Below are 72,089 nucleotides of genomic sequence, written 5' to 3'. Positions count from 1 at the left end.
GTAATGTCATTTGCACTTCCAAAATGCTTATGACTTTAAAATATATATGTGTATGTATATATATATATATATCATATATTACAGATAAAATCAATGCATATGATAAAGCACAAGTTTCAACAAGCACCTGTAAATAGTGAAGTTTAGTATATTCTAGATGTACTGTATTGCTTATCTACTTCACATAGGCATTCCGTAATCCCAAGATTCTATGTTCTCCATTGCTTCTATTCATTGTTTTAATGTTAAAACAAAAATGATTTTCTGTACTTCTTATTAGATAAGAGGATTTTTCTCTCTATTTATGCCTACTTTTTAAAAGTATATATTCTCATCTCATTTTATAGGATAAAAATAGAGTATTCCCAAAATATTTTGTGTAAATTGAATTTTTATAGGGAAAAATATATATTAGATGGCCTAGGAAACTTTGATATTTAGAGGAAGCCCATTGTGAATAAAGTATCTTTTTGTAAAGCAAATCAAAACCTCTCCCCAATGTATTTTATATAAATGTAGATTTTGCTATGTATCATCAGCTTTTCTTAAAGTGAAGTAAACCCATACTGAATCCAAGGCCTCCTCCTTCCAAAAAATTCTGGGTTTGGATATAACACTTTTGGAATGGCAAATTTTTCCTAATTTTCCCCAATTTTTCTGATTCCTTTCTTAATAACCAGTATTGGTCATTCACTTTCCATCAGAAAATCCATTCTTTTTTCCCCACTGATTAGGTTTTTTTTTTTTAATGTTCTCTGCTAACATTAGTGTAGTGTTAGTATCACACTGATGAAGAAACAAAAGCCATTTTTGTTTTACCCTTGTTCAGGAATAATTTCCAACTGGAAACATTCCAGGGATAACATAAGCCCTGGGTTTAGCAGTGACCACTAAGTACGAATGATAAAACCTTTCAACAAACAGGAAATGGACTGACAGAGCAATGGATACTGGGCTCCAGGATTTACATAGTATATTTCAAGGTCAGTCTCTTGAGGACAGTTAGATTTTCCTTGCAATTCATCTGATGACACTACATCTCTCCATCTGCACTGCCACGTTATTGCCAATGGAATACTGGTTTTATTTTTTTTTTTCTGTTTACTTATGGGGTGTATGTTGTTCCCTCTGATAGTATGAAAAAACTCCTTGCTTGGGGTTGTCTTTGATTTTTGTCTTTGTATTTTTTTGTCTTTGTCTTTGTCTTTGTATTTCATCTTTGCCCCAATTTTCAGGGCAGTCAGGTGACACAGTGCACAGAGCACTGGACTTGGAATCAGGAAGATTTATCTTCATGAGTTCAAATTTGGCCTCAGACATACTTACTAGCTGTGTGACCCTGGACAAGTCACTTAACCTGTTTGCCTCAGTTCCTCATATGTAAAATAAGCTGGAGAAGGAAATGGCAAAACACTCTAGTATCTCTGCCAAGAAAATCCCGAATGAGGTCACAAAGAGTCAGACACAACTGAAACAATTCAACAACGACAATCCCTAGCATTAAGCCCAGTGCCTGGCATATGCTTAATAAATGCTTGTTGATTGATTGATTTCTATCATTCTACCCATTTCTTCTTGACTGTAATAATGCTCTTCCTTCATCAAGGCAGCTCAACAAGCCCAATGTCTCTGCAACATAGATTCTTTAATTTTTTTTCCACATTTTTTCAGGGGTGAGGTAATTAGGGTTAAGTGACTTGCCCAGGGTCACACAGCTACTAAGTGTCAAGTATTTGAGTTCATGTTTGAACTCAAGTCCTCCTGACTCCAAGGCTGGAGCTCTATCTACTGCGCCACCTAGCTGCTCCCCCCTTTTCCACGTTTTTCAGCAGCCTTTCTTCCCTATTCATCACTAATATAACTCAATCATTTCCAATAATCTTTGATGAGACCTCGCAGATTTTGTCAAGTAGGAACGTTCAACATCTGATAGCAAGCCTCTCACATGGTGGATTTGCAAACTTAGGGTGGTGTAGTGGAAAGTACTCTGAAATCAAAGGACCTGAGTTCAAATTTAGATCTGACTTATTACCTGTGTGATCATGGCTAGGCAACTCATTAATCTTGTGGAACCTTAATTTCGTCATCTCTAAAACTGATCACCTCAGGTTTCTTCTGACTCTAAATGTCCGATCCTATGATCCTGCCCTATCTCTGAGTGTCTTTAATGATCTGCAAAGGATATCATGAAATTATTTGGGACAAGTAATTTTAACTTATTTTAATACTAAAATTCTAAAAATGAGAGGAGTTGGGTGAGAGGTAGAGGAAGAAGAAAAGTCAATTGTGAGATCTTCAGGGTTCTTTTGTTAAACGGTAATCTTTCAACTCCTTTTAGGCATATCTACTTCAAACATCCCCAATTCCCATCAAAATAACTTACTTTGAACTTTAAAGAACAGAGATTTGATCTGCTATGGGTATTCCATCCACCTACACAGATCACAATTCTTCCCCACCTTCTTATCTTGTGTAATTCTTGTCTGTTTTCCTATTAATTCATTAGTATAGGTTCTATGCATTGTGGTAAAAACACTAAAAGAACATAATTAATAACTTAGATCAATGCAGTCATCAACAGTAATTCCAGAGGACTGATGATGAAGGGCACTACATACCTCATGACAAAGAGACAATGGACCAACACGCAGAATGAGAAACATATTTCAGTATGTGGCCGCTGTGGGACTTGGTTTTGTTAGTCTATGCTTACATGATAAAAGGGTTCTATACTTCTTTTTTTTTCTCTCTTTCATTTTTTCCAAGGGGTAGAGGGAAGTGGGAGGAAGAAAAAAAATAAATGCCTGATGATTGAAAAAAAAATTCAAATATCTTAAAGGTACAAATATACCACTTGAATCATCCATCCTGCTGCTTCTCATTCTGCCTCTACAACTGGCCCTACCTCTTTTTATAGTTATACATACATATTTAGATACAATTGTTGTTGTTGAGTCATTTCAGTCCTGTCCAACTCTTCATGACCCCATTTTGTTTTTTGTAGGATTTGGTTTTTTGTTGTTGGTGTTGTTGTTGTTGTTGTGGGTTTGGTTTTTTGGCGAAGATAGTGGAGTGGTTTGCCATTTCCTTCTCCAGCTCATTTTACAGATGAGGAACTGAGGCAAACAGGGTTAAGTGATTTGTCCAAGACCCCACAGCTAGTAAGTGTCTGAGGTTAGATTTGAACTTACCAAGATGAGTCGTCCTGATTCCAAGCCCAGTGCTCAATCCATTACACCACCTGGTTGCCCCCATAAATACAGTACGTATGTATATATACCTATGTGTGGATAGATAGATCAATACATAAATGTATGATAGATAGGCGGGGGTGGGGGGGAAGAGACACAGAGACAGAGAGGGACAGAGACAGAGAGAGAGACAAGAGAGAGAGACATCCACACACTGAGGTCAGGGACCATTTCTTAACTAAACTGTATCTCTGCTAGCACATAGTAGGTTCTTAACTAAACTTTGTATCTCTGCCTACACATAGTAGGTTCTGAGTAAATGTACATTGACAATATGCCAGACATAGTGCTAAATAGTCCCTACCCTCAAGCACTTCACATTCTACCAGGGTAGGAGGGATAATAGGTACCAAGATAGGTAATGATAAAATATACATAAATATAAAGTAATGGGGTAGAGAGACCATAACCAACTGGGTGAAACTGGCAATGTCTTGTGTAGGAAACACCACTTAAGCAGAATTTTGAATGGAACTAGGGATTCTAAGAGGGAAAGACAAGGAAGCAGAGAATGAGGGGGTAGGGCTGGAGTGGAGACAGCCTATGCAAAGACACAAAGGCAGGAAACAGAATGACTTTCACAGAGAACAGTAAATAGGTCAGTTTCGCTAGAACGTAGAGTGTACGAGGAAAACGAATGTGAAATCAGTCTATAAAGATAGATTGTGAACTTTCTAACTCAGTCAGATAATTGTCTGAGACTACGGTCTTCAAATCAGCCCCAGACACAGACAGTCAAGGTATAAGCCACATCTTAGTCTGGGGGGCAGGGCACTATTCTTACTGGCTTTTGTTGGACACCCTTGGAAAAGGGTGGTGGTTCAAATGTCCTTTAGCTATGAAATAAAAGGACTGAGCCTGTCTTTGTTAGAGAATGGCTTTCTGGACAAAGGCCTTTAGGACATGGGAGCAGAGATCCAAGGGATGGCCTTACAGAGCCATAGCTCAAAACAGCATAGCATACAACAGCTGGGTGACCACAGACACTCAGCAGAAAGCACATGATGCCAACCTGAGAGCACAGACCTGATACACAACAAAGACAAGTGGAAACCAAGGGGGCGATCAGTGCTCACACAAGGTACCAGAGAGTAGTGGGATGATACCAATAGAGAACATTAGTAGCTCTTTAGTATTAGACATATGAGTTGCCTCGGCCATGATTTGTACCCTGTGAACCAGTCCCATTGCTTTCCACCCAGGTGTACTGGCCACATGGATTCCTGGTATGTAACTCTTCACAAATATAGCCTTGCCACACGTATGACTTTAATGTGAGCCTTCCCCCATTGATGACAGGGTAACCCGCATATGGATGAAGGAATCTTTCCTTGTAATTTTATTTGTTATACTATCTGACTAAATGTGTTTCGTTCTAAATTAATATGTCTAGTAAGAGTAAATATATCAATGGGGGCTCATGAGCTATGATTTTGATCCAAAGAGTGTTTTGAAACTGGGATAACTTTTTTTGAGACCCATGTGTAACTGTGTCCCAAGTGTTACATATATGTGTGTATATATATATATACACATGTGTACATACATGTATGTGTGTATACACACATACTCACATATATACGCATGTGTATATATGAGAGAGAAATGTCAGTTTATATATACACATATACATACATGTTATATGTGTGTGTATCTCTACATATACATATATATACATATACTGATATCTCTATATATTATCTAGTCTATGATATATACTTTCAATTGAAAGCTATAAATCTAGTAGAAAGAATACTGGAATCACAGAACAATGGAAAAGACCATGAGTCAGAAGACCTGAACTAGAATCCTAGATTTGATACTTCAAACTGTATTACCTTGGTCAAGTAACTTTAACTTCCAACATCTCAGTTTCCTTATCTGTAAAAAATGTGAATAATCATACTTGCACTGCCTAGCTCATGGAGCTGTTGTGAAGTGCTTCGTAACTATCAAGACCTGTGCACGTATAACCGGTATCATCATTATTGATGTTGTTAATAATTTACATCGATAATTCAGTGGCTCTGCAGTCTCAACAATATGAGATTGGTGTCCTTCACCAATACAGATCCCAGTGCATCTATTTTTCCTCATCTGTGTCTCCGATAAATCTAGGAGCTACCAAAAGGGCTAAAGGCCTTTTCCCTGGTTTCTTCCACTTGTCTTTTTTATGCTTTTGGGTCTCTACTCTCAGACTGGCATCATGTGTTTTCCCCTAAGTGTCTGTGGTCACTGAGATGCTCTGTGCTACCACCATCTGGCAGCTAGGTGGCACAGTAGATGGTGCTCTGGGCCTGGAGCCAGGAAAATTTATCTTTATGAGTTCAAATCTGGTCTCAGACACTCACTAGCTGTGTGACCCTGGGCAACTCACTTAACCTTGTATGCCTCAGTTTCCTCATCTTTCAAATAAGCTGGAGAAGGAAATGGTAAACCACTCCAGTACGTCTGCCAAGAAAATCCCAAATCGGGACACGAAGAGTCAGACACGACTGAAAAATGACTCAACAACAACAAAAACCACCTTCTGGGCTATAGCTCTTCAAGTTCATCTCTTAGATCTCTGCTCCCATCTCCTACCTTTTTGTCCAGAAAGCCTTTTTCTGACAAAGACAGACTGAGCCCTTTTGTTGTGGTTCAGTCGTTTTTCAGTGGTGTCCAACTCTTCATGACCCCATTTAAGGTTTTCTTGGCAAAGACACTAGAGTGGATTTCCATTTCCTTCTCTAGCTCATTTTACAGTTGAGGAAACTGAGGCAAGTAAGGTTAAGTGATTAGCCCAGGGTCACAAAGCTAGTAAGTGCATAGTTAATAGACATTTGAACCACCATCCTTAGCAAAGGTAGCCAAGAAAAGCTACTCTCCAGCCTGAAATAGTATTGCCGGTGGTAATGATTAGACTGAATTGATCCAGTCACATTCTTTTGCCTGATCTCCTCAGTGACCTTTGACATATATTTGCAAGAGTGGCTGATGTAGGCAAGGTCATGGAGGGAGCAAAATTAAATGCCTCATTCAGGAATAAAAGAGGCACTGTTACCTAGTGGACAGGACCTGAAGGCTAGGTGTTAAGAAAACTCTGACTCTAGTTCTGCTTACTCTGTGGCCTTGGACACATCTATTGCCCTCAATAGCCTCAGCCTCCCTGCCCTCCCCACCTCACGAAGGTGTTATAAAAATGAAGCAGTAGATGGAAAATATGCAATAGGAATGCTAACTATTATTATTAGTTGTAAGACTTAGCGAATACTAATTTGTCGCTTCGAATATATGGCAATGCAGCAGGAGTCTATGGTTGTACTGTTGGACAAATCACAATCCATTTGTAACATAATCTTAGAGTTTTCTGGTTCTCAGGAAGGTCGAGCGACTTGCCCTCAGTCAGAATCACACAGCTAATGATTCTCAGAGATTGTATATGACCCTAAGTCTTCCTGTCTCCAAGCCCAGCGTTCTAAGAACTACACCCAAACTGGCATACTTATCATATATCATGAACTAGGCATCAAGAAGACCAGAGTTCAAGACCCACTTCAGACACATACTAGCTGGGTGACCCTGGGCAATCTCTCAGCCTCAGTTTTCTTAGCTGTAAAATGTAAATAATAATAACACCCATACTAACCTATAGGGGGCAGCTAGATGGCACAGTGGATGGAGTACCAGGGCTGAAGTCAGGAAGATTCATCTTCGTGAGTTCAAATCTGACCTCAGACACTTAGTAGCTGTGTGACCCTGGGCAAGTCACTTAACCCTGTTTGCCTCAGTTTCCTCATCTGTAAAATGAGCTGGAGAAGGAAATGGCAAACCACTCCAGGATCTCTGCTGAGAAAACCCCAAATGGGGTCACTAAGAGTTGGACACAACTGAAAAATGATTGAACAACATAATAATCTACAGGTTTGTTGTGAAAATTAGATGAGGTAATAGATGTAAAACGCTTTGCAAATCTTAAAGTGATAAATAAATGTCAACTCATTATTGTTACGTTCCCACATTTGTTTCCTGTCTTTCCAGCTAGACTATAAATCCTGTGAAGCCCTTTCTGTCCCCAGTACAGGACCTTGCACAAAGCAAGCATGCTTTGATTCATGCTTCTTCCTGACGATGAAGATTTCATGACCTTGGATTTGGAGTGCTCTAACCAACTGTGCTATAAAAGAACTTTAAAACTAGTGATTTAATTGGGTGATATTCGCATCTCCCTTGACAAAATTTCTTCTTAAATCTTCTAAATCCTGATTTTGCCTATCACATGTATTTAATTAATGCATGTCCATTATTAGTTCAGTATTGATTTGAAATTTATACTCAGGTAACCTGATAACTACTATTCACCAATATAGCACTTTGATATTTTGATGACTCCTTGATATAGGAAGTCTTCCCATCAGTGCAGATTGCAACCTCTCTATGGCTTCTTATCCTATATTATTCTTATCTTAGAGAAAGGTAGGTGGCAAAATGGATAGATTGCTCGGCCTGAGACAGGGAGGCCTGAGTTCAAATTCAGCCTCAGATACTTACTAGCTATGTGGCCCTGGATAAGTCATTTGATCTCTGTCAGCCTCAGTTTTCTCATCTAGAAAATGAGAATCATAATTGCACCTTTCTCCCATGGTTGTTAGAAGGATAAAATGAGATGATATTTGTGAAGCATTTTACAAACCAAAGCGCCACATATATACTAGCTATTATTGGCATCCATGGCCTCCCATAAAACTTCTTTTTGAAAAAAGATCAAAACAACAACATAGAGTCCTCCCTCTAGGGAGGTCTTTTCCTGAATACCAGTATAACATTCCAGCCTTCCATATATTATCTCTTGCTTTTGCTACATAGATGGCCCAAATTCTTTTCCAGTCATTCCTTTTTTTGAACAATAATATCTTTTATGCTGCTTCTTGCATGAAAAGCATCAATAACAATTTGTTTTGGTCTCCTTACCCCTCCCTTGCCTTTGGGTCACCTATAGTTTTGATTCTTCAGAGATTGCTATGTTCCACGAGTCATAGGCATATAACATCATCAGAAGTATCCTGGTATTGAGAAATGTTTTTGCATCAGAGAAAGCCCTTAGAAGCACTGCAAAATTTCCCAAATGCCATTCAATCCATCTTTCTTCTTGGCAATGGTAGGCCCAGCTCATTGTGAGGATCAAGTGAGATAATATATATAAAGCGCTTGGCAAACCTAAAAGCACTATAGAAATGTTAGCTATTATTATGATAATAGGTTGATATTGGGCTGAAATTCCAGCCATGTCATCATATGGACAATATACATTCTCCCTGAATATTTGCTTTTTGCTGGGTGGACTGGTAGGCTACTTTCTTTGGAGTAGTTGTGAATCTCAGGGAGGAAGTCCTTACCATTCTAGGGCTTGATATAATCAACATAATGTCTTCTCCCAAATATTTAAAAGACCTCACTCTAAGGAATCTCTTACTTTTGGACTCTATGCCCACTATACTTTGTGACAATAGCAAAACCTTCAGTGAGCACGTATTTCTTGTTTATGCCTCATTTGATATTGATAATCAGGGGATCTTAGAACAGTTATCTCCGTGGTTGAGCCTACTGAGGAATCATGGATGATCTTAACAGATGGAAGATACCTTTTGCAGTGCAGCCTTTAAATGCCTATGTTTAACTTTACTGAATCAAATGCCTTTTTGTGATAAACACAATATACACAGCAAAATATTGTAGCCTCTATCGCTCAGTTAGTTGTAGCATGGAAGATGTTTCACTATTGGAAATCATCTGTAAAAGCCTGCCTATTTCTTCTCATCTCTTAAAAATATTATAGTAGTATTATCATTGTGGCACCTGAAAAGAAAGCTCTTCCTCAATATTAATCTGCTAGAAGTCTACCCCAGGTTCAAAGTATTCCATGGGTCTGCTTCCACTCAAAACCATAACTCATGAGCCTAAATGTGTGTGCATTTACTAGTTAGTTAGGGAACACAATAGCTCAATGCTAGAATGGCTAATGTTTCCTTTACAATCTGTTTTTTAAGTTGTTGTTCAGTTTCCAGGCTATTTGTACTCATGTATATTCAGGCAGAAACACCCCTTGAATATCTGGACTGAATCTGGAAGTCCAATTGAGAAAACCATAGGAAGGACACTAGGGAGATGAGGAAAGCAGGGGGAAAATACCTGGAACTACTCAGTTGGGACCATCTTGCCAGGGCCAAACTAGAGACTCCTGTTTTCTATATCTCCCCTCTTTATCCAGTTTGTCACAACGATTCCTCTTTAGATTGACGAGTCGCAGTTCCCAGTATCAAGAGATTTCTTTTTTCTTCTTCTTAAAACACATTAAAAGCAAAATAAGAGGAGAATTTTTCTTTACATGTGTTCTGAATGCTTTATCAGATCTCCATTCAAAATGGATTTGGGCTCAATAAAGGGTCTCTCCAGGTTGAAGTGAAGGAAGGATTTATTTCTTAGAAAACAGGGAACATTTATAAGGAGGCTTACACAGAAGTGGCCTTTGCTCTCTATGCTGGAATATATTAACATGCAGATGCAAGCATCTTACGGCACAGCAATTTTGTTTAGTTCTTACAGCACACCTCCTGCCTGATCCCAATCCAAAATTCTAATTAATAGGGATTCCATATTTTCACACAGCTTCAGCAGCCTGAATGTGTGAGTGCTCATTCAATGCTCTGAAGACCCTAATCACCCCTTCAAAGCACATGGCTCTATATAAGGCCTCCCATGTCTGAAATACAGAAGGAACCTCATCGTCATCATCATAACAGTGCAGCAGCTGTGCTTGCCACCAGCCAGAAAAGTTAGTCCTGTATACAGCAGACATACCTCAGCTACCATTTACCATCTGCCTAGTTATTGGGGAGACAGTCACAGCACACAGAGACAGCTGCCACTGACAATATGAAAAACATCGGGCACTTCCTTAAAGCCTTTGGCAGTGTGAAAAAACAATTTCTGCAAAAAAGAATATGTAAAATTGCTGCAAATTCTGGATGCAACGGCTATTATGTATCACTCACAACAAAATGATTACACTCAGTAAAATGGATTCTGTTTTGCAACTGTCACAATTAGACACATTTATACAGAATACTCCACTAACAAGGCTAAAAGACCATTGTCCGGGACAAAGAGCTTCTCCTATAAGCTCTAACGTAACAAATGATACCTTTTTAAAAAAATTTTTTTAAAAACTTGTTTTAAGTAAAACAACTGTCACTCCATAATTACTTTGTTGTAAGCACAAATAAAAAATTACTTAAGGGTGTTTCCTTCTTCAGAGATTTTGGTTCTAAATAAATTACTCCAGTCAAAAAGATGTATTAAATTAATTCTTTATTAGACATGTTGTAAAATCTAAGGAATTGTTCACCAGTGCTACATAATAAAATAAGGCGGTACCAACAGGAAATTGATCCCTCTGGTAAATAATTATAGTATTTACTTTTAGAAGAAAAAAAGAGAGTTTTAAGAGTTAAAAAAAAAAGACTCAAGGTTGATTTATACTCTAGGAGGACTCTCAGGAGAAAAGATATTTAGACAAAAATGAGGGAAAGGGGACTATTTCTAGTTTCAGGAAAAATATACATCCAAGTTTTCAAGTTTCAGTTAATTAATGTGTAAATGTTTAGATATTAGCTATGTAATTTTTTAAAAAGCTATCTACAAAGCTGTGTTTCTATACCACCAGTTTTCTGGTTATTAAGCCAAATATCCAGATCACTAAGTAACATTCACATCAATTTCCCATTTAGAAAAAGATACAGATCTTCAAGTGAATCTTAAATTTCAATTTTAAAAAGAAAATAATATTGAGCCTTTGGGCAAAATACTGCCTGGCAGATGTGGAAACAGCTAAGTTCTAGTCTTTAAGTAAGGTAGGTCTGAATTCAGATCCTGCCTCAGACACAGTACTGACCCAGTCACCATCTGGTGAAGCAACTTCTTTGGAAAAATGGCCAGCCATCCTCACGGATAGTCACACACAGGGCAGGCAAGCCAGCCTGACAGGAGGAAGCAACTGTCAGGCAAGTCAAACAACCACCACCACCACCACCTTGACCACCATCCCCCCTCAGACCCAGATGAAGACAGCCAAGATCCTGAACCCAAGAGTATTGGGAAGAACAATGCTTCCAGCCCAGTGCTCACAAACATCATCCAGGGAAACAGACCCTTTGGAGACATAGCCTGGCAACTGCTCCTGCAGGTGCCACCAAAGTGCTTGGCACTATCAGATGGTTTAACATCAGACTGATATGATGTTATTAGTCAAAATGACATTAAAGAGGATACAACACCATCTGTTTTGCGCTGCACCCTAGGGGCCATGGGACCTTTCCATTTAACTTACACCTGAAACTTCCCATATGTGTCCTCTCTCCCATCAGAATGTGAACTTCTTGAGAGCAGAGACTGTCTTACTTTTCTGTCTGTATGCCCAATATTACCACAGTGCTTTGCACGTAGTAAACACTTAATAAATGTTTCATTCATTCATTATTAGCTATCTACCCCTGAACACATTACTTAACCTCTTTTGATCTCAGTTTCCTCATCTGTAAAAATGAGAGGGTTGGACTCAATGGTCTGTAAGATCCCTGCCAGCTTGGATCTATAATCCAGTGTTCTAAATCCATTCATTTATACTTCCCAATAAAGTTAAAATTATATTTTCAACTCAATGGCAAATCCACCAGGAAAAACAACTTCTAACAATGCATCAGTGCAGCAGCGGATGACAGGAGGGTTTTAAAACCCAGATTGTGTGTGCCAGTGGCGTCTTCTACTGGGCTACGGACTTTCATTTCTATAGCAACACTCAGCTTGGTGTTGGAACATATTCTTTGAACTTACCAATGTAACACTTCCTCACTCTCCAGCTACCCCTCCCCCCTGCTACGAGAAACAGCAGGGGCTTAGGGCCAGGAGAGCAAGAGAGGAAATTATATGACTTCGAGGCAGTAGAGGATGGTGGTCAAGGAGAGAGTGAAAGGGAAGAGATATAGGGACATTCAGTGGTGGACCTGCTCCTTGCTGGGGCTGGCTGTGACTACGTTTCCCCTGCTTTGAGATAGGTTAACAGTAACCAGATGTAGTCAGAGTATCAGTGACCACGCAGAGAGACTTAGATTGTAAAAAAAAAAAAGAGAAAAAAAAAAGCATCACCTTCCTTAGTTTCATTTCATACTAGACCCCAAGTTCTGGGTTGCATGCCCCTAAGCAGTGAATGAGTCATTTTCTGCATGGGCATTTGATGACCAGTCCTATGGAAAGTATCAGCTGAGCATCCAGTGGTGATGATGCTGTTATATTCCTCTGCCTTAAAGCACACTATAGATGGCCTAGAACACCTAGGTCCAGATCACTCTTTTGTTTCAGAAAATTGGAAGACTCCAGCATTTTGAAGAATTGAAATATGAGCAATGGTAAAACCACAGCACTTTGGGTAATATTTTATATGATTTATTAGGCATTGTTTTCCCTGGTTAATAATAACTAATTTATATAGTACATGCTACACGCCAAATTGTATGTGCCAATGGTGTCTTCTACTGGGCTATGGACTTTCATTTCTATAGCAACTAGAAGGCACTATGCTAAGTGCTTTATAATTATCATCTCATTTGATCCTCACAATAGCCCTGGGAGGTAGGTGCTGTTATCACCTCCATTTTACAGATGAGGAAACTGAGGCAAGCACAGGTTTAGTGAATTTCCCAAGATCACACAGTAAATGTATGAGGCTGAATTTGAACTCAGGTCTTCTGGAGCATTCTATCTACTGCACCACCTAGCTGCCCCATCAAGTACTAATTATTTGTTTATTGATTCTATGCTAAGAATAAAAATGCTGTATATAGAATTCCAGTATGTGTCTACCTCTGTTTTTAGAAATTATTTTTATAAGCATGTATTATCTCTTCCTCCCACTTTCCCTCCAAAGGACCAATAGAAAAAGGAAAATTCTCATAACAAATATGCACAGCCCAGCAAAAGAATGTAGCATAACTGAGACCTGGAGCCAGGTGAATGCTTGTCTACTAGAAACCATAAAGATAAAAGAGAATGAGTGATAGATCACAATCCAGAAGAAGGTCAATAATTACATGTTCTGTATTCTGTCTTTTTGGTTCTTGGTGAGCCAAAATTAAAAATAAATCAACAAGCAGAAAGATCTTGGAGGAGAATCCAAGTAGCTTTCCCATCTAGTCATCTTGTTTGGATAAGTGACAGCTTTCTTTCCCATTCAGACAAAACAGAGTTTGTCACCGTGTCTGAATCACTCATTTAGTAAGTGTCATGGGACTTCTTTTCTTTAAGCAAAGGTAGTGTTGCTCCATCCGTAGCTATTTTTTTACATTAAGTCTAAAGCTATAGTACAGTTATCCCTTCTACATTGCAACTTTCCCCATAGGTTTCGATATATATCGCAGGTCAGCATAAGAAATTAAATTTTTAATTTTGGGGGAGTTTTGCAGAAGCTGAAGACAACAAACAAAGGCCAGCAGACTACACAGAGCCTATGACCAAATACTTAACCCAAATTTTACAATAAGGTACTGTAAACACCCCCATAAAAAAAAAAGAAAAAAATGTAGACTTCTTTTCTGGAAAGAAAGCAGGTAAGTCCTTAAAAATATTTATTGAAATAAAAATTTTAAACAGTGGAGTAGATAATAAAGAAATGCCAGCTCCTCTTCTGAAAGACAGAAAGACAGAATGCTGAGTGTCACCACCATTAGCATATGACACGTATAGGCAACAATTTCACCAGGATCCTCCTTCATCGTGGCTATTGACTTGTTATAGAGCTCTTAATGGTTTCAAAATGCTCTGCAATTATTAACTCTTATAACTACTGGGAATTATGGGTTAACATGACTATCCCCATTTTGCATATAAGAAAGCTGAGGCACAGATAGGCGCTTAAAGGTATGATCCAAATTCACATAGCATAGAAGTGTTCTGAGTTTCTAGTGCAGCTCATTGCAGTGGATAGAAGGCTGAACTTCTCCCCACCTTGTAGCAAGGTCATCTTTGTGACTTTGAGCAACTTATTTACTTGGGGCCTCAGTTTCCTCACAAGAGAAATGAGGGGATTGAATTAGATGACCTTTTAGGTCCCTTTCACCTTTTGTATACGATATAGGATTATTTTCTGTGTTCATCTGTACAGGACAATACAGAAAATTCTGACTGCTTAGTTGTATGGTTTGTATGTCAAATCCAAAACTTTCCAGTATAATTTGGTCATTTCCATATAATGCCCTATCCACTTGGGCCATCTTCTCCACTGCCCTATGCCACTACCCCACCACCTTGGACTCCACAAACATCCCAGGTTCCAATAGTCCATTTTTGGCCTTATCTTGCTTGGTTTCAGGCCTCTCCTACACTCCTGGACCACTTCTGTGCTATGATTTGTAGACACCACCCCTCCTTTTCTAACTCACCTTTATGTTTTGTCTCCTCTTGTTAGAATGTAAGCTCTTTGAGGGCAGAGACCGACTTGCTTCTATTTGCTTTTCCAATGTTTAGTGTAATACCTAGCACGTGGTAAGTGTTCAATAAATATCACATGCATATATGCATATGTATATGCTATATATATATATGCATGCATCTATCTGTCATAGAAACAGAGCTTCAATGGCAGAACAACACACCTTGGCTTTCCTATTCTGCCAAGCAATCTGCAAATATTGAGAGCCTATCCAGTTAAAGTCCTGCAGGCCTAGCTGAGGACTCAGATGCAATGGAAAAGGAAAACCAGGACATAAGCATGTAAACCCTTTATTAGAGTGCCATACACACACACACACACACACACACACACACACACAAAAGAAGCTTCAGTTCTTGCCAGCACCTCCATAAGACTTTGTATATCCATTTCACCAATGCTTTCTAAGGTTATGAAACTTCTTATTTGAGTTCTTTTCCTCTCTGATTCCATCCCACTTTACTTGCCAGTCATCTAACCCATTGAGAAGATGACAAAGACTGATCAAAATAGTGGGTAACATCTAAATCCATTCTGTTAATATTGTTGAGCTAAAGTCTCCTGAAAATATTTTACATGAGAGTATTGTGTATCACCTTGTGGGCCTTGTGAATGAGACAGTTAGTGTGCCAGGCTACACTGATTCATTAGCATCCTCTGCCTATGGAAATTATTATTATAAAGACCTAAGCACTGGCAGCACTTTTCAAAGATGTGTTATTATGAACAAAAATAAAAATACATAAAAAATCATAATGCAGCATATATTATGCTCCATGCATTTTTGACTCTCTAGCTATCGCTGAATAAATGTACATTTTTCATCCTAATTGTTTTCAGACCACTGACTGGAATTACAACATGAAAAGGCCGCTGTCACATTTGGTATACATTTTTAATAGACATCTTTAAACATTTAGACAAAATATTATTTTTTTAATGGCAATTCTTTAACTGGTAAATGTAATTACCTAACTTTAAAGAGGGGGGAAAGAGGCCTGACAATCAAAATATTCTGTCACTTCCTTACAGAAGCACCTACAATATCTTTTCAGTAAATGAAATGATTCTTTATTTTATGCTTTTAAAAATGCATTAGGGTAATTGCTCTGCAACAAATTACCTTCTGTGCCATAAGCTCAGCTCCCACATCTCAAACGTGTACATCAATTGTGCGCATTGTCATGATCTCCTGACGATCACCAGGGGTGAGTTCCCTTAACAGCATGTTTATAAGAGTATTCAGTTGAGCAATCTGCAAAATAATTATATTTCAATGGAGATATTACGCTGTGAAAAAAATCTATTATACGTCAAGTGCTAAATGAAGCAGTTATGAAACCAAGACACATTTATGAGAGCTTTTAATCAAAGCAAACAACTTTTGCAAACTGATAATTGCATTGTTTTCTTACTATTTTAATTTGCTTCTTTAATAACAAAAATACACTTTCTAAATGGCAGCCATTGGTTTATTTCAAAGCTAGCAAACCACTGGGTTTTCCACTTTGCATCCTTGATGCTCTATCTCAAGTCAACCAGGGTTAAAGAAAATGTTCAGGGCATGATGTATTCATTATTCATATTGAGGCAAACCATAAGATATCAGAGGCCCATCCTCTACATTATATAGGTGAGGCAACTGAGGCCAAGGGAGGTCAAGTGATTTGCCCAAGGTTACATACGTAGTAAGCTTTAGAGACAAGATTTGAGACCAAGACCTCTGACCTTGGAGTCACTGTGATTTCTGCTATAACATACTTTCTCCCCTAAAATTCTGCCCTTTCTTATGACACCCAATATCCCACTCAATGGAAGTCTCACTCATGCCATTGTAGACTAAACTTTGGCCCATGTGTTCATACTTTCTTCTATTCCATGAACTTCCATTTGCCCTGTTTTGCCAAACACAGGATGCAGATTTTGTGATGAGAATTGTGCACATAATATTACATTGTAGTCCTCACATTTCACCACTCCACCCACATATCTGCCACCATAGTCAGTACATTGTATTATAGATTTAAAGCTATAGTCAAAACATAAGATCTTAGGTTTAATGCTAAGGGACTTTAGAAGGTCATCTAATTCAATTCCTTCATTTTACAGGGGAGGAAACTGAGAAATTAAATGACTTGTATGTATATATACTTATGTGTGTATTACATGTACACAAATACACATATTTTATTTATGTATAAATATGTATATATATGTTTGTATATGATACATACAAAGTAATCTTAGAGGCCATACGAGGAATAATAAAGACCTCCTTTAGAAGATATCACTAGAGCTGAATCTTGATGGAAACCATGGATTCCAAGGCATAGATGAGGAGGGAGAACATTCTAAATATAGGGGACAACCAGGGCAATGGCCTGGAGATGGGGGAGGGGAACATCATGTGTAGAACAGCAAAGTAGGCCAGTATAGCTAGACTACAGTGCGTGTGTGAAGGGAACTGATGTGCAAGAAGAGGGACATGAAAGGAAGGGCCATTTTGTGAAGAGCTTTAAATGCCAAGTGGAGTAGTATATATTTCGTAATTGAAGTAAAATGAGGAGGTTGGTCTGATATCCATTATAGCTCTAAAACTATCATTCCATGAACTTCCACAGCTCTATGCCTTCCTCCAAGTGACCCATTTAGTGTCCAGCCTAAAGAAAAGGTTCAGGTCATATGGCTTTTCCTTCTTTATCCACAAAATCTGATTTTCAGAAAAGGTATATTTTAAACTCTTCTTCCTGCACAGACATCATTATCTGTACCATTCATTCCCCAGGAATTTCCTTTTCTAATGTCTACCTTTTGGGTTTCCCCCTTGCAGACCATTTTCCAACCAGGAAGCAAGACATGTGGTACTAATCACAACACTCCTACCAAAAGAGTCCGTAGAGAACACTTTGTGTCTGGCACTGATTATATTCCATCAACTCCCAAGCCCAGCCTGTCACCAAGAGGATGCTCAGTCTCCACTTTATTCCCAAAGCCCATTTCCAAATACAACGTGCTGTTGTGCTGCATATCATAGAAATTAAAGAGAAGGAGTGTTGCAATGTCTGACCCTTCTAGAAAAAACCACCTAACTTTTGTGATTACAGTATCTTCTCCTCCCACTTCTTCCCTCTCTCAGCTCGTCACCCAGCTCCACGTAATTTCGATCATTAAGCCTAGGTTCTCTGAGCAAGGTTGATTGTTATAGCCAAGGAGCTCCAGTCAAGTCCTTGGGGAAGTCAAGCACTGAAGAAAGGCTAATGAGCAGCTTTCCTGGAACAGAAACCGGCACAGGGGATTAATAGCCCAGAAGCCTGGTCCTGTACAAGTGGTTTTCCAATCCAGGAAGATGTAAGTTAAATCAAGAGGTCCCATCCATGGCTACTAAAATCCCCAAGGTTTGCAGCAGGGGCCCACGAACTAGGCTAGGGGCAGTAAAGATGGATAACACCAGGATACCTAGACTGAGAGAGAAATAAGGTGACTGCAAAGAAGGCGGAGGAAAAGCCTCAGCAATTTTTAAAGTACAAGTGGAAGTAATACAGAATTACTATGGAATGCTGGGATACTTTATCCATTTAACAGGTCGACAGGTCACAGTGCAATCATGAGTTGTTCATTTCAAAACAAGTTGTCAGGGGCAGCTTGGTGGTGCAGTGGATAGAGCACAGGTCCTGAAGTCAGGAGGACCTGAATTCAAATCTGGCCTCAGACCAAACACTTGACACTTACTAGCTGTGTGATCCTGGGCAAGTCACTTAACCCCAATTGCCTAAAATAAAAATTTTTTAAAAATTAAAAAAAATAAAATTACAAATCAAGTTGTCATTTAGATCATGAAGTTGAGAGGTTAAATCATAAATAATGGCCAATCCTGTTCACATCCAGACCAAACATTGACTAAGAGATATCCTCTCTATGTCAAGTTATTGTGGAAGGAATTCTTCTTCATTCACTCAAGGATTGATGGAAACTCTATAATGGGGACAGCACTGTGTTATCTCAACTTATGTGTGAAGGAAATAGAAGGCATAGATACATATTCTGATGGGGGAAAAAATCAAGGCTAAAGTTTTGGAGGTGCTGGGAGGTCCCTGGATGTAAGTTCATGTACTGTAACCTACTAATTATTGATGTTATCCTTACCAACATCAGAGGGCTTACATACACTTTTATAGCTCTCTAGACTTCCTGCTTTCAGATCATTTAGCTTTGTTAGGCTAATTTAATAAAGACTACAGTTAGTACTTACGCTTCAAACAAGTCCTCATCAAGATTAGAGCTGTGAAGGCAAAGAAAAAGAAATTCAAAAAATGGGGTGGGGGAGGACAAGGTGGAAGAAGGAAAATATTTTCTTAGAATTTGCTTCCTGAAAAAAAGAAAAAATAAAAGGGATAACCCTTCCCAATTTCCAGGTTTTAATATATCTAAATATTATCATTTTATGAGCACAAGCCACACATAATACTTTTGCATGTTCCTAAGTTAACAAAACAATTTTTAATTTTGTATGTAGTTGTTTGAAAGTTATCTCCCCCATTGGACTGAGCTCCTTGAGATCAGGGAATGTTCGTTGCCTTTCTTGGTATTCATAGTGCTAGGCACATTGTAGACTTATTAACTGGTAGACTCACTTTAGGTCTGTAAAAGGTCCTAAAAATATTAAAATTGGATATTTCAATTTTCTTCCAATTTCCCATCATCCTCCCTGCTAAAGAAAGAATTATGTGATGCTTTTCTCTCTCTTAGGGCTTCAATATTTACAGAAATTTTATATCTTAGTCAGGATCTTCTTCCAAGTATGTTCATGAAAGTAAATTAGAAACAACTTTTTTAAACCACCCATCTTGAAGCTTCCAACATATACATTGGCAAAGATATATGACTTATCCTTTGGTGTGAAAAGGCTAAGCCCAGTGTTCTTACTACTTACTATATTCTACTTATCAAAGGCTTTTAACATTTTCTTAGTAATACTTGGGCTAAGACACCAAGAATATTTAGCCTTCAATGCTAGCCAGTATCTAGAAGAAACCAACTTGGAGAGGAAAATCCCAGAACTCCAGTAACATAACACTATGCATCCACTAATAATGCAATGTATATAATTCAATTTTCTGAAAGATGTACCACCATCTTTGCTACTGCACCAAAGGCCTCCTAGGCCTTTCCATCTGACATGCCTCTTAAACATCCTACATGTGTCATCTTTCCCATTAGAATATAAACTCTTTGAGAGTAGGAACTGTCTTACTTTTCTACTTGTAACTTCAGTGCTTCACACAGGACTTTGTGCATAAAAACACCTGATAAAAAATGCTTCTTCAACATTTTATTCGTGGAATTGGCAAACAGATTTGTTGCACAAAAGTTGAACTCTGAATTAATTTACCTCACAAAGAGCAGAGGCTCCTGTTTACATTAATATAAAAAATTCCTGGAGGTCCAAGAGCCCTCTCACAACTCCATACTGAGCTTTAGGGGGCACATTTCAATGACTCCAGTTATTCAGAGCAAGGAGTGACATAACTATCATTGCAAAAATTTCCTAGCAATCTTAGTTTTTCTGTTCTGGCTCCAATCAGGAGCAAGGCATACCTTCTGACCTCTGACGTACCATCCATAGTCAATTATTTACCTGCTGGGAGAGGGCTTTCCATAGAGAACAAGAAGAATAAGCAAACAAACAGACTACAGTTATCCCTTCTACACCTCTGGGATTGGGGGTGAGGGGTCTGGAAAATCTGTGTAAAATTTTTTTGGCCCTCCCTTCATATCAGAGAAGTCTGAATTTTTTTTATTTTTCTTTTATGGGGTGTTTACAGTACCTGTTTTACAGGTAATGTAAAATTTGGGTTGATATTATACAATACTATATACTTATTTTATGCATTTCTGAGTTTCTAAATGTTTTCTGTGTTGTCTGCTGGCCTTTTTGGCTTCTGCGAAACTCCCCCCAAAATTCCCATTTAATTTCTTATGCCTACTCATGATATATCGAAACCACAATGGGTAAAGTCGTGATGTGGAAGGGATAACTGTAGACAGTAAGGAGCCCTCGCCCTAAACTCAAAGGTCCCCAGTGCTTCTCTTCAACATTGTCAAATTGCTTTATTCTCAAAATTGCTAAACTCTGAATTTTTGCCTATTTTTATCTTTAAAACTTCCTGATTTATTGGATGTAACTCATTGCCTACTTTGACCTTGGATGTCCAGATATCTGCAAGACCTCATCCAACTTTGGGAAAATCCACAAGCTTCCAGTCTTGACTCTCTTTTCTTGATGAGATCAACCTTGCATGATACGTGCAGGCTACAGCTTAGAATAATATCCACCAGCTGCTTTCTCTTTAATTGGCCAGGGAGCAGGCATTACTAAAGGGATATTAGCCAGGAAAGAAGACCAACTTACATCCTTAGAAGGGAACTTTATAAAATTCCCTACGGCATATAGGGATAAAAGAAGTTAGGATCTTGAGTTTCAAGGACACTCAAAGCCAGACATAATGCTACACAGTGAACAAAGGTAAAATTCTTAAAGAGATTCAATGTCAGATAGGGGTTAAAAAAAAATCAAGAGCAAGATCACAAGAGTAAAATGTTGTCATTTATTCTGCCTAAATACTCTTGGCTGCAAACCATTTACAGATTTGGCTTCTGAGACATAGCATGTTGATGCATTTTTGTCTTAGCTTTTGTATACATGCTTGGGCATATCTACCAAAAGAAAATGCCTGGGTGACATTTTTAGAAATCTAAAAATAAGAAAGCAAAATATATCCAAATACATTCTAATAAATGCTATCTTCAGCATAGTCCATATAAAACCACTCTCACATGGAATGAATCAATGAACTGTTTCTAAGATTCTAGAAATTGGGCCCCACTTACCCCCTCACTCAAGGATTCTTAACTTGGAGTCCACAGATCCCCAACCATCAGCAGACTTCAAGGGCACTGTGAATTTATATGGGGAAAAATTACATCTTTATTTTCACTAACCTCTATCTGAAATTTAAGCATTTCCTTCCATAATCTAAAAACATGATTCTGAGAAGGGGTTCCTAGACTGGACCAGACTGCCAAAAGGTGATAAAATAAAGATGAAGAATCTCTGTTCTAGCTTGTGAACAGGATATTGGTCATGATTGTTTTCCAGATGGTTCACAAACTCTTGTGAAAGATCATTTCCTATGCCAGCTGGACTTGGAGTCAGGAAGACCTGGCTCCAAATCTGACCTTTGACACTTACTAGCTGTGCGACCCTGGAAAAGTCACTTAACCTCTCTGAATATCTGAACTTCCTTGTCTGCAAAAAGGTTATAATAATGTCTTACAGCTTTTACTTCACAGAGTTGTTGTGAGGATCAATGGAGGTATGGACTGTAGAGGATCCTACAAACTTTACATACTAAATAAGCATCAATCTTTATTGTTAATCTGCCCTCTGATTCAAAGCTATTTCCTACATCCAGTCCAATCTTCTACTGGCATACATTTCTCACAAGCATCATTCTACATCTAGTTGAAGGGAGGGTGGGGAACTACTTTTAAATGCAGGACTTTGAAATTTGATAAATCTTGTAATACAATTTTTTTTGTTTTTTTTTTTTTTAGTGAAACAATCATGGTTAAGTGACTTGCCCAGGGTCACACAGCTAGTAAGTGTCACGTGTCTGAAGCTGGATTTGAACTCAGGTCCTCCTGACTCCAAGGCCAGAGTTCTACCTGCTGTGACCCCTAGCTGCCCTCCCTTTTTTTTTTTTTAATATAATCACTTTTTTTTTTTTGGCACAGCAATTGGGGTTAAGTGACTTGCCTAAGGTCACACAGCTATTAAGTGTCAAGTATCTGATCTGAGACCAGATTTGAACTTAGGTCCTCCTGACTCCAAGGCAGGAGTTCTATCCACTGTGCTACCTAGCTGCTCCAATACATTTTTTTTTTAAAGATTTAAAGTACCTCTGGCCAAAAAAAATAAAAAAGTATTAATCCCTTAAAAAAAAGAGTTGGGCTGGGAATGACTTCGCTCTTCTCAGCAATATAATGATCTGAGACAATTCCAAAAGACTCATGATGAAAATGCTATCCACCTCCAGAGAAAGAACTGATAGAGTCTGAATGCACATCGAAGCATACTATTTTTCACTTTATTTATTTCTTGGTGTTTTGTTGTTGTGTTGTTTTTTTTGTCTGCATTTTCTTTCACATTACTAATGTGGAAATATGTTTTTCATGATTCCACTTGCATAACCTGTATCAAATTGCTTGCCGCCGCAGGGAAGGGGAAGAGAGAATTTGGAACTCAACATTTTTTTAAATGATATTAAAAATTGTTTTTACATGGAATTTTGAAAAATGAAATATTATTTTAAAAAATTACAATCTTAGACAGTCACGTGGAGGATAATAGCTATGTGGTTAGTTTTTCTAGTGGCATGTCCCATACAATTTTGACAAGAGTGGAAACTTACCATAGATATTATTATTATGAGTGAGATAAGGCAGTGAAGGAGTGTGGCCTAGGAAGCTGGCCTCAGAGTCAGGAAGACCTGAGCTTCTGATTCTGAGTTCTAATTCTGATGCATATTCACTGAGTGACTCTGCTTGTCACTTAATCTCTCAGTGCCCCGTGTGACTCACTAAGACTATGATTTAGAGGCAAGTTTCTGCTCCACATTATTAGAGGAAGTTCGTCTCTGGGAGCTCCCTATGCTGATGAAATCACAGGTCCATTCTCTGCCCTACCACACCCTGCCCCCAAAATGTGAGATAAGCCAGGAAAATTGAAAGATGCCATGGTAGCCATCCCTAGCCAGGGAAAAGAGGGAGAAAAAAAGAAAAAAAAGAAATTTACATGATAATTTGTTGTATATTTGAAAGGAATAGCAATAGTAGATTTACAATTTCATATACAATCATCTTTTTTATTGTACTAGGTTATGGAAATGCTTGTTTTATTTGATAAATTAAAAAGAATTTTTTTTTTAAAAAAGATGCCATTTTGGAGAAGGTCTTAAATGCTGGCTAAGAAGTTTGGACTTTATTCAGCAGGCAATAGAAGGCCACTGAAGAACTTTAATCTGAGCTGTGACATGGTGACAGATCTGTACATACTTATTTTAGGGCAAAATATAAGAGTTTGAAGGGACCTCAGGACCCATCTGATCCTGAACCTGACCAAGAATCTCTTGGACAGTATTACTGACAAACATTCAACTGACCTCTGTTTATGACCTCCAATGAAGTAGAATCGATTGTCTCCAAAGGCTATCCATTCCACTTTTAAACAGTTCTACCATAGGAGGGGTTTTTCCACTTTACATTAAGCTTAAATCTGTCTCTCTGTGACATCTACTCTTTCTTCCTAATTCAGCTATCTGGAGCTAAGTAAAACAAGTCAAATTCTTCTTACATATGACAGCAATGCAGATCAGAATCCTTTGTTTCGTTTTCCAAGCCTTCGTAACCTGGCCCCCACCTACCTTTCAAGGATTCTTTTGCATTATTCTCTTCCATGTCCTACACAATCCAGTGACCTTGGCCTCCTTCCTGTTCTTTGCACAGGACATTTCATCTTCAGACTGAGCATTTTCACTGGTGGTCCCCTGTGCCTTGAATACTCACTCTCTTCCTCTTCCTGGCTTCCTTCAATTCTCAGTCAAAGTCCCACTTTCCGCAAGAAGCCCTTCCCACTGCTCCTTAATTTTAGTGCCTTTCCTCTGAGACTACCCCCGATTTATTGTGCATATACATCTCATTTGTACGTAGTTGTTTATATGTTGTCCTTCCCATTAGACTGAGCTCCTTCCAAGCAGGATTTTTTTTTTTTTGGCCTTTCTTTTTAACCCCAGGGTTTAGCTCAATACTTGGCACATGGTGGATGCTTAATAAATACTGGTTAGCTGGCAGATTGACTTCTATCATGTTCCTCTTGTGTCTTCTCTCTTTCTGGCTAATTATCCCTAGTTCCTTCAAATAATTATCCCGTGGCATGATCTTTACTATCCACTGTCTCTTGACCTTCTCAGGCTTATCTAAATCTATACATCCCTACTAAAACGTAGTACCCAGAACTGAACACAATACTCCAGATATAGCCTGAATAGGAAAGAGCACAGTAAAAGTAATCACCTACCTTGTTCTCGTATTATACCTCCCTTAATGCAGTCTAAGATAGCCCTAGCTTTTGGGGCTACCATGTTACATTACTTTATATTGAGGTTTCAGTCTACTAAAAACTCCTCCCTCATCCAGGATCTTTTTTACAGGAACTACTAGCTATGACTTCACCATTTTATATTTTTGAAGCTTATATTCTGGACCCAAGCATAAGATGGCACATGTCCCTATTTTTTGTGCCCTGACTCTGTCAGCAGACATGTTTGCTATCTTTCCTAGCTACATATCATCATCCTTATGATGCTCATGAACTATATGTATTGCTCTCAAGTCTCCATTCAAGGCCCTCTTCTCTCTTTAGAGTAACCCTTTGACAGGAACTTCTGACCAGTGGCCATCTTGTCCCAGTGATTAAGTTAAAACTCTCCTAACAGAGGCGAATACAGTGTACACACACACACACACACACACACACACACACACACACATACACACACATATATAATACTGTGAAATAAATATAATGCAAAATTGGATCTAATAAGAGCATGAGAGAAGAACAGTCCCAGCTTTTAAAGAGCTCACAGTCTAATATATTGATCTGGGAGTCATCAGTGTAATTAAATCCATGGGAAATGATGAAGTCACCAAATGAGAGAATCTAGAGACAGACCACCATTTTCCTTTCTTTGTATTCTCAGTGCTTGACACTGTGCCTGGCACATAGTACAAGCTTAGTAAATGCTTTTTGATTGAATATATCCATCCTTAGTCTCTATCTTGATTTCCAATCCTGCTTTACCAACTGCTGAAAGGACATTTTTTACCAGTACAATAACCCTGTCAAAAAAAGAAATGGTGTCATCACTTATCTCCAATGTCTCTATATCTTCTTTTTCATTTATAGTGAGAATGTCAATATAGATATAGGTTTGGTTTTTTTTTTCCTCCAATAGTCTATCAATTTCTGGTCACTAGACAAAAATCTCATTAAATCAATGTTTGAGATAGTTTAAAAATTGTGTGATTTTTAGCACCCTGGGACTAAAAAGGATAGAGTGCAATTTGTATTTTTATTCGTTTCACGGACAGTCATAGTCTGGTCATTCACCACCTAGTGGCCAACATTCTGGTAATGAGCATCACCTTACTTTGATAAAAGGATCTTGAACTAGGAAAGGTCTTAGAAGTCATCTAGTGCAGCTGTCTTATTTAACAGATAAGGAAACTGAGGCTCAGGGTGGTTAATTCACCTAGCCAAGTTCACACAACAATAGAGCTTAGCTCCAGGGTGGGGAACCTGCAGGCCTCAAGGCTACATGTGGCCCTCTAGGTCCTCAAGTGTGGCCCTTTGACTGAATCTAAACTTCACAGAACAAATCTCCTTAATAAAAGTATTTGTTATGAGTAGCTTTAGCTATTCCAGTCCATGGACAGCAGAAACAGCCTATCAGTGCACTTATAAGCAAAACCTGTCCAGCTTGGTAGACCATATAAGAGTTTATTTTTTTTCATTGGGACAGTTTTTGAGAATGCAGTGTCACCTCCGTGCCATGATGAAGCATCAGAGCAGGACTTATATTGAGGAGAGATAATACAAATTGCAGATAATACAAAAGCCACTTACTGTCACTCACATTCATTCACTTACATGTCTCTCCATCCACAGGCCCTACACTTTTCCAAAGTCCCACTATTGATGGCTATAGAACCCAGATTCATGGTGTCAGGAAGAGACTCTGGGTCACATAGATAATCTGTTTAAGGATAATGGAGTTGACTACAATTTGACATTGATTAATTATAGTTACCAATTTGAATTCACTGCCATTTCCCCATCTGACTAGATAGGATTTTTCTTACATTGTATTGTTTATACAGATAATCCAAAGCATAGCTACTTGGAAATTAGAGATGTTATTTAATAATGACTCAACACCCGCCATGCCCTACAGACATGCAGGTCACAGACAGAACAGATGCCTTATAATCCTGGGCTCATAAACGTGAAGGAATCTACTTACTTTGAAGCACGTAGATTATCTATGAACTATCCCATTTATTTCTCAATAGAGTTAAATTGTAGACAAGATAACAATTTAATTTGCTCCCCTCATCAACCATTCATGCCCTTTATTGAATGGTTCTTTACCTAAAGAAACAGGCTTGCTAGAGGTTCTGCTCTCTTCTAGTTTACTGAGAAACCAAAAAACTTAGACTTGTTCTGTTAAGCAAGAAAATGTGTGTGTGTTTGTATTATATATTATGTTGTTATGTTACATTTTGTTGTCATTCAGTCATTTCAGACTCTCCATGACCTTATTTGGGGGTTTTCTTGGCAGAGATACTGAGTGGTTTGCCATCTCCTTCTCTAGCTCATTTTACAGATGAGGAAACTGAGGCAAACAGGGTTAAGTGACTTGCCCAGGATCACACAGCCAGTAAGTGTCTGAGACCAGATTTGAAATCATGAAGATGAGTCTTCCTGACTCCAGGCCTAGTGCTCTATCCACTGCACCCCCTAGCTGCCCTTTGTCATATTACATTATGTTATATTGTACGGTTATATTTTCTCATATTATATTACATTGTATTATACTGTAGGATAGAATAGCATAGTATAGCATAGCATGTGTCTTCTATTTTGATGGTTATAATTTGTCAGCATGAGCATTTCCTTCAGTGACAAAGACCAAAACACTATTATAAACTTAATCTTTAAGCGCTTTCTGTGGAACAAAAAAAAATGTATCACCCTTTGTCCAAACTATTGATGAGCGCCTCCAAATTTAGCTAGGCTGATCCTATAGAGTTGAGTGTGTGTGTGTGTGTGTGTGTGTGCCTGCATATACACTTATATCCTGACATATACTTTGTACAGATCTATCATTTCAACACTATAAGGGACAACAAGTATGGGAACTCCATCCACCAATACGGATTGGCAATTCACCTATAATTTATTACATTAGAGAATTGCCAAGGAAACTTAGAAATTAAGTGACTTTTCCATAATCACATAGCTACTATGTGTCAGATGTGAGACTTGAACCTGTCCAAATGCCAAATTTATATATATGTGTGTGTGTGTGTGTACATAATACGTACATAATACATATGTGTGTATACATGTGTATATATATTCACATAGCGCTTAGTCCCTATGAATTCTGAATTAACTAAATTTTTTGGTTTTCTTACATGAACTTCCCTGTTCATCACTGAGACAGCCCTTCAAAAAACATGCAAACTCTCCTCTACTCACATTTCCCCTGTAGTTTGTGATTCAAGATTTTGATTATCTTCATATTTGAGGTCAGGTCAACCTCATCATCAAATAATCTGTTGATACAGATTTCTTAATGCATCCCCCTCTGAACTGCTTAAGACTAAAGGAGCCAGATTGTTTTCTAATTTGTATGGACTTGAAGGAATTTCTGCTGGGTATTTCCAAAGGTCAAATCCAGGTGTGCAAAATAATGAGGAGGGCTACATATACGTTCATAAATGCTTCTGAATATTCAACAAAGCTCTGTGAATGTGTGATTTCCTTGGGAGGGGGTCTCCCTTCTTTCACCAAACCAGATGCCAACTGTTCTATATCTTGTTAGATGACTTTTATCAATTGATAAGCACAAAACTTACATCATTTGGTGGCCAAGCCCTTTGGAGATGAGCTTCTTTAGGTTTAGCAAGATAAACCTTCAGTTGACCAATGTCTGGCCTATTTTCCATGGCTGTGCTTTCCTTTCAAAGTTGATAGGATCTGCCAGATTGACTTATACTCTACTGGCATAGTTTTCATAAATGTGGGGTCACCTCAACACTGTAATGAGGCATTAGAGAAGGCCTAACATTGAGGTTTTTACTTATACAAATTACACACATTTTGTACACTTATATGAGCTAAGTGGCTGAGACTTTTTCAATTTTTACTAACTACCATCATTCAAGTTGTTATTTCCTAAATTATGTTTATTATTCTAACTTACTCACTCTATATTGACTCAGATTCCTCACATCAGATGTTTTTGTTATTGTTCGGTCATTTTTCAGTTGTGTCCAACTTAGGGTTTTCTTGGTAAAGATATTAGAGTGGTTTGCCATTTCCTTCTTCAGCTCATTTTACAGATGAGAAAACTGAGGCAAACAGGGTTAAGTGACTTGCTCAGAGTCACACAGTTAGTAAGTGTCTGAGGTCAGATTTGAATGCAGATTTTCTTGACTGCAGGCCCAGCACTCTAGCTACTGTGCCACCTAGCTGCCCCACATCAGATGTACTTAGCAGAAATAGTGTAAGCAAAGAAAAATGACAAAGACATTGGAAATATAAACATATTTGCAATATATGAACTCTTATGGGGCTTCACCCCTCTCCCAATCATCTTAGAAAGCATTGCCATCATCTTTATTCATATTAATGGTAGAATTCAGGTTAGCAGGATAATACCAATTAATCATCAAAGGCATTGAATCCAAAGTTTTCCCTCAAAATTGGGATTATCAGGGATGGATGTTAAATTCTATCTTGATTGAGACAGTCCCATGGCAAAGGGCATAAAGCATTGCACCTGGAGTCAGTAACATCTGAGTTCAAATGCCACTTTGGCTTGGTGACTTTGGGCAAGTCATTTAACTCTAACTTTGTTTCCTCAACTATAAAATGGAGATAACATGAATAATAAGAGCACCTACCTACTAGGGTTAATGAGAGGATAAAATGAGGGAATGTTTGTAAAGCATTCTGCAAACCCTAAAGCATTATATAAATGCCACCTATTATTATTGTCACCATGATTTCTCAATTAAGAACTAAGAATGCTTAGAGATTCATCTGTTAATCCCTTCAAAATCTTTACAAATATGACTTCTTATGATTAACTCAGGATGAAGTGAAGACATTCTAGATGTGGGCCAATATTTGTTGTACTTCTACCCAAGCCAAAATTATCTTAACCACTGTGGTTTCCAACTGCTGACCTCAATCAGGTTTTTATCCTCCATGTGCCTTATCAACAGTGCTCTATCTGTCTTATTGGGTGGTCTAACCTATCTAAATATTTAGGGATAAACAATGGATTTAAGAAAACCAAGATGTGATCATAGTATTTAATGAGATGACATTGCTTCTGAAGAGCACAAAAGACTCATAATGGATGATGTAAATTCTAGAGGGCTAATCCATCTTCTTTCTAATGGAAGCTAATAAGCAAATACAAGTTAGAGCAGGTTTTCTAAAATGTGATCAATTATAAAAATAAAGTTTGAGAGGTGAAAGGAAATAATATATTGCTATGAGTAATGGCTCACAGTTATAAAGCTTATGAAATGTTTTCCTTAATAACCTTGTGGTTTAGCCATTACAAGTATTTACTATTCCTATTTTGTAAATCAAATTTTAAGTGCCTTGCCCATAGTAACATGAACTGGAAACAGGTGAACCTGAATTCAAACCCAGGTACCTGGACTTCAAATCAATTACTCTCTTTGCTAAAAACACACTGCCAACAATGGCAGGAAAGGGGAGAGGAGGGAAAGGAAGAAGGAAGGAAGGTAGAAGGAAAGAAGGAGCAAATGAAGGAAGGAAGGATGGAAGGAAGGAGTGAGGGAAGGAAGGAAGAAAAGAAGGAAGGAGGGAGGGGGAAGGGAAGAAAAGAAGGAAAGAATGGAAGGAAAGAGGGAGGGAAGTGATGGGGTATCAGCCTGAGCTGAGATCTTCACCCTTTGCCCCAAAGGGAATCTGGCTCTACAGGCCCCAGCTCCTTATCTCCCTTTGAAAGCCCTAGCCCCACCTTTTGATCTTATTCAGATGCACCTTCACCCCTTGCCCTAAAAAGAATATGGTTCCCATTTGTCTACAGGCCCCAGAAAACCCTTAAACTTTTAGGCTCCTTATCGACTCCCCTTATCTCCCTTTGAAAGCCCTAGCCCCACCTTTTGACCTTATTCAGATGCCTTTCAAACTTCTTCCTTATTGTCTATTCAATCTCCCAGACCTTCCAATCAGAATTCTCACCTAGGTCCTTTTCCCAGTCCCCTTCCTCTGGCCACCCAAAGTTACTTTAGTGTATATAAGATCCACCCTGGCCCCCATTCAAACGCTGAGACTTTCTCAAGCCCAAAAGGCTGAGACTCTCTCATGCCCGCTGGTCCCTATGGGTGTTACTAATGTTCAGATTCCTTAAGAGTCTGGTCTATATGATTTATCTCTAATAAACTCTTTCTCGACTGGAAGATTTGAGTTGAATTCATTCAGGCAGGACCTGCATCGTGATCTCGGGTGTCCTAGCACCCCAAACCTCTAGACCTCATCAGAAGGAGGCAAGGCAGGAAAGGAAAAGAAAGAAGAGAAGGGGAGATAAGAGGGAAAGGAAAGTAAGGGAAGAGAAGGGAAGGAAAGACAAAGGAAAGAAGATACTTCTTTTTTTTAAAAAAAAAAAAAAGGACCAAAATTATAAGCAAAAGTCCCACTGATATTCAGAAATTGCTATTCCTTGTTGACTTCATAATCACTTCTCTTAAAGAAGTCAGAAAATACTGAAGTAGTGATTTTAAGCTAGTACAAGTGACCGGTGTTCAAATTTCCTCCCAAGGGACTTCATTTTCCATGTAGAGAATACTCACAATAAAATAAAAGAGAAGATCACAGGTATTTCAAGCACACATTAAAACATAGTTATTTAAAATAATAATATATCCTCAGAGATCAAAATTCTAGCTATAAACTATGAATTGAGTTGGCAGGAAATTCTCTACCAGTTTTCATGGGGGAAAAGTAGATTCACAAACTAGCTACTGAAGAGAATGCTTTGAACCTAGATGATGCTGCTGTTATAAAATCTTTCCTTCTTCATAGCCATATACCACACCTGATGAAGATTTCACAAATGTGGCCTCTCCCTGATCATTAGAGTAATCCTAGGGAGGAATGAAAAAGAAATCCCATTCAGATCTAGTCAAAAAAGAAACAATCCTCAATGAGAATGACTGTGCATATCAGTGATGTTGTGGTTTCCATACTATTTAACATGGAAGAATTGCTATAACTTATTCATTGGCTACAACTCTGCATTATATGCATGGATTAATTAGGGTATTCTGCTTGCCTTATAGCTTATTTATCACATCAACAATTTAGCAGCTGGACAGCTCCAGATGCACTGAGATTTTCTGGCCAAAGGACACTGACCTTGCATGATTAAAATGAGACGCACATACTTACACCCTGCAGAGTCAACTAACTATAGACCCATATAGAGAATACAAACCCCTGGACAATAGAAATCATACCAAGCCTCAAGAAAAGTATAATTACTAAGGAAACAATTACCTTCACAATTCTGCTGAGCTCCATGTCCATTTGTTCAGTGAGGTTCAATGTTACTTATTTCCATGAGGTTTTTATCCAGTCTTCAATGCTCACCCAAAGAAAGGTTTCATGAATAACCCATGATTCTTTCTGTATACTGAGCAGACTACAACCCCTCACTGGTTCTATCTTTGGCAATGGAAACTTACTCCAAGGTCAGAGTGATCTTTAGCATATATCTTGTGTCGACATGTAAGACACAGGGACTTTTTAAGCTGACTAAAAATATGGACAGATTGAGCACTACAAGTTATTTTAAACCATACACAGTATTTATGATGTCTTTTCGATGGCCCTTGTGATCTACTGATATGTGGAAATAGCTTACTAAGCTAAACGCCAGCCTTGAAATACTGAATGATTCCCTGGGGATTTGGGGTCAACAAGTGAGACAATATGACTCCAAACAGCTAGGCTGAACTTTCTATAGTGGAACTAAAGGTCTATACTCAACAAAGGGTCAAAACATGGACATTGGGGGGCCTATTTTTCCATTAGCAATTTCAATCTTGGGAAAGCAAGGATTTTAAAGGACCTAAAACAGGCCTGTCAAGTGACCTTGCCTGTTGGCCTGGAAAGTTACAGCCCTGATTTCCCTGGGATCCCCCTTCAGCCAAAGCAGCACAGATAATTCAGAATATAGCCACATCACCACACCTCCACGCCCTCCAACTGCTTCCCTTCCCCAATCCATTCAGTGTTTTCACCTCAGAGACAAACCAGACAGACGAGCTTATCCTCAACCTTCACAAGCTAACTGTCTCCAGACTATTAGAGTCTATCAGAAATGGTGGGCTGATTCTGCAAGAATGGATTACACGCTTCTGGACAAAAGACAGCCCATCACATCACACTATCTCACTCATGTCAGTGGATATGGTTTCATATTTGCAGAGCAGTACAGGAGGAAAATGGTACTTTTGGTCTTTCTGTTCTGGTGATAAGAGTTGAAGCTTATTTTTGTTTTTTAGGGTTCATATTGGATTTTGTAATTCAATATCCAATATCCAGAATCCAAGGACCAAAACTGCCATTTGCTTTTAGCTTCTTCTCAAGTCTAATCTAAGGGCTAAGAAGTGAGTTATTAGTCAGATGACACTTTAAGCAACATTTTTTTTCATATGGTAGAATTCATTCTTCTGTTAAAAACCGATTTAAATACCTTTGTGCTAACAGTAGTTTTCAGTATTAAGACTTAGAAATGCTGCCAGCTGATCTTAAGTTTATCCTAGTATGAATTATAGCTAGCATTTATATAGCTCTTTAAGACTAGCAAAACACTTTATACATGTTATCTGATTTCATAAAACTATCCTGTGAGGTGGGTACTATTATTATTATCCCCATTTTACAGATGAAAAAAACTGAGAGGCATAAAGGGTCAGGAGAGGGGTCACATAGCTAGTAAGTGTCGGAGGCATGATTCAAAGTCAAATCTTCTTGTTTCCAAGTCCAGAGCTCTATCCACTACATCACCTACCTGCCTCAAATATTTTCGTCCCAAACTAGTTTTCACGACACATCCACAAAGTTATAACTAGCACGTGGGGAACAGGACTCTGGTCCAAGTGACCAGCATCTGAGTTAGGCTTCCTCACCAACTCAGAAAGGGCAGACTTTCATGCAGCCCACCCCCACCTTAGGCATGGGACACAACAGAATTCTCTGAGGGATGGGTTGCCCACTCAGGGTGCAACCACACCTGTAGTTGGACTGTCCTCTGTTCTGCCAAACTACCGCTATTGGATTGTACTCTGTGCTGCCATATCTGCCCATCTCTACCCCAGCCTTAGCTCAGCTGAATTTGCCCCAGATTCAGTTTCAGCTGTTTATTACTCTGCACATCTGACCATAGATCATGACACCTCTCTGACTTTCAGCTTGAACCCACAAATACCATACTGGTTTTCATTCTGGGGCTCTAAATTGTCTGGAAGCTCTAAGTTGAACCACTTAAGGCATTGTAGAAAAAAATTAAATCCATCAAGGGGAAAAAGGAATCATTTACCTCTCAGCAACTACCTAGGGATCCTTAATATTCAAATCACATGAGAGCTCCTAACAGCTCGTTGGGGTCCATTACAATCCACAGCATAATGGAAATGCATGCTTAGGGGCTCCTTAATATGTGTATTATTGACACAATAGACCATAATGGCATTGAGCCTGGATCTGTTATGTCCCAGTCCTAACGTTTTCCTCTTTAGCTGGCAGATTATTGACACATTAGACTTTAACAAATCCCTGGATTTACATCAGTTTCAGTCCATTTTATCAAAGCCTCCCTCGGTGCTCTCTTTTTAAATAGGGTGCTCAATGGGACTGACCACAATGGCTCCTCCAGAAATAAGTGTTTTTTTGTATCTTTACGATTGACTCCTGTATTTGCAAATCTCAGTCCAAGGAGGAAGTTCTAACTGTGGTCAGAACTATGGGCTTGCTCTAGGAAGCAGGAAGCAAGAACTTCAAAGTAAACTGGAATCAGATCCTTCACCATTGTCCTCCTACAATTGCTTGGCCTTGTCTTTCTTAAGGATTCCTTGATTATACTTCTGTCTTTACAATCCCCTTCAGTTTCATTTCTTCCAAAAGCCCACCACACACACACACACACACACACACACTTTTTACCCTCACTGTTGTCTCATAACTTAACCCCTTGAAGGTACTCACTTTCCCCCTCACTAATGTTCCTTTTGAAAGCTCTACAAAAAGCATCAGAAACATGTATAAACCATGCATATATTCTAATTTCAGATACCTTTGTTCCACAATCACCTTGTACCTAAATATTCACAGACTTCAAATTGTGGGTGAACTGCTGTAGAAATTGTAGCAGAGTCAGGTTGGTATTTTGTACTGTACAATGGGAGGAAGGAGAAAAGAGGGTGGATATTCAGATATTATTAGGGATGTAGTGGGGAGCAGAAATCCTTCCCTCCCTGGCCTGAGATAGAGCCTGACAGAATATATACTCACCTCCTGCCTCCCTCCTCTGCCCTCTTTCCTTACTCTTCCCTCCTCCCCCTCCTTCCTCCTTCCTCCTTCCTCCTTCTTTCTTTCTCCTTCCCTCCTCCCTTCTTTTTGCTCCCTCCTCCTTCCTAATATTTAGGCTGCAGTACTGAGTTCTCACAGTAAGCCAACCTTGTTCCACAGTGGGGAACAGAGTGGACTGATAGACAATGGGAGAGAGTGGGGACATTCCTAGTCCATTAAGGATGCTGAGACAGGTGGAAAGAAGCATACCACCCACTCAGGCACTGAGAGAAGTTATAGCTATGGTAACTTGGCATGACCTAGGGCAGAACTGGGAAGGAAGACCTGCTTGTGAGGTTCAAAGGGACAGGCTTCCTTAAGTCCATAGGAATCCCATTATATGTGAGGCTTGAGGCTGGCAATCACAATACAAGGGAAGACTCTGGAAATAAAGGCACCTAGAACTGATTTTGAGCTGTAGTAAAGACATGCCAGGGAGTCTGGAAACTGACACTGTTCCCTCAGGGAAAGGTAAGGACTGGCATTTGCTGGGCACTGAGGAGAACTGCAGGCAGGCCAGTCCAGGAATGATGACTGAGAGCACAAATCTGCTCCTTTGGTTGGGAGCTGGGCAAGTCACTTAAACCTCTTTAGGCATCAGTTTCTTCATTTATAAAATAAAGTGGTTTGAGTAGATTTCCTCTGAGATTTCCCTTTCAGCTCTAGATCTTTCGATCTGTAAACTGCAGAAAGCAAGGACCTTAGGAAGAGCTACATGGTATAGTGGGGGGAAATGAAGGCAGGGAGCAGTGACCAGTGACATTCCATCTGCAAGAGCTGCACAGGCAAATAAGCAATACTGTGCCAAAGCCAGAGAGCTAAGCTTTAGTGAAGAAGAGAAATCTCTGGACACCCCAAGATGGAGCCTTAACCACAGAAATGGTGAGGAACAAGCCTCTGGAAGGAAGAATGGAAGGGAGCAAGGAAGGAAGGAAGGAAGGAAGGAAGGAAGGAAGGAAGGAAGGGAGGAAGGAAAGAAGGAAGGAAGGAAGGGAGGAAGGAAAGAGGGGGGAAGGAGGGAGGGAAGGAAGGAAGGAAGGGAGGGAGGGAGGGAGGAAGGGAGGAAAAAAGGAAGGATGAAGGGCAGGCAAAAATGTGTCAACTATGTGCTTTGCAAATATGATCTCATTTAGTCCTCACAACAATCCTGGGGGGTAGGTGCTAATGTTATACTTATTTTATAGTTGAGGAAACTGAGGCAGACAGAAGTTAGGTGATTTGTGCAGGATTACACAGCTAGCAAGTACCTGAAGCTGTATTTGAACTCAGATCTTCCTGACTCCAGGCCCATGCACTATCCATTACCCTACCAGCTGCCTCTATGAGCTTCTAAATGCTCAGGAATTTACAAACAAAGGAACATTTGTACCTCCTGACTCCTAACCTAGATTCCTACCCACCATACTACATAGTCCCTCTGTAAGGACAGTTGTTCACTGGTGAGTATTCTTAATTATGATGAACTCAAAATTAAGAATTTAAGAATTTTAAGAAAACTCAAAAATGAGTCCTATTTGTTTCCCTTAACCTCTAGTCTAAATAAACTTGTTTATATTTTGAACCTTGTGAGCCTGTGTGATTATAAAAAGATTTGATGACATTATTTCAGATCAGGGAAAGAGGTATCAGTTGCTGAAGACCCCAGATCATATAGGTAGGGGGCATTAAGTTAGAGAATCAAGAAAAACCCACAAGATATACCTAAGCACTTCATCTCAGAAGAGGTACCTCTGACAGAGATTCACACTGTTGTCGTTCAGTCATTCAGTCTGGCCAACTCTTTGTGACCCCATGAGTCATAGAGCACCAGGACCTTCTATCCTACACTATCTCCCAAAGTCTGTCCAAGCTCATGTTTGTTGCTTCCATAACACTATATTCATCTCATCCTCTGCCATTCCTTTCTCCTTTTGTCTTCGATCTTTATTAACATCAGAGTCTTTCCCAATGAATCCTGTCTTCTCATTAGGTGGCTAAAGTATTTAAGCTTCAGCTTCAGTATTTGTCTTTCCAACAAATAGTCTAAATTAATTTAAGTATTGACTGATTTGATCTCCTTACTGCCCAAGGAACTCTTGAAAGTCTTCTCTAGCAGTAGAATTCAAAATCCATGATTCTGCAGTACTCAGCTTTCCTTATAATCCAACTCTCAGAGCCACACATTGCTACTGGAAAAACCATAGCTTTGACTATATGGACTTTTGTTAGCAAGGTGATGTCTCTGATTTTTAGGTTGCTGTCCAGATTTGCCACAGCTTTCTTTCCAAGGAGAAAGCGTCTTTTAATTTCATGGCTGCAGTCACCATCTGCAGTGATCTTTGAGCCCAAGAACATAGAATCTGACATTGATTCCATTTTTTCTCCCTCTATTTGCCAGGAAGTGATGGGACCAGTTGCCATGATCTTAGTTTTTTAATGTTAAGCTTGAAGCCAGCTTTTGCACTCTCCTATTTCACCCTCATCAAGAGGCTTCATAATTCTTCACTTTCTGCCATCAGAGTGGTATCATCTGAATATTTGAGATTGTTGATATTTCTCCTAGCAACCTTAATTTTGGCTTTTGATTCATCTATCCTGTCATTTTGCATGATGTACTCTGCATATAAGTTAAATAAATAAGATAACAATATACAGCCTTGTCATATTCCTTTCCCAATCTTCAACCAATCGGTTGTTCTATGTTTGGTTGTAATTGTTGCTTCTTTACCTGTATACAGGTTCCTCAGGAGACAAGTAAGAAGACATGGTACTTGCATCTCTTAGAGTACTTGCCACATTTTGTTGTGATCCACACGGTCAAAAGCTTTAATGTAATCAATGAAATAGATGTTTTTCTGGAACTCCCTTGTTTTCTCCATAATCCAGAAAATGTTGGCAATTTGGCCTCTAATTCCTTTGCCTCTTTGAAAACCAGCCTGCACTTCTGGTAATCCTCAGTTCACATATTGCTGAAGTCTAACTTGCAGACTTAAATATAACCTTACTGGTATATGAAATGAGTGCAATTGTTCAGTTATTTGAATATTCATTGGCATTGCCTTTCTTTAGGATTGGGATGTAAACTGATCTTTTCTAATTCAGTGGCCGCTGTTGAGTTTTCCAATTTTGCTGGCATGTTGCATGGAGCACTTTAACAGCATCATCTTCTAGGATTTTAAATAGCTCAGTTGGAATTCTGTCACCTCCATGAGTTTTATGGTTAGCAACACTTCTTAAGGCCCACTTGACTTCATTCTCCAGGATGTCTGGCTGTTTAACCATACCATTGCAGTTATCATTGATGTTAAGATCTTTCTTGTATAGTTCTTCTGTATATTCTTGCCACGTCTTCTTAATCTCTTCTTTTTCTGTTAAGTCTCTCTCTTTATCATGCCTATTTTTTTCATGAAACATTGTCTTGATATCTATAATTTTCTTGAAGAGATCTCTTGTCTTTCCCATTCTATTATTTTCTTTTATTTCTTTGCATTGCTCATTTAAGAAAACCTTCTTATTTCTCCTTGCTATTCTCTGGAATTCTGCATTCAGTTGGGCATATCTTTCCCTTTCTTTCTTTCCTTCTTTTCTCAGTTATTTATAAAGCCTCATCAGACAGCCATTTTGCTTTCTTGTTCTTCCTTTTCTTTGGGATGGTTTTTGTTGTGCCTCTTGTACAATATCGAGAATATCTGACTATAGTTTTTTAGGCAATCTATGTACCAGATCTAATCCCTTAAATCTATTTTCAACTTCCACTTCACATTCATAAGGGTCTGATGGTTTTCTTTATTTTTTTTCAACTTTAGTCTGAATTTTGCTGTAAGAAGCTCATGATCTGAGCAGCAGTTAGCTCCAGGTCTTGTTTTAACTGACTGTATAGAATTTCTCTACTATTAGCTACCAAGTGTATAATCAATCTAATTTTGATATTGACCATCTGATGATGTCCATGTGTAGAGTCACCTTTTGAGTTGTTGAAAAAGAGTATTTGCTATGACCAGCAAGTTATCTTAATGAAATTCTATTCATCTCTGCCCTGCTTCATTTTGTACTCCAAGGCCAAACTTCTCTGTTATTCCAATTATCTTTTGATTTCCTACTTTAACATTCCAATGTGCATGGAAAAAATGTGCAATTTTGTGTTTAGGTGTGTGTTATTTCTAGAAGATGTTGTGGGTCTTCATGGAACTGATCAACTTTAGCCTCTTCAACATCGGTGGTTGGAGAATAGACTTGTATCACTGTTAAATAATTTTTGCCTTGGATTCCAACAGATATCATTCTGTCATTTTTGAGATTATACCCCAGTACTGCTCTTCTCACCCTTTTATTGACCATAAGGGCTATGCCATTTCTTCTAAGGGATTCTTGCCCACAATAGTATATATAGTAATTATCTGAATTAAACCCACCCATTCCCATCCATTTAATTTCACTGACACCCAAGATGTCAATGTTCAAACTTTCAATCTCCTATTTGACCACATCCTAGATTCAGAGATCTTACATTCCAGATTACTGTGCAATATTGATCTTTGCAGCATCAGATTTGGCTTTCATCACCAGACACATGCACAACTGAGCTTTCATTCAGCTTTGGCCCTGCCACTTCATTCTTTTTGGAGCTACTTGTAGTTATCCTCCACTCTTCTCCAGTAATATGCTGGACACCTTTCAACCTGAGGGGCTTATCTTTTGGTGTCATATTTTTTATCATTTTAGTACTGTCCATAGGGTTTTCTTGGCAAAGAAACTAGAGTGGTTTGCCATTTCCTTATCCAGTCAATCACCTTTTGTCTGAACTCCCCACTATGACCTGTCCATCTTGGGTAACTCTGCATTGGATAGCTCATTATTTCATTGAACTATGCATGCCTCTCTGCCACAACAAGGCAGTGATCCAGGAGGTGAGAGTTATACTAGCTAAAAGTAATGTTGAATGTCATCCAGCCCAAAAGTGTCAAACTAGAGACCTGAGGTACCTGACTAAAACCTGAACCAGATTAAAAGATAATTGGGAAACATTTAACTAAATAAATAAATTGAGATACATTCAACTAAATAAATAAAACATGGATAATATTAATTTCTGGTTTTCTAATTCAATATGTTGATCACAGGGATCCATTTCTTTTTTTGTTTAACACCACCGAATTCTAACCCTACTCTTTCATTTTATGGATTTGGAAACTGAGGCTGAAGAGAGCAGAAAATAAAACTCATGTCTTCTGAATGCCAAACTAGTATTCATGCCCTCAGCTCACTAACACAACTTGGCCACGTGCAAGTGTTAGCACGGTAACTGCAAGAACCCAGGAGTAGGTCAGGGATGAGTGGAGGAATGGGAAGGCAGAAAATGAAGCTGTTTGCCTACATAATTGAGCAGCAGTTTTTACCAGGGCGTTTAACTAGGGTATTCCAGGAGAAGTGGAAAGAATGGCCAGTGGGTATAAGAATGACAGCAACATTGATGCTTTTAGACAGATTTGGATTAACAGTAAGAGAGGAAATGGAATCAGAGAAGCCTTTGGCTCTTGGAAAAGATCATGGCTACAATTACGTGGGTGACCGGATGCTTTCAATTACAACTGTGCTAGGCAAAGGCTTTAGGTGGAGCCACACATTATGGTGGAAAAAAAATCAAGGTAGGGAGCAATGACCAATGACATTCCATCTGCAAGAGTTGCTAGAGGTATAAGCAATGCTGTATCAAAGTCAGAGAGCTGTGTCTTAGCACAGGAGAAGCCTCTGGGTGCCCCATAATAGAGCCTTAACCAGAGGGAGAGAGGTTCAGGCCTCTGGAAGGAAGGAAGATATTGGGGACCCAAACACAGAGAAACAGTACCTGCCCTCAAGGCACTTACATTCTATTAGGAGGATATGACATATATACATATAAGCAAATACAGAAAATAAGTATATACAAAGTAATCCAGCCTCAGACACTTACTAGCTGTGTGTCCCTGGGCAACTCATTTGACCCCATTTGCCTCAGTTTCTTCATCTGTAAAATGGAGATAATGATAGTACTTACCTCTCAGGGTTGTCATGAGGATCAAATGAGATAATGGTTACAAAGTGCTCCTTAGCACAGTGCCTGGCATATCATAAATGTTAGCTATTTTTGTTATTATTAATTTCATGATATAGAGTACTACTGTGACAGGTTTTAGTAAAGTAAACCAAGTCTCAATTTTTTAAAATAGTACTACACAATTTGCAAAAAGGAAGCATGGCATTGTGTTTGTAGAATCAGGAAGACTTGGGTTCAAGATCTGCCTCTGATACATGATGGTTGTGTGGCCGTGGGCAGGTCACTTAACCTCCAGGTGACCTAGGCAGCTCCCTAAGATATGAGTCATCAATAGATACCCATCTGCATGGATAGAAGTTTCCATACCAGATCTACTCAGAATAAAACTTAAGCATTCTAAATATTGAAGCAAACCCTAAACTGCCTATTTCCTAATTTCTCCTTGATCCATGTTAATGATCAACATCACCAATGTCTTGTTTTATAAATAAACCTACCCCACGCCTGACATGTCTAATTTGGCATGCCATGTATTGCCTTACTGATGCTGGAAGCTATGGTGGGGGTCACCTCCACTGTGTTAATTTAGAATTATCTTTCCCATTGCCGCCACTGAATTGGCAAATTAGAAAGGTGCTGAACCCTGCAGTTTCTCTTAGATCCTTAGGTGGGAGAATATCTTTTTTCCATCAATATCTGAAATACATTTTGAGTGCTTTTCCCACCTAACATATGATCACTCACCAACCTATCAAAAGGAGGGATAGCATAAACAGCCAGTGCATTCATTCAGTCTTTGATTTAACAAGCATTTATTAAATGAGTACTATCTGCCAAGCGCTATGTTAACTTCTGGGGATGCAAAGACAAAAACAAAACATCTCCTGCCCTCAGGAAGCTTATGTTCTACTGGGAGAAAATAATGCATAAACATGTAAGGAGAAAATAAATACAATTTAAATACAAGATAATGGAGGGGCATTAGCAACTAGGGATATCAAGATGTTAAGAGACAGCACAGAGAGTTTAGCTTTGAAAGAAGTGAGGGAGTATAAGTACAGAGGTGAGGGATAAGTATGTTCCATACATGGAGGACAGTCTGTGCAAAGATTCAAAGACAATTGATGGAATGACATGTATGAGGAACAGCAGGCAGGCCAGTGTGCCTAGGAGGTAGAGGGTGCTGAGGAAGAAAGTGTGAAAAGCCTGTAAAGAGACACTGGAACTAACTGGGAAAGGCTTAAAATGCTAAACAGAGGAGGCCACATTTACTTCTGGAGTCACTGTGGAACCATTGGAGTTTCTCGTGCTCAATTACAAAGTCACACCTGTGCTTCACTTAGAACAATTGAGATTCTAAGAAATTGTGTGAAGTGGACCAAGCCTTTTTGTTGGTGACCAATAGCACCCACCCCAAAGGCACTAATACTCTTACACCTACCCAAGGTAATGTGTCTCATGATTCTCCCTTCCAACCCAGAGCCCAGGAACTCCATTAGAATGCTCACTGAGGCCCACCTTCTTTCTTTCCTTCCTTCCTTCCTTCCTTCCCCCTTTCTTTCCTTCCTTCCTCCCTTTCATTTTTCCTTCTTCCCTTCTATTTTTCTTCCTTGCATTTTTCCTTCTTTCCTTCCTTTCTCCCTTTTTCTTTCCTTCCTTCCATTTTTCCTAACTTTTTTCCTTTTTCTCGTCTTTCCTTCCTTCCTCCCTTTCATTTTTCCTTCCTCCCTTCTATCTTTTCTTCCTTGCATTTTTCCTTCCTTCCTTCAATTTGTCCTTCACTCCTCTTTTCTTATTTCTTCCTTTCTTGCTTCTTTACTTCCATTTTTCCTTCTTTCCTTCCTTCCTTTCTCCTCCTTTTCTTTCCTTTCTTCCATTTTTCCTAATTTTTTCCTTTCTTTCTTCCTTCTTTCCTTCTTTCCTTCCTTCCTTCCTTCCAAAAATATTTATTAAGTGTCCATCTTCAATCCTCACTTATAGAATCATGAGATGTTTGAGTTGGCAAGGACATTAGAGATTATGCAGATTTTTACAGATGAGAAACTAATACCCTGAGAGTTAGGGTATGAGTCATTAGTCAAAAGTCATGCATAGAGTAAGTAGAGGGACAGGATTTGAATCTAAATCAAATGTCAGTTTTCTGACTCCAAGGCTTTCTCCTAGTGTCACATGATCTTGCCTCCACACTGCTCCCCCTCCATGCTAGGGAGGGCAAATAGAAGCACTGGGCTAATCTGAGCTGTGATGCTGGATTTCCAAAGACAAGAAAGAGATTTGGAAGAGCAGCCTGAGCTGAAATAGACATAAACAGGTATAAACACACTGGGACATTCTAAGACAAGAATAGAAAGGAAGGAAAGAGGAGGGAAGAAAGGAGCAGGGGAGGGTTTTGAATGTTCCGCTGGAACCCTAGAAATGACCAGAGGATCATAGATTTAGAGATGAAAGGAGATTTAGAGTATGGATATCTGGGCCTAGCCTCTTATTTTCCAGATGAGAAAACTGAAGCCTTTCTATAGGACAGCCCTTCAAACATTTAAAGACAATTAGTATGCATTCTCTCATCCTACCCCTGAGTCTTCTCTTCTCCATGGTAAACATCCTCATTTTCTTTAATTGACCTCTCCATGCATCGTTTCAAGGACCATCAGCATCAGAGTTGCCCTTTTCTAGCTTATCAATGTCCTTTCAGATAAACTATTCAAGAGCAAGGACTGTTGTTTTTGGTTTTGGTTTGTTTGGGGGGTTTTGTCTTTATATTCCCCCAAATCAGCATAGTGCCTGGTACATAGAAGGCAACAAATGTTTGTTGAATTATAAATGAGGAAACAGGCCTGGAAAGAACAAATGACTTACCTAGGGTCACGTAGTTCATAAATAGCAGAGCTCACTAAAAGGAGCGTGAGTTTGAATTAATAGGCAATAGGGAAAGCATTGTGGGTTCTCAATGATGTCAATTCTGATGTAATGATAAAAACTGTGCAGCAGAAAGACCAGTCTGGCAGCTTCAGGGAGGATGAATTGGATTAAAGTAGGATTAGAAACAGGGGAATCAATTAGGAGCCTATGGTCATAATTCAGGTCTGGAGAGACATGTGTCAGCAAGAAGGAGAAAGGGTGGGTCAATGTGAGAGCCAGCGTAAAGTCAGAATTGACAGATCAGGGCAACTAATGGTCTATGATGAATGAAGGAAAAGAAAGAACTAGAGGCAATACTGAGGTTATGGGATGAAGAGAGGTCTAGAGAGCACCAAATATTCACAGGAAGTTTGGTATGGAGCCAATTTAAGGAGGAAGAAGCTAGAATATTTGTTTTTACTCTTGGTCACCTTGAAGTCCTAGGACTCTCTACCAAAATCCAAAACACTTATAGGTTAAAAAAAGTGCTGTAATTGTGCTTTCATTATCTCCCCATCTGGGTTCTATCTACCAATCAATATCAATCCAAGCACTCCATCCAATCCAAACTTCTAATCCGCAACATAACATAGAATGTTAGTGGTGGGAAGGATCTTAAAGATGTTCTGGTGGGTCCTACTCCATCATTTTATCTGCTTTTCTTTTTGCAAAGCTATCTTTATTTTTTAATGAACAGAAATCCATGTTCTAAGCCTTCCATCACTATTAGAAAAGAATAAAGAAATATAATAAAGTCCTTGTAACAAGTACATATAGTCAAGCAAAAACAATTTTTGCATACATAGTGTTTAAAAAAAATACCCCATATCTCATTCTGTACCCTCAGTCTACCACCTCTCTTTCATGTGAACATCATGCTTTATCATCAGTCCTTTGGAATTATGGATGTTAATTAGGTTAATAATAGTTCTGACAACTTTCAAAGTTGTTTTGTTGTTATTATGTAAGTTGTTCTCTTGGTTCTACTCATTTCATTCTTCATTAGTTTATAAGTCTTCAAAATTGACCATTTTTGCTTACAAGAAAACTGAGATAGGGAGTTTAATTGACTTGCTCAAGGATTTTTTTCAAATTAATTTTTATTTACTATTAACAAGCCTTTATATTCTCTTCCTCCTACCTCCTCCCCTCCCTGATTGAGAAGGGGGAAAAAATATACTTATAATAGATATTCATAATCAAGCAAAACAAATTCCTATATTGTGTTCAAACAACATTTTCATTCTACATATTCGGTTTATCATCTCTTTGTCAAGAGGTAGGTAGCATACTTCATCATAAATCCTCTGAAATCGTGGCTGGTCATTGCATTGATCAGAGTTCCTAGGGTTTTAACAGTTGTGCATGTTTACCATGTTGCTATTATATAAGTTATTCCCTTGACTCTACTTACTTTACTCTGTATCAGTTCATACAAATCTTCTCAGGTTTTTCTAAAACCAACCTTTCATCATTTATGGCACGCTAGTCTTCTCCTATACATTTACCGTAATTTGTTCGGCCATTCCCTACTTGATTTCCAGTTGTTTGGCACCACATACACATACAAATAAAGCGCCTATAAATATTTTGCATATATGGGTATTTTTCCTCTTTCTTTGTAAGGCATAGGCCTAGAAGTGGTATTACTGGATCAGAGGTACAGTATAGTAACTTTTAGGGCACTGTTCTAAATTGTTTTCCAGAATGTTTGTACCAATTCACATTTCCATCAACAATGAATTAATGTGTATATATTCCTGCAGCCTTTCCAATATTTGTCATTTTCCTCTTTTGTCAGCATCACCAATCTGATGGGTCTGAGACAGAACTTCAGAGGTGCTTGAATTCACATTTATCTAATTATTACTCAACATTTTACAGGCACTCAATGGCAAAGCCAAGATTTGAGCCCAGGCCCTCTGGCTCTGAATCTAGTATTCTTTCCAATCACATAACTCTGTCTTCCTGGAAAAGTGTACTTTACCCCCACTGACTCTTTGAAACTGGGTCCTGACAGCCTCAGAAGAGATAGTATCACAGCAGGCCTATGGTAGAGATTTGAGGGGGAGAATATGAGGCTTGGGGGGAGGGGCTACCTTTCAGAATATTTTAAAGCATGCCAAGTGTCACCCAAGGTGCTTAAACCTAGGTTAGCCCTAAGGGCAAAGATAAAGCCTTTGCAAAACCCAATGACCCTGGGAGGGCCTCAGCTGAAATGCAAAACTCAACTCTCAGTGCTGACTGTAATGTAAAACTGAATTAAACTTCTTATCCACTCTATGACTTATATTGCTCACGTGTAACATGGAAGTCACCATCTAATAGTATCTTTGAATGCTGAATAACAGATCAGCTCCCTGATTGAACAGTAATTCTTCCTCCTGTCCATCAGGCCCAGGTTTTAAGCAAAGTTAAAACTCCCCCATTTCTCTAGGGAGGCAGCTTGGAAAATGAGTTCCTAAAAAGAATGTAGTACATATTATAAACCCAGGAACTTGTTCATGTAACAATGTGTACATGACAAAAAAGATTGGTCACTATGGCTTAAATGTCTGCTCCCTTTTCACTAACACTACATTTCTCTCCCCTTCAAGGAAGCAGAAAACAGATGTCTAATGTTACACATTCTAACTTGTTATAGCTATCCTATCCATGTCTTATTGCCACTAAATGATAAACTCTTTGAGAGTACGGACTAATGATAGATAACAATCCTCAGAGGTAGAGGCTATTATCATCTCAATTTTACAGATGAAGAAACTGAGGCAGGAAATGGTTAAGTAACTTGGCCAGGGTCACACAGCTAGTTAGTGTCTAAGGCTACATTTTAATTCAGGTCTTCCTAATTCCAGATCCTGGATTCTATCTACTATGTCATTTTTTTAATCTTTGTATCCCCATCAATGGCTTACACATAGTAGGTGTTTAATGAACTCTTCTCAAATTGAATTAAAATTCAATATTCATTCTTTGAAAGACATTACCTGACCTATTTCTAGATATGCCATTATATAATCTGAGAACCAGAATGAAAATTGAATTAATGGAGTATAGCAACTAGTAGTATATGGTGAATAAGGTGAATTTTTCCACTTACGACAGATGCCTATTCATTGGATTTCTTTCTGTGTCCAGGTACACATCTTAAAACATTGTAAGACTATGGAAAGATATATGCTATGTCCCATGGGACAGTCATGTGGCACAGTAGATAGAGTGCTGGGCCTGGAGTCAGGAAGACTCATCTCTCTGAATTCAAATCTGAACTCACTAGCTGTGTGACCTTGGGCAAGTCACTGAACCCTGTTTGCCTCAGTTTCATTATCTGTAAAATGAACTGGAGAAGGAAATGGCAAACCTCTCCAAGAAAACTCCAAATGGGGTCATGAAGAGCTGGACTCATCTTAAATGACTGAGTATCAACAACAATTCTATGTCCCTTATCAAATATTCTCCCATAACAATTTGTTAATGAGCGCTCATGTAGTGTAGAACAAAATGAGATGAACTTGGAAATGGGAGAGATCTGGTTTTGAATCCTGCCTCCTTCTCTTATTAACTATCTGACCCTCACCAAGTCACTTAACTCCTCTGAGTTTCATTTTAAAGTGCCTATGATGTATGCAAAAACGCTCTAAATCACTATTGATTAGAGAAATACAAATTAAAACAACTCTGAGGTACCACTTCATACCTATCAGATTGGCTATTATGATAGAAAAAGAAAATGACAAATGTTGGAGAGAAATGGGAAAACTGGGACATTCATGCACTGTTGGTGGAGTTGTGTACTGATCCAACCATTCTGGAGAGCAATTTGGAACTGTGCTCAAAGGGCTATAAAACCATGCATACCCTTTCATCCAACAATGCCACTACTAGGTCTGTATCCCAGAGACATCCAAAAAAGGGGAAATGACCTATTTGTATAAAATTTTTTATAGCAGGTCTTTTTGTGGTGGCTAAGAATTGGACATTAAGGGATGCCCATCAATTGGGGAATGGCTGAACAAGTTGCATATGATTGTAAAGGAATATGAATGTGCTGTAAGATATGGCAAGCAGGATGATTTCAGAAAAACTTAGAAAGACTTACTTATATGTACTGATGAAGAGCAAAGTGAACAGAATGAGGAGAACATTGTTCACAGTAACAGCAACACTGTCTGATGAACCACTGTGAATGGCTTAGCTATTTTCAGTAATACAATGATCCAGGACAGTCCCGACAGACTCATGATGAAAAATGCTATCACCTGCAGAGAAAGAACTGATGTCATCTCTTTACAGATAGAAACGTATTATTTTTCTTTCCCTTCCTTCCTTCCTTCCTTCCTTTCTTTTGTTTCTTTCCACAAAATAACTAAAATGGAAATATATTTTACATGATTGCACATGTATAACCTATATCAGATTGCTTACCTTCTCAAGGAGGGGGGAGAGGAAGGATAGATGAAGGGATAGAATTTGGAACTCAAAACCTTTTTTAAAATGTTAAAAATTGTTTTAGAGCTGATTGGTGGAAAAATTAAAATATTGTTTCAAAAAATAAAATGCCCATGATGATATATAGAGTGAGGGGGGTGACCAGATAAAATAAACTATATAAAATGATTTGCAAACCTAAACAACTATGTAAATATCAACTATTACTGATGATCTGCCAGGCAAAATGCTGATTATACAATAGGTATTTGGAAACTTGATAGCAGCAACTTGTTATTGATGTATTATTTGCATTTGCCATAGACTAAGACTTTTTTCTTGCAGGGAGAGTTCCCAACACTGTATTTTAAATCCAACCAGAAAAGTCTGCTTTGGAGAAAGTTGCCACATTGTTATCCGTTGACAGTTACCAGGTACTAACAATTTGCTTTCAATGTAAAGCAATAACTACATTTTAACAGATCTCTGAAGCTCGCCCTATGACACTGCCTTTCAGGGCACATTGAGCTTGCAGTGAATTACAATATAGCTACAACCATCTGTTTGACAGAAAAGTTGACCTCACAGGCTCAGTTAGAATCATTTTTCTTTAGAGTGTCTGCCTCTACTTACCAGCCACAATCCAATTTGCTGTAAATGCAGGAGAAACAAGGACATTTTGGGATTTGCAGTCTTCAGCCAGCAACAATCGCCCAAGAATATCCCAAAGAGGGCAAAATGGATGAGAAAGGTGGGTGCCTGGCATGCATGATAGAGGCAGAGCAGGGAGTGTTAAGTAAAAGCCAGCCAAGAAGGTCAAGGCTGATGTGGATATAGGCAATAAGGATCACTTTACCACTAACCAAGACATGCTGCTATCAAGTTTCCAAGCAATATGCTGGGTTGGGGAGAGCAGAAAGTAGTCTGAAGCAAGAAGTTGTGCTTCTGTGTTTGTGGGCATGTCACCCAGCTGATCAAAATGGAAAAGCAACCAAAAGGTAAATTTAATTAAATCATTCCTCATTTAAATCAATAGATTAAGGCAGTCACCATGATCCAGAATCAAAAGAATTAAATTTGAATCATGGTCACTATTTCTTCCTGGCCATCTTCACACCACACAGCCTGTATTTGGCCATCATTCTCACCTCCCTTCAATCAGAACCTTGGGTCCCTTCCTTACCCCACCCCCATGCTAGGCTCTGATAGGTGACATTTTGCCATAGCTTGTTGGGAACCAGATCTTAATGCTACTTCCTAGTCATCTCTACACCTTGTCATACCATGACACCCTTACGTGTTCTTCCCCAATTAGAATGTAAGCTCCTTAAGGCAAAGAACTGTCTTGTTTACTTATATTTGAACCCCCAGTCTTTAGCACAGTGCCTGACACACAGAAAGTGCCTCATAAATGCTTATTGCTTTTGTGACTATATATCTCTTCCCTTTTGGGTCTCAGTTTCCTCATCTGTAAAATGAGAGATTTGACCCTTTAATGATGGGTAAAGTCTGAAATAACTGAGGAAACAAAGGTTCAAACTTCTGAGCATATCAATTGTTAAGCAATCCATGCCAATTGCATACCAAATCAGGATCAGGCCTCCTCAGCTTGGCACTGGACCCCAAATATAGGAGGAGATAGATTTTTGTGCATTTTTTAAAAAAATTAACAGGATATAAACCAAAATACAAGATTGGATTATCTGATTTCTAATTAGAAGAAAGATTAGGGGCTTTCTGAATGGGAATTTCGAGAGTTGGGGAGGGGAGCAAGTAGGAACAATTCCCTCAAATCAGAACAAGAGGTGTTTCACTCCTCCCCCACCCCCACTCCCCACCACAAGTATCTGTATTCAATCAAAGGAAAAAGCAAACAGTAACTGACTGACCAGTATGGGGCCAGTTTTCAGATAAGAAATATAGGTTGCTTGAGATGTATATCTCCTTCACTGTTGTTCTGCTTTCCATATTATATTTCGAACTACATGGTATGCAGTTTTTATATGGGCATTTTTCTTCATCTCATTCCTGTTGTATTGACCTTTGTCTTGCCACTGGACTCCAATGACTCTAGAAGAGAGAGTGAGGCTGATGACTTTGCACAGCTCTGCTTCACTTAAGTCCAATTCGTATGAAAGTCAAGACATCCTCCTGATATCATCAGTCCTCTTCAGGAGTGAAGAATGAACAATAAAAATTGTGTGAAAATTTCTTGAATCAATCTTTGGATCTGGACTGAGTTTCTGGTCCAACTTCCCAGCCACACAGGGCTGGGTTCAAGCAATGCAATCAAGCTTTCTCACAAGTCCCATAATTGAATAAAGTTTTCTCACAAGACAGAAATCAGACTAGACCCATAACTGAATAAAAAAGGAACTGAGTTAGCTCCAGAATTGAGTCACAAGATGGAGTCAATATGGTTCACTCAGTTCCCACAATTCCCACACTTCCAGCCCTAAATGCTACCAATTTAAGGTCCTGCTATTAAGGACCCAGTACTGAGTTACGTCCAAAGGATATAAAAAGTGAGCAAATTTTTGTCTTCAAGGACAACAATGGAATACAACCTGTTCTCAGCTAAGTAAAGATAGGCTACAAACAAAATAAATACAAAGTGATAGGAAGCAACACTAAAAAATAGAGTAAATCTCAATTGTCTTCTTAAGGACGTAACTCTTGACTTGAGACTTTCTGGGAGTTAAGGGTTCCAAGAGTCAGTGATTAGGAAGGTGACCATTCCAAGTATGAGGGATGGTTTATACAAAGGCCCAGGAGTAAGAAATAGTATTCTTTAAACAAGAAACAGCAAATAGGCCAGTTTGGCTGAAGCATAGAATGTGAAAGGGAGAGTATCATGTGGTCAGTTTGGAGACAAAGTGGGAGCCAGACTGTGAAGGCTTTAAATGATGAACAAAGGGTGTATCCTATCCTCAAAGCAACATGGGTTGAATCACAACAAAGCAGCACCACAGTAACCCAGGGAGGAGAGCATATCTAGTAGGAAGGATCATAGACTAAAACAAGCTTAGAGATGATCTAGTCAAACTTCTTCCTTTGACAGATGAGGAATTGGGACCCAGGGAAGGAAAGTGACTTACTCAAGGTCATACAGGTAACAAATATGTGGTAGTATTGGGAGAACCAGGTTTTAGGGGCTATAAGAGGGTGGACTAAAGAGAAAGTGGTGAAGTATGAAGAGCAGTTTTTAACCATTGAATATGGTAGCAGAAGGCACAATGGAAGGGCAGGGTCTAGTGGTGGGATAGGGTCGGAAGCAAGTTGAGCAGCAGCTGAAGGAAGGGAGAGAGTCTGGCCTCCAATCAACAGCCAGGTCAGTTATGCCCCAGGGCCAACTCCAAAGCTCAGTCGATTAACTCTACTATGTCCAAATGTTTTAAATCCTTTAAAAAGTACTTTGTTAGCTTTTTCAAATTTTAATATTCTCTTATGACAAGAAGTGTAGAGGCAGCTAGGCGTTGCAGTGGATAGAGCACCAGCCCTGGAGTCAGGAAGACTTGAATTCAAATCTGGCCTCAGACAAAATTTCTTCTCTTTAGCAAAACAGTTCCCCATCAAATATCATGAGCCTTTAGAGACAAAATGTCGAATCAAATTGGCACCATGTTCAAGGAACTAAGCCAATGAGCAAGACTACATTAAGATGTGGTAGTGGTCCTTGGCCCAAGGGTTTTGTTTTTCTCTTTTCTTTTTTTCACTTAGAGGAAGCAGGGGGAATTATGTGGAAGGGAGAGAAAAGAAATACTTATGAATTGAAAAATATAAAATTTAATTTAAAAATAAAAGCCTCTCCTGGGATTAAAAAAGAGTCCTTGTTCTAAACCATTCTGGGGTAAAGCTGGATGGAGTAGCAGGCCTTGGTGAACATCAACATTAGCCCTTTATGGATTAAAGGTCATACCTGTCTGTCTACTAGGAGACAGAGGTTGGTTTTTTTTTTTTATTCCAGGTAAGGCCAAATGGCCTGAGATAGAGAAATGGCTCCATGAGTGTGTTGTTGTTGGGTTCATTCCAAGCTGCTGAGCTATTAAGATGTCATGTCCTCCTCTCCCCCATGCCTTGGGATGAAACACTAAATAAGAGCAAAACAGTAATCACTTCCATACTGGGTTTTTTTTTAAAGCAGAAAAATACAAGGAGCCTCTGATTTAAGATAGGTCATTTCACTGTGTTGTAAAATTATTTTCCCACTCTAAAAAAGTAACAACATGAAAGCCTTACTCGTCTATGTCATGTCACAGAAGTGGTCTAATTTTTATTTTTTTAAAGTTTGGTCTAATTTTTTAGAAATCTTTCCTAACTAGCTCCAACCCACTCTTATACTGTATTAAATGGGAGTAATGGTAATTATGCTTACAGTCTGTACCACACCACACGGCACTTCTTTAGCATTTCAAATGCTGAATGCATTATACAAAGGTAGAGTAAATTGATCGTATTGCTTTTATATTAATCTCTTATTATTTCATGAATATATGTCTTGCTTCCCCAACAAGATTTCTAGCTTTCAAAGGGAAGGGGTCAAATCTTTTCTCTTTCTTTTTTTTTTTTTTAATATCCCTCCACAATTACTAGCAGAGTGCTATGGTTGCTGAATCATCTCTTGAGAGGCATCATGGCTTCAGTGTATCAGTCAAAAGATTTAAGAGTTAGAAAGACCTCGGTTCAAATCTCACATCAGATATTCACTAGGAGTATGACTCTGAGAAAATCATTTAATCTCTCTAAGCCTCAATTTCTCCATCTGCAAACAGGGTAGGGTTGGACTCAGGAGCCTCTAAGGTCCCATCCAATTCTGAATTTATTCTCTTCTCTTGTCTAAACATTCCCTGTTCCTTTAACATTTTTTTCAAAAGTGCTCTGTAAATGTTGAATGAATGGGTGAGGGGAGAAGATATAATCTCTGATTTCATTGGTGGAAAGACACCCTGTTGATGCAATTGGCAATCTTTCCACAATTTAATCATCTTAGAGGATTGCCTGGCATCTAAAGGTTAAGAGATCTGCCCAATTTGCACTGCCAGAGTACATCAGAAGCAGGACTAGAACTTGTGTCTTCTTGACCACAAGGCTAGCTCTTTGTAACACTCTTCCTCTTACAAAACAAAACACTTCAATCCAGAATCTCAGCCTGACACTGTTTCCATGACATTCAATTCAAAAAGCTTTCCCATGTTTTGTAGGTATCCATTTTGACTTCCAGTTTTGCTATGTATTTACCGATCTACCAAAAAAAAAAATGGGCAAAAATCACAGGCGCGCCTAAACTACAGCTGTACTCTCATGCAATTGTTTGGAATGAAGAGGGAGAAATGTGCTCTAGCTCTTTTCTTTTTGCTCTCATGTTCTTTCAGAATCCTGGACCTGAAAGGGCTTCGAGAGGTCGCCCGTTTCACCCTCTGACTCAGGCATGCATATATCTAAGCCATCCAAGATAAATGAATGTCCTATTTTTAAAAATCTCCAGGGATGGTGATTTCACAACCAAGTTTCCTTGCTAACTTGTTCACCCTTGGAGCCAAAAATGTCTTAGATTTAACTGGATTTTCTCACTACCATTTATGTTCATTTTCTGTATTTTGTCCTCTTGGAAGCTGGACTCGATGGTCCTTAAGGTCTGCTCCAGCTCGAAGTTTTACAATTCTACAATCCTGAGTCAGAGACCTGCTCACCCTCTTTTGATCTTCTGTGAACTGATCCTCATTTCCATGAACATGAATGATTGGCATCACTTGCAGAATCACAGAAATTTAGAACTAGAAAGGATTGTAGGATTTTAAAGGTGGAAGAAACCTTAGAAGCCATCTAGTCCAGAAAGTCCTTAATCTTTTTTGTGTCATGGCCCCCTTTGTGATCTAGTGAAGACCATGGACCCCTTCTCAGAATGAGATTTTTTAAAAATTCATATTTGAAGTAGCTGGACAGCTGGGCAGCTGTGTGGCACAGTGGATAAAATGCCAGGCCTGGAGTCAGAAAGACCTGAGTTCAAATTCAGCCTCAGACACTTACTAGCTGTGTGCCCTTGGGTAAGTCACTTAACTCTGCCTCAGTTTCCTCAGCTGTAAAATGAGTTAGAGAAGGAAATAGCAAACCACTCCAGTACTGGGGTCATGGAGACTTGGAAATGACTGAAAAATGATTAAACAACAAAAACAACAACAGCAAAGAACCCCTGATCTAGCCTAATTCATTTCTTTTGTAAATTAGCACAATGAAGGTCAGAGATGAGATAGTGGCAAAAACAGAACTCAAACTCAGATCTTCCAACTTCAAATGTAGTGTCTTTTTCACCACACTATGTTTCCTCCCCCTTAATTAGCCCTTCTCCAAATTTAAGATCCCTCAATCATAGAATTCAGAGTGGATAGAGAAATCAGTGACCGTATAGACCACCCCATACCTGAAAAGGAATTCCTTCCACACTCAACAAGTACTCATCTAGCCTTTGCTTAAAGGCTTCTGATAAAAATTAATCCACTGCCTTGTAAGATGGCCTATTCCACTTTTGGATAGCTCTGCTTGTTCGGATACTTGCCCTTACATCAAGTCTAAATATGACTGTTTGCCATTTCCACATATTTTCCCCAAGTTCTGCCCTCAGACACTAAGGCAATGAAGTCCAATCCATCTCCTATATGATGCCACCATTCCAACTGTTTTCCTCTCTAGGCTAATTATCTCCCTTCCTTCAGCCGATCCTAAAGTGGCACAAATTCAAGGACCTTGTTGCACTCTTCTGGACACTCTCCACTTTATCGATGTCCTTTCTAAAAGTTGGCAGTCAAATTGGAATTAATTATTCCAAATATCATCTTCTCCATATTTTTTTTAACATGGAAGCTTCTATTAAAGTCTTCTTCTAGTGCATATCATTGTGGCTGGGGGTTAACCGAGGGTTCCCAAAGCCTATAGCAATGTAGTTCAACCTCTAGAAAGTCCTACCAAGCTGGAAAAGCTTTGAGTACAGGGCCTGGTTTCATGTTGTTCAGTGAGATTCTTCACCAAATTAGCCACAGGATAATGAATTTTTCTCACCACAGCGACTTTCAGAGACCACTTACGAAATCATAGAAGGGGTTGCAATCTGTATCAGTGGAAGGGGTACCCAGGGAAACAATATTAAAGATCCAAATTAAAGTATATGGCATTCGCCATCATACTGTAGTAATGACTTGACCACCACCATTTAGAGCCAATATACCAGCAAGTCATCATTCTGTTAACATGTACTATCATGCTAGCTCTTTGAATCGCAACATTTCTTTTAAAAAGTAGTATTTTATTTTTCCAATTACTTGTAAAAACAACTTTCAATAATCATTTTTATAAGATTTTGAGTTCCAAATTTTTCTCCTCCCCTTTCTTCCCTTACCCCTCCCCAAGAGAGCAAGCAATCAGATATAGGTTATACATTGTGCAATCACGTAAAACATATTTCCACATCAATCATGTTGTGAAAGAAGAAACAGAATAAAAGGGGAAAAATGTAAAAAAAAAAAAACAAAGAAAGTGAAAATAGTATGCTTTGATCTGCATTCAGACTCCATCAGTTCTTTCTCTGGATATGGATAGCATTTTCCATCATGAGTCTTTTGGAATTGTCTTGGATCATTGTATTACCGGGAAGAGCTAAGTCACCCATCAGCTGATCATCACACAATGTTGCTGTGTACAATGTTTTCCTGGTTCTGCTCACTTCACTTAACCTCAGTTCATGCAAGTCTTTCCAGGTTTTTCTGAACTCCACTGCCTCATCATTTCTTGTATAACAGTAGTATTCCATTACATCCAAATACCACAATGTATTTAGCCATTCCCCAATTGATGGGCCTCCCCTCAATTTCCAATTATTTGCCGCCACAAAAAAATCTGGAATAGCAACATTTCATCCAATTTGTAGTCTATTGGGACCCCTTCAGTCTTTTTGTCTCTGCCATTCTTGACCTTCCCCAGAGTATTCCCTTATATTCATCCCTATTGAAATTCAGACCTTTTTATAGACATTTTTCTAATTTATCAAAATTATCCTTGCTCTTATTCTCATCTTTATAGGAGCATAGACTTAGAACTGGAAGGGATCTGAGAGGCCATCTAATCCAACCCCCTCATTTTACAGGTGAGGAATCAGACAGGTAAAGTTATTTGTCTGGGGTCACACTACTGGTAAGTGCACCAGGTGAGATTTGAACCTGGGTTTTCTTAATTCTAAATCCATCACTCTAATACTCCATGATGCCTCTTTTAAGATGTTATTCACCACACCAAATGTGATATCATCTGAAAATTTAATGACTACCCCCTTGGAGATGTGTGATACAGGAGCTCTTTGGCATACGCACCCCAATCTCAGAGCAGGTGCAAATATCCTTTCTGAGCTGGAACTCTGTGAAAGATGTTAAAAGAACAATCTCCACTGCCTTTGGTCTCTCCTTCCTGCCTACATAAAGATATAAGGATGACTCTCTGAGCCCCAGGTAAATGGGAGTATGCAAGCTATGAGCTTGTGACTTCCTAGGCAAACATGTGCCTGGGATAGGACTGTCTCCTATTAATGTCTTCACATAAGGGCTTCCTATGATCTCAAAAGTCAGATGATATCATTTCTGCCCCCACCCCCAGCAATGCCCACTCTCCACCCCCATACCTAAGCAGCAGGATATTGGATTTTAGAGCAATTGCAGCCTCTCTGGTGCAACAGAAACTGAGAGAGAAAGAATAACCTACAGAGAAACCACTGGAATGAAATGAGTCCACTTGGTGCTGATCAGCCTATACTTCAAGGAGTTAAGATGTAAAGTAACTAATGGGCAGTCCTATTAAAAAGGTCCTAATAAGGCCTGCATACTAGTTTCTCAACTGATCATAATTATTCTGAGTTTTGGGTTTTTTTTATTGCTTGATATTCCCTTTCTTTGTAGAAATAAAACTGTTTCATACCTGATTCATGTGTATATTCAGTTTACCTTTTTGATTTCCTTTCTCCCTGGTAGAGAGGATCCCTCAGACTAGAGTCAAAATTAGAATTGTTCCTTAGGAATCTGGGGGAAAGGAGAGAGGACTGAAGCATGGGAGCCTGGCTGCCCTATTAAGGAGACAAGCAATCCCAAAGCCACAAGCCCAGGGCAAACATGGAGAAGAGGTAAAGGACAGAGATTAATGAAGTCTGCCAACCTCTATGGCCTCAACCTACAAGGGCATGGCTAGTCACTGTGCTAGAAATATATTCTCTATATCTTCCCATCTCCTTTCTGCTTATAAAAATCCTGCCCATCCTTCAAGGCCCAATTCAAGAGCTACCTCCTTCTCCATGACAACCTTCCCAACTATCCTAGTCCACATTGATCTTTCCTTTCTCTAGTCTATAGTCTCTAGTCTCTGAAAATGTAATACTTCATGGCATACTGCCTTGTATAATTCTCTAATTGCTTCATATGCCTTGTCTTCCCAGAAAGATCCTAATTTCCCCAAGCAGAAGGACTCTCTCATAGCTCTCATAACAATCCTTCATAATACCTAGAACAGTATCAGACACAGGATTTGAACCCTAGTTCTCCTGACTCCAAATTCAGTCAGTCTACAATCCATTATACCATGCTTCTGCTCTATAAATAAAGATTTGTAGCTTGATTGACTAAAAGTCTATCATCTGAGTCAAAAATATGAAGGAACAATGGCCCCAGGGGGAACTCTTGGCAGAAATACCACTCTAGAGGGTGACCCTGAGTCATTAAAAATTACCCTCCCCATATAACCCTCTTGTCAGTTGAAGAATTATCTACTAGTAGGACAGTTTGCCATGTAGTAATTGCGTCTCTTGACCTTTCATCCATGTGTCCCTACACTGATATGCCAAAACATTTTCTTAGCCACACAATACAGGAAGGAAAACGGTGCTTTATCTTTTAAACAGAAGAGAGAATTTTTAAAAATACTTTTAAAAATAAAAGGCATTGCATTTTCCAGTAGGTTTGCAAACAATATATTTCATCATCCTTAAACAGAATGTGCCTATCTCGCTTTCTTTTCATATTGATTTGGGGTAGGGGTGGTGAGAGACACGATTAATTCCTTCACTCTAGCTCTGTTTTCCTTCCTACTCTCTATTTTCTGACCAATTTAGCCTTTCCCTCCTGTTTTGGTTTTTTTCATTGAAATTGCAAGTATTTTTGCTTTTGAGTGTCATTTCATTAAATTTCCAAAGCGTCCATCTTGTACCTCCAAATTAACTCTTGTCTGGCAGAGAGTGTAAATGGCTTATCAGTGCATAATGTACTTTGTCAAAAAAAAAAATCACAGTGTAATGTATATTTCCTTCTTGTTGTGCTCGGGGGCATCAATTAACGTCAGAAGCCTGACAATTCCCTGAACACATCCCTTTTACTGCAGACGGCTGGTGTGACATTTTCTGACATATAGGCAATGTTTTTTACATGTGGCTTATTCCTCTTGCCCTTGATTTTCGTGACTCTTCTGCCTCTTTTCTCATTCCCATTCTCCTTCTGGGGACAAAGACTTTGCAATAGGGGTTGCTTCTGGCCAGCCTAGCAATCAACAGCATCCCACCACCACCTTTTTTTTTTCTTCTTTTCTTCATTGTTAATTCTCTGAATTTGCTAGCAAGGTACTAGGGCTAGGAAAACTTCATAGAAACCACTAAACTATAATATTGTAGCACTGTATTTTAACATCATTATAGATCTGGAATAATTAGTCTGTAAAAGAGAGGCTTCAGACCCATGTGCTTCCAAAAATGACAATTTCAGAACTAAGGACGACTGAAAACTGGGATTTTTCTCCCCATGCCTTTTCTTTTACAATGACTACATGAAACAAGGAGCAATTCCCTTTTCAAAGGAAACACTAGTGATACTCTCCAAGAACTCATGCTGAGGATAGACAGACCCATTCTGAGCCAGTTAAAAGGGGTGTGGTTGACCCTTGCAAATGAGCCTGATTTTCTTTTTTGTACAGAAAGAACCTGGGCTCCAGCGCTGTAGCGTGACAATGTGCTGGCATTTCTTGGGCTCCAAAGGAGTCATTAACCCGGAGCAGCCCACAAACATAATGTTAGATTTGCCATTGCATACGTGCATGCATATATTCTCTCTCTCTCTCTCTCTCTCTCTCTTTCTCTCTCTCTCCTTTTTTCTCTCCTCTCCCCTCCTTTCCAGCATCTCCCCCTTATTCTTTCTCTCTCTTTATTGTCTTTATTGGGAATGTCAATGGATGTTCCAAAGGGAAAAACTGCTGCATTGTGGGAAAATATAACATGATTTCAGAACAACATGCTTCCTAAGATAGCAAGACAGCCCTGACAATATCAAGAAGAGTAAGCCAATCCATGCGAACCCCTGTAAAAAAAAAAAATGTCGAAAGGGAATAGAGGGAGGAGGACACATCCAGTAACCAATCAGAGAGAGATCTTTCTTTTGTGCTATATGGGATCCCTAGAGTGGTAACCTGTCAGTCAGTCCATGAGCACTTATTAAGCACCTCCTATGTGCCAGGCACCAGCCGAAGCACCAGGAATGTAAAGAAAAGCAAAAGACAGTCCTTGCTCACAAGAAGCCTGTAGAAAATAAAGTTGTTTGCTGGGTTCTGACCTTGGAACATTCAATAAAGAGATAAACTTTATAATGAAGGTGGGGGATGGGAGAAGTCAAGTGTCTTTTACTAAGGTTTTAAGGTCAATTTGGAAATTGCCCAAGTATAGATGGGTCAAAAAGGGAATTAAGTTTTTCCCGCACAGGAATCATCAGGGTCCATTAAATTCTGTGCCATGCCAGGGCTCACTCCAGCTAACTGATTGAGGATATGTAATTTCAGAATAAAAATATAGCTCTGCTTGAGAGGGTTTTTTTTTTTCTTTTGGAGGGTGTGGAGTGGGCTGACAAAGGAGGTAGTGATTTTAAAGAGAAAATAAGTTTCAATACTTTCTTGTTTAACCAAAAGCTCAGACTAGCACCTCGAAGAACCTTCTGAGCGATGGTACCAAGTACAAAGCCAGAGAGAAATCCCAGTATAGTCTATTGCTGGTGCAAAAGGAGATTAGAGGCAAATGGTGGAAAAACCTAAGAGTGTATGAAATTGCAAACACCTTAGTCAAGTTCATTACCTTTCCCACCCCATCACATGTACATGACTATGAAATAACAATGATTGTGAGACAGACACGCTCCCCTCTTCCTCAATAAGCCTAAGACATATCTAAGAAGTCTTGTCCCTATATGCATTTTTAAACATGTAACCCTACACCTGAATCAGCAAGCTCCAGCAGATCTAGTAGAGAAGCCTTCTGTCTAAAAGTATTTTTTACATATTATTATTGATATTCTTGATATTCTACTGTATTTGCATGTTCTGATGGGCGTGACATGAATCAGTAGGGGGAAGAAGGCATAATAAATATGCTTACATCCTGCTCACCGATTGAAAACCACGACTGCTTTTCCACCTGCCTACTGTACAATGACAGAAGGGTCATCTTGCCAAAGGAAAAACCTTGAATTCTACCAACCTTAGCCTTCCACTTAGAAGGCTCTCTGCATCCCACCTAAATGTGACTTGATTTTTAAGTTGATTTCTGAAGTCAGGCTGTTGAACTTGAAAGACAATGTATTTATTGAAGTCGGACTCCATAGAGGTTAAGCAGGTGATCCAGGGAGACTCTACCATAACTTTTCCTTAGCTGCCATTCATTAAGCCTGTTCCATCTCATGAACCATGAATCATTTCATTTTTAAGTACTCTTTTATTTCCTTTAAATTTACCTAAAACTTTATTAGATTCAGCCCGCACAGCCCTGATAGACAGCCCACATACATTTTAAACATTCCCAGTGGAGAAGCATAAAACATTTAAAATCTATATTTGATCTGACAACACCAGCACTGTGTTTGAATTAGAAACAGATTAGACATAATTGAAGATAAAGAGGACGCAAGCACCACTCCCATTTTGGTGAAGTGGGCTTTAAATTATCAGATTCATCCAGAATACATTACGGAGAAACATTGAATTGTTATCTTTAGACAGCCTTTTCTAAGAGTTTACAATTTCTCAGTTCAGTGAAGCTTACCACCAGCTTGTTATCAGAACAAAAAACGAAAAATCATTCGGTTCAGAGCACAGAACCGATCTCACCTCAAAAAGTACATATTTCCTTCTGATAACAGACACTCCATTGGACAGTGGAGGGGCTGCTTCATGCTTCATAGTGAAGGCAATCTTTTTGCGGTGTTTCCACTTTCCAGGTAATTCCTGAGAACATTACGGACATTGTTTACTAATGTTACCCCCTCAAACCAAGCCCCTCCTGCACCTAAGAATAAAAAAATAAAAACCCCAAACCCATTTTGGCTTTGCCCCATTCACTCTACCTCCCTTGTTAATGATGGAGCTGAATTCATTATGCAAAGCAAATTTACAAAATTTAATTAATGAAAGATAAATAAATTAAGTTTGGGTAAGACACCATGCCTTGCATTTTTTTAGTTGGAACAAAAATCAGACCTTAATAGGACTGGAAAAATAATTCCATTAAGCAGCAAGCCACCAAGCATGAACCTGACTGAGTTACTTTTCCCCCCAGTTAAGTTTGTTTTAATTTATTTCAATGTGATTTTGAGTTATTTTTGGAGAGCATTAAGTTGCAAGGTTTATAAATTCACATGGGGAAAAAGATGGGAAAAGGGCAAAGAGGAAGGTAACAATGAATTATTTTGGAAATTGTCCCAACGGCAAACAGTTTTAGGCCCATTCCACTGACTTCAGTACTCTAACAAGCCACATTTCAGACAGTGTGAGTTATCTTTTACAGATTACAACCCTTTATACCTTAGTTGACAGACATCTAGAATTGTCCTGGCTAAAAATGTCCTCATCCTGAGGCCACTTCTTCGAACTTAGGCTGACTAACACTTGAGTAAAAGTCATCCATTCTACCAGCAGTTCAAAGGTCTTTTACCTTGGAAGGACCTACCAGTGATTGTAGTCTTTTTCCACAGTCATCTAGAATCCAGGGTGACCTCCACCTCGGTGCAAAATTCAAGCGAAATCTTCAAAAAGTTTTCCTTTTAGAGGCGCACCACCACGTCCCGAGTCAAAGAAAATATATACTTGCATTGGATGGTGAGATAGTGATCTTGCTGCCATTTCCTCGATATGTTTTGATGTTATAGGATCATATCCTTAACATTGGAAGAGATCTTAGAGATCACCTAACCCAATCTCAGTTTACAGTCGAGGAATAGAAGCCCTGAGAAGTTAAGTGAACTGCCCAAAGTCACACAGGTAGTAAATGATAACACTGGAATTCAAATCCAAGTTCCCTGGAACTATGCAATGTGTCAGACATAGAGGCTATGGGATCCTTCTCCCAACCCACACTCTGACTAGCAGGTCAAATCCTCAGAGCCAGCCTATTGCTCCCCCCAGTATTCTAGGGGTACCCATGAAGGGGCAATGAAGGAAGGTATCAAAAGTAGAGTAGATAATTCATGCATTATATTTTCACTTACAATCCTTCTCCCAAATGAGTTGTTTACTTTAGTTATAATGGTTTATGCTTTGGTCATGGTCATTAGCATAGCCCTGCCTTGCCAGGCACATCCATCCCGGGAGTCCCTGTTGTTTCTGCTATGTGTTTACAAGATGGAGGACATATTCAAACACACTTACCTCTACTTCCTTCTATCCCTTCTTCCACAGTATTTCTCCCAGAACAATCCCTTCACATGGCCCTCTCAGGAATCCCTGTCCCAAACATCCATCATTGATGTTTGGGATGGCTGTGCCTTGGAAGCAAATCACAGTGGTAAAGTAAACCAATTTAACTATATTTGTTTTTCTATGCTATGATTTAGTCATTCATAAGTCTTGCACTTTATTTATTCCAGGGACACCTTTTCTTTTGCTGACACTTTCTGATCAAGATAGATAGTCTTAATTTAAAAAATTAGTCAGTCTATCAACAAGCACTTATTAAGCTTTGACAATGTACCAGGCATTATGCTAAGCACTTGGGTTACAAAGAAAGGCAAAAACTCGGTCCATGCCTTCAAGGAACTCAAATTCTAATGCAGGAGACAATTTGAAATTACCTATGCACATATACTCTAAATGGAAGGTGAGGAGATTAGGAAAGGCCTTCTGCAGAAAGTGAAATTAGACCTGAGTCTTAAAGGAAGCCAGGGAAGCCAAGAGGCAGAGGTAAGTTGGGAAGACATGGGGAACAGTCAGTACAAAAACATAAAGTCAAGAGATAGAGTGTTTAGGGGCAGCTAGGTGGCGCAGTGGATAGAGCAGAGGCCCTGAAGTCAGGAGGACCTGAGTTCAAATTTGATCTCAGACCAAACACTTGACACTTACTAGCTGTGTGACCCTGGGCAAGTCACTTAACCCCAGTTGCCTAAAAAGAAAAAAAGATAGAGTGTTTAAAATGAGAAAAAGCAAGTAGGCCAGTGTTGTTGGATTTTAAAATGTATGAAGGAGAATGGAGTATGAGAAGGCTGGAAGGTAGGAAAGGTTGTAAAGGGTTTCAGATACCAAATAGAAGACTTTACATTTGATCCTGGATGTATAAGGGGGCTACTGTAAGGTCATTGAGGAGAGGAGTGGGAGAGGGGAGGGATGACACAAGCACTTTAGGAAAACTGGAATGGGTTAGAGTGGGAAGAGGCCAGTTAGAGGGCTATCTCAATAATCCTGATGAAACATAATGAGGGAGTACAGGAGAAGAGATAGATAAGAGAGATGTTGAGGAGATAGAGGTACAAAAAGAACTATCGTTAACATGTCTTATATTTGCTTTTCCCAGATCTGGACACTAGAATTACTGTTCAAAAATAGAAAGTAGACCCCTTCACAGGGGTAAGAAATGGTGTCCCTTCCTACACTAGAGTGCATTAAATCTTTTTTTTTTAACCTCATCAGGACTATTTATTTTTTATTTTAAGTATTTTTAAATTTTTCAACATTCTTTTTTTTAATTTTGAGATGTTTGCCCCCTTCCTGCCCCTCCCCTACCCACTGAGAAGGCAAGCAATATGACATCAATTATGCAAGTGAAATCATGCAAAACTTATTTCTGTATTAGCTATATCACCAAAAAAAGAAAAATAAAGTGAAAAATTATACTTCAATTTAAGTATATTAAATCTAATTAATTGCCACATTGCCATTTGATACAGAGTTTATATAATTGATCCAAAGTCAATATGAATCAGTGACGATCAGGATTAAAATTCTCTTGAACCTAAGTATTGAGCCTAAGGATACATGTTCATTTACCTGCCTTGATATATTTTGAGGGGTGGATACCACAAGAAAACTAACTAATCTTCAAAATGAAGAGCCTTAGAAAGGAAACATCATTTCATATAAAGCCTGTAGTTTTCAAAAGGATTCTACTTTGATCAAATCTTGTTCTTGAGCCTTGTGTAGGTCTCAGGAAAGGATTTTACCTGCTAAGTTCCCTAAATTGGGGGCATTCATGCCTTGGTTCTTACCCAGGGATCATATATAGCCACAGTTCTTTACTATAGTGCTCTGACTCCTAAAGCCAAATTTCTGCATCTTATTTGATGGGATCTGTTTTACTCTTATTTAGACAAGTTAAATAAACCCAAGCAATTTGTTGACAATGCATTCATAAGTGAGGGTACCAAGAAATGTCTCTATAAATTGCTTCTTCAAAGGAGGCATTTCCATAGCAAAGTCTATTTGTTCCAGGAAGCAGTTAGGCTGCTTGAAAAATGAGAATTGAAAAGTAGGTAATCACACTTTGAAAGGTCCCTGGGTTTCATGTCTCTTACAGGTCTTCAAATTTCTTAGAATTCAAACCTGAGGGGGAAAAAATAACCCACAACAGAACTATGCACTGAGCAATGATTGTTTTTGAATGAGTATCCCAGAAAAAAAAAAAAAAGCCAATCCTGCTTGAGGGCAGGAGAATGAATTACATGATGTACCAGCACCTCTTCATAGGGAACAACTTTTTGTTTTATATGATTTTATGATCATTTGCTAAAAATTTCAGGGCTTTGAGGCAAAAAAAAAAAAAAACATTTCATCACTATTGGATTTTTTGCTGTGTTTGTGTATCTGTGATCACAGGTTAAAAGAAAGAGGTTTTAATATCACATTTCAACAAAGCCATAACTAGCATTGGGCAATCAGGGCTTTGACACAGGGCACTGATATTTGGGGGAGGTGCAAGCATCCTTCCCGACAACCATCATCCCTGCACCTCATCTCAGTCTACCAAAGGCCTAAATTGTCACATAGCACAACTACCCCACTCAGTCTTGTTGCCATGGTGTCCTTCTCCAAGGAACTACCTTCCCCTTCCAACTCCAGTGAGTTAGGGGATCATAAACAGACTTTCTGGGCCGTGTACTATGTCATCTCCTGTCACGACTGCGCCCATTCTTAGACTATCCTCTGAGTTCTATCACCACTACTATTTAACTAAATTTGCCAAAAATACAAGAATTCTTAAATATACCTCTACATTTCAGTGTCACTAAGATTCTAATCAAAAGTTTTTGTAACCTGGATTCCTTCAGAGGGAAACAGCCTTTCTCTGGATTATGAGCTAACTTCTCTAATTTTTTTTTGTACATTTCAGATCAGAGGGAGTAAATACTAGCTATTGTTATTATGGGGAGGGAAAGGAGAAGAAGGGAGATGAGAAGGAAACCAATAGTGATCTGCCACATGTGAACAATCTTCCCAATAGCCTGGCATTATAAGAAACAGATGAGCTCGCTCTGAGTATGGACATATGAGTATGGACTATACTTTTGAATGCCTACAGTTTGCTACTGACCCATGGAACACTGCTCCTGCACAACCCCACCAAGAAACCAACAAAGTATTTGCTTAAATAGCATTGGAATGGCCTGTAGAATAGTACATTTTTGAAACATTAGGAAATTTTTAACCACTTGAGGTGCCATCCTATGAAGCTAAGGATTCTCTTTATAGAAATGGTGTGTGAGTTAACATGGACCTTTGATCTGCTCTCAAGTTTGGCTGCCTGATAAGTTCCTTCTCCTCCCTACACCCCTTACTTTCTATCCAGGAACATTGATTCCTTAATCCAAATAAATCTCACATTTGCGGTGTTTCAGGAAGAAATCAAGATTGTCAGAGCTGAAAGATACCTAAGAAACTATTTCATCCAACCAGTCCCTTAACAAGATTCTGTCTCGTTCTTTCCGCAAGATCCTTCACAAGTAACAGACTAGTCTATTTGAGGTCTGTCCAGGTCTTGCTGGCTTGTGGTGCAATAGCTCATTCAGCACCGGAGAATTCAAATAAACATTTTCTTTAATAAAAAAAAAAATTCAAATATCCCCAGACAAAAGCAACCCAGAAAAGTAAAAGTTATAAGCAAGGAAATTAAAAGCAATCATATCTAATTTATCCTGAATATATATTACATGTGCACGGTTGTTGTTTGCATGCTCTCTCTTCTAAACTCCCTGAGAACAGGTATCATCTTTTGTCTTTCTTTGTATCCTCAGTGCTTAGCACAAAACCTGGCACATAAAAGGCATAATAAATGATTATTGAATAATTTATTGATTTATCAGCAAATAGGGAACCTAGGAGCTCCCTGACAAAGTCAAAGAAACCATTTTTGTGTTCTTCTTGGCCAAAGGGTCCACAGTTGGGTCCCAGATCAATCACCGGTGGGCAAAGTTAACCTAAACCGTCCAGGCCTGCACTACCCCTTCTTGGTGCATAACAGACCCAGCTGGTGCTGTAAGAGGATGAGGGGTTAACTTTACCCAGTTCTGCCATCCACCATCTTGGCCAACAACAAGGACCTCTAGATAAGCGGAACCCTTTTTGTCCCTGGGCAGACCATTCTACTTTTGAGTGGTTCTAATCACTAGGAAGATCGTTCCTACATCAAACCTAAGTTTTTGTTTTTGCCATTTCCACCAACTGCTTCAAGTCTGGCCCTCTGCAAGAAAGCAAAACAACCAACAATTCAACAAATCCGAATTAAGCGTCTGCCGCATTCTAAGCACTGAAATTACCAATATAAAAAATGGGTCCCTGACCTTGAGAAGTTTATGTTCTGCTGGAAGGCTGGGAAGAGTATGACAATTACAAAAATAAATATAACACTACACAGGATGCAATGGGCACAAAATAGGGGACAATCGATAAACAAACTTGTTTTAGTGCTTGCTGTGGCTCCGAAGTGCCTGGCACGGTGACACTAGGCTCTGGGGGTGTAAAGACAAAGAAGGAAGGAATCCCTACTCTCAAGGAATTTAATTCTAGCAGGGAGACAAGTATACATACATAAACATATATACATACACACACACACACACACATATACATATGTACATACACACATATGTGTGGGAATGTGTGTATGTATATATAAATATGTACAGGATAAATACAAAGAGAACAAACATATATGAATGCAAAGTAGTTCCTGCAAGACAATTTGGGAAGTAAGGAACTAGAAGTTGAGGGAATCAAAAAAGGTTTAATGTAGAACATAGATTCTTAACCACTTTTGTGTATCAGGAACACATCTTTGGCAGTCTGGTGAAGTCTATGGACCCCTTTTCAGAATAAAGATTTGAAATAATTGAAGGAAATGTTAAATTTTGTTTGGATATTAGTGAAAATAAAGATGTACATTATTCTCCCAAACTCATGAACCCCCATGGAAATCGATCCACAGCCTCCCCGGCCCAACAGGTTGATGGACCTTAAGGCAAGAACCTCTGATACCAGTAGTACTTGAACTAATTCTTGAAGAGAGGGATTCCATAAGGCTGAGATAAGGAAAGGAGTGAATTCCTAGCATAGGGCTGGTCAGAGCAAAGGCATAGAGATAGGATGTCATGTGTAAGGAAAAGAAAGAAGACTAATTTGCCTGAAGTGCAGAGTGAAGGAGAGGAGAGAGTGCTAAGTGAGGATGGAAAGACAGGTTAGAGCCAGGATGTGAAGGATTGTAAAGGACAGAGACTCACTGGACTTTACTGAGTAGGTAAGTGGCATGAACAGCTGTATACTTGAAGGAAATCATTCTGACAGCAGTGTAAAGGAGGGACTGGAGTGGAAAGAGACTTGAAGTGGACCAATTAAGAAGCCATTGCAATAATCTAAGAGAGAGGGGATGAAGGCCTGAATTACGATGGTAGCTGGGTGAGTACAGAGAAGGGGTCAGATACAAGAGATAATATGGAGTTAGAAGCCCACAAGATTTGGCAACTGATTGGATCTATTGAGTGAAGGAGAGTGAGAAGGAAAGAATAATGTTGAAGTTACAAACCTGGGAGACTAGAGGTACGGTGATGTCATCAATAGAAATAGGGAAGTCTGGGAGATAGGTTTTGGGGAAAATATAATGAGCTGTTTTAGACATATTGAGTCTGAAATATCCTCCAGATATTCAGCTTGAAATGCCCAAAAGGCAATTGGGGGTGCAAACATAAGACTGGAGCTGGATTTATAGATCTGTGAAACATCCACATAAAGTTGATCATTAATCCCATCAGAGCTGATGAGGTCATTGGGAGTATAGAAAAATGATAATAACAAATAGCATTTTTATTTAACACTTTAAGGCTTGCAAAACACCTTACAAATATCTCATTTTATCCTTCCAACCTTGGGGAGACAGGTCTGTTATTATTGCCATTTTACAGATGAGGAAACGAAGGCAAACAGAGGTTAAATAACTTGCTCAGGGTTCACACAATTAATAACTGTCAGAGGCAGTATTTGAACTCAGGCCTCCCTGATTCCAGGTCCAGCATTATATCCACTAGGTCCAGGACACAGGAACCTAGGACAGAGCCTGGGGAATATCCATACTTAGGGGGAACGATACGGGTGATGAACTAGCAAAAGAGACAGAGAAAGGAGGTCCAGACAAAGTGTCCCAGGAAAATCTGAAAAGAGAGAAAATATTTTCACTTCGGAATATCAAGGAAAGCTTCATGGAAGAGGTGACACCTGAGCTGAACCTTGAAAAAAGAATAGTCCAATCCCCCTTCCACTTGAAAGCCCTTCAGTTATTTAATTGTTATTCTTCTTCCACTTAATTCTTTGCTTCCTCAGGGTACAAATCCCCAGTTCCCTCAACCCATAAAAATGACTCAAATTTATACTGCATTTTAATGTTTCACTTTACATTTGTTATCTCATTTGAGCTTCACGACAGCCCAATGAGATCGATACTATAGATCATTATTACATTTTAAAGACGGGGAAAAGGGTCACATGCATTATGGACTGAAGCAAAATTTGAATGAATGTCTTCTAGGTTCTATGTCAACCCAAGCCAAAAACTATTGCCAAGCTGCCTCCCAGTTTCCATAGGGCATAGTCTTAGGTCCCTTCACCATTTTTTCAATGTCCTGAACATGCTGCTAAAAAGTGAACAAATTGTTCTAGATGTGCGCTGATCAGGGACAGAACAGACATGCTATCACCATCTGTCTTCTGGACTCATTGACTCCTTTAATGAATTATAAGATCTCATTAGCTTTTTTTGGCTGCTATATCACATTTTTTATTCATACAGAGCTTGAAGCCCACTAAGACCCCCACATCTTTTTCAGATGAATGGCTCCCTAGTCAGACTTCTCCCCATCCTCTGCTTAGGAAGTTAATTTTTAAACTCAGTTTTAAGATGCTATATTTATCCCTTGCAGACACAGAAATAGCTCACATTTGTATAATCTCTTTATAGTTTGCAAAGCAATTTCTTCAAAACAACCTTCTCAGGTATCTGTTATAAGCACCATCATTTCTATCCCATAAATGGAAAAAACTGAGAAAGGCAAAATGAATTGACCAGGGTGAAGAAGATGAATGCTAATTTCTGATAGTTAAATAACAGTTGAGTTGGATTTTATTTAGCAACAATATGGGAGCAGGGGAACTAAAAGTCAGGAAGACCTGGGTTTGAATTCTGCCTCCAACCCTTACTACTTGTATGAGCATGGATTTCATTCTTCAGCTAAGTCTCAATTTCCCTATCTGCAAAATAGGGATACTAATACCTAACCTACAGAGGTATTGGGAGGCTCAAATAAGAAAGCATATGTCAAGCACATAAATGCCATCTATTACTTTTGTTACCCTCAGGCTGCCCCAAGGCCCTCACTGTGGCACCCATCCACAGTACAACCCTTCCCAGCAGCTTCTCCCAGCATACCTCTTGTTCTGTACTCCTTGCCCAGTTAAAGCTCCCTTAGTGTAAAATATAACTGATCCTCTGTCTTCTCCAAAGAATATGCTCTAGGTCAGGGATCTTTAACCTTTTTTGTGTCATAGACCCCTTTGTTAATCTGGTAAAGCTTCTGGACCGCTTCTCAGAATAATGTTTTTATATTCATAAAATAAAAAACGTAGGGTGACAAAGGAAACCAACTATATTAGAATCAAAATGTAATTTTTCCCATCCAAGTTCAAATACCCCTTGAAATCTATCCATAAACTCTGGGGGATACATGGACCCCATGTTAAGAACCCCTGCTCTAAAAGTTGCCAGAAGACCCCACAGATACCATACTTTGACGATAATAAAGGGGGAGGGGGAATGAAATTAAAGTCTTAATGGGTGCATCATATTCTCCTAGCAGGAGGACAGGGTTGAAATATGGGAAATTTAAGTTAACAGCTTTTCAAACTGTCATCCTGTTTATCTTAATTTAGACATTGGCTACCTGCTGCTGCCAGGGCTCTAGGCAAAATTGAAAGCTAAGCAAAGTTTTTCAATTGTCTTATTCCCACCTGGCACTCCCCAACAGCCAGTATTGGCCAAAGTTAACCATCAAGGCAGGATGGAAGGCAACTGTCTTGCACTTGGGGAAAGAAGAACTAGAGTGAAGAAAAGAGAGAAGGAATGAAATTATCAGAGTCGAGGTCAAGCATAAAACCAGTCAGAGAGAGAAAACAACCAACGCAGAAGAGATCAGAATTCACACTTGACCAGAAGAGAAGAGCCAGGTCAAAAATGGAGTGTCAAGATGAGCCAACGAAGGTCAAGAAAACCAAGAAACCAGAGTCAGTCAGGAGCTCTGTGTTAGCCACTAAATAGCCATCTGTCATAGTCAGCAGGTTATTCTTAGATAGTCTTTGTACAATGGGGTTTGCCCATGCTCTCCGTGCCCCATTTTGTCTTCTTAAAAGGGCAGCATTGATCAATGTTGAGGTACTGAGACTTCATCTGTATCCTTCTAACACTCTCACACAAAATCACATTGTTTTTACCCTTTCGTTACAGAATGATGTCAGTTAATCTAGATAACACCAATGGCTTCCTACCACTGTAGTCTATTCTTAAATAACTCATAGTGGATTCCCATCATCACTACTGTGGAGCATTATCAGGTACTTGCCACACTTTGGCTCTAGGCACAACCAGAATGTCTACAGTTTGACAAT

This window comes from Vombatus ursinus, unplaced genomic scaffold (genome assembly GCF_900497805.2).
Source record: "Vombatus ursinus unplaced genomic scaffold, bare-nosed wombat genome assembly UNPS02014779.1, whole genome shotgun sequence".
Taxonomy (NCBI): Eukaryota; Metazoa; Chordata; class Mammalia; order Diprotodontia; family Vombatidae; genus Vombatus; species Vombatus ursinus.
This window is presented reverse-complemented; position numbering follows the sequence as displayed.